Below are 72,089 nucleotides of genomic sequence, written 5' to 3' on the forward strand. Positions count from 1 at the left end.
ACCTACCTCTTCACGAACTCCTTCCTCTCCGCGGAGAGGTACCTTTTGCGTTGCTGCATCGGCTTGATTGTGGGGTCGACGGCGTGCCTGTGGGTGATGAAGTCCCTATTGAGGCCCGACATGTGGGGGTCGGGGCGATTTGGCTTGCCCCTCGACCTGGGTGCCGGGCGCGCGAGGTGGTCATGTGCTTGGGCCGCAGCGCCCTCTCGAGGGAGGTGGAGGCGGAGTCGGCACCCTTCGGGTGGCCTCCGGGCTGACCTGCCTACCTCTTTGGAGCCCCTTCGCGAGGCGGGCCATTGTCACTGGGGTCGCCCAAGTCCCCTCATATCGCACCGCGACCACCTCGGGGCCCTTGGCCCCTTGCACCATGCCTTCCCGGGTCGGTTTTCCCTGAACCCGTTCCTAATATATCCATCATCAGTCCCCCACTCTCCGAGTTGCGAGTCGTCGTCAACGAAGGAGAATTGCCCGAGTCGCAGGTCGGCCTCAACCGAGGTCGACCCCAACTGGGGTCGCCAAAGTCCCCTTATATCGTGCCGCGACCACCTCGAGGCCCTTGTCCCCTTGCACCACGCCTTCCCGGGTCGGTTTGCCCCGAGCCCGTTCCTAATATATCCATCATCAGTCCCCCACTCTCCGAGTTGCGAGTCGTCGTCAACGAAGGAGAGTAGCCCGAGTCGCAGGTCGGCCCCAACCGAGGCCGACGCCGAGGTCGACCCCAACTGGGGTTGCCAAAGTCCCCTTATATCATGCCGCGACCACCTCGGGGCCCTTGGCCCTTTGCACCACGCCTTCCCTGGTCGGTTTGCCCCAAACCCGTTCCTAATATATCCATCATATATATATATATATATATATATATATATATATATATATATATATATATATATATATATATATATATATATATATATATATATATATATATATATATATATATATATATATATATATATATATATATATATATATATATTACTGGTCAAATGCGAAGGTTGGTTTTAGGTAATTAAAAAAATTGGATTAAATCTCAACCATAGATTAATCCAAATTAACCGTCTAAAATGAAGAAGAATTAAAAAACATGCGGTGACATTGTTATAATTTTGAGTAGGTAAGTTTATTAGATGTTCTTTTTCTTTTAGTGTATATTTTTCCTTCTTCAAGTACACATTTTCCTTCTTCGAGTGTACATTTTTCCTTCTTTCGAGTGAAAATGTTCTGTTCAGTGCTTAGTTTTTCCTTTGAGTGCAAATCTTTATAACTTTGAGTGTAAAAATTTGGCCTTCAAGTGTAGATTTATGTGAGTTCAAGTGCACATTTTTGTGCATTCAAGTACATATTTATGGGTCAATGTTTATTATATGTTTTGTAGTCTTTTCAATAATCTATAACTAAATATCTAATGAAATTTGTGAGAATTACAAACGGTTTGTATGGGTAAATACTTCATTAACACTTAAGTTGAATAATTTTTCTTTTTGCTACAATAAATAGTTTCGATTAAATAAATTTATGCCTTTGCGTGCATAATTTTGACCTTCAAGTGCACATTTTTTTGTCTTCAAGTGCATATTTTTGTGCCTTTAACAACACAATTATGGACAAGTGTTTATTATATGTTTTGTCTTCTACTCAATAATCTATAACTAAATTTCTAATGGAATTTGTGAGATTTACAAACTATTTGTATGTACAATTGTTTCAATAACACTTAACTTGAATAAATTTCCTTTTTGGTACCATAAATTACTTCAATTGCACATGTTTGTGCCTTCGAGTGCAGAATTTTGGCCTGCAAGTACATATTTTTGTGCTTTCAAGTGCACAATCTTTTTACCTTCAAGTGCATGTTTTTGTGTTTTCAAGGACACAATTTTTGATAATTCAAAGTGTAATTTTTTTTTTAAAGAGCAGTAGATTTGGATGAATTTAGTGACTGAGATTTGTGTGCATTTTTTACTTGGAGAGTCTTTTGCACCTGATCATGGACATACATACATACATACATACATACATACATACATACATACATACATACATACATATATATATATATATATATATATATATATATGTGTGTGTGTGTGTGTGTGTGTGTGTGGGGTGGGGGGGGGGGTGGGGGGGGTGGGGGGGGGGGAGGCTTTTAATCCTATAGTACTTAATAACCAATTGTGGCTTTCCAATCAAAAAAGAAAGTCGACTCAGATTATTCCAACGTTTTTTTATTTGTATGTGATACAAAAAAAACTTTTCAAATTCCCGGTCGAAAGGGATTTTCCTAACGAAAAAGCTTTTAATGCCGTCCACTTTCTTTTCCAAGTATTTTTACGAATACGCTTTTTTGATCTCGAAATACGTTTTTTTTTAATTGTCATTTAAAAATGAAAAAAATTACTTAATTTTAGGTTAAAACTGAATGTGAAAGACATCTATTGCGCAAAATGAATCGTTTTTACTAGGGCTGGGCACTTCGGGTTTCGGTTCAGTTTTTTTCGGTTTTAGTTTCGGTTTCGGATTTTCGGTTTTAAAAAAATTAAACCATTCGGTTTAAAATAGAGTTCGGTTTCGGTTTGAAAAGTTCGGTTCGGTTTGGTTTCGGTTTCAGTTCGGTATTCGGTTCGATTTTGGTAGAAGTCCACTAAATAAACGTTTCCTTTTTTACTTGCCCGATTGTTCAGTTGGCTCACTTGGAGTTCCACTTGTAGTGTTTTGTTGATGACAATATAAACAGTGGCGGAGCCAGAATTTACGTTGAGTGGGGGCGAAAAAGTAAAGGTAATATGAATTAAAAAATGTTTTAATACAAAATACAAAATACAAAATATCAAATACGAATAAAATTGTTAAACAACTATATGCTAACGAACATTAACTAATTATTCCAAATAAACAATTATGAATTATGCCAACTAACATTAACAAATTTTCAGCAAATGTATTTGTCCTTAGTAATTAACATAACCATTAAACAACTATATCAATACAAATGGAATGCATAAGTAGTGAAAAACAAATGACAACTAAATGGAATGCATAAGTAGTGAAAAACAAATGGCAACTAAACACAGTTAGAAGGACATTATTAGAATATTGTTAATATTAGTAGATCGAAAAAAAGAAAAACAAATGACAACTAAGTGGAATGCATAAACAGTGAAAACTAAACACAGTTACAAAAGGCAATATTAGAATATTAAAAAAAAAAAAAAAGCTAACAACAAGGTTTGAACTGCTAACCTTTCATTAATAAACCAAGGGCCTTACCATCTAAGCCAACACAAACTTTGTTTCAATCATGGTATATTTGGTATATATACCATTTATATGGGGTAGGGCAGTGGGGGCAACTGCCCCCACTGCCCCCATTGTGGCTCCGCCACTGAATATAAAGAATCATCCATCTATAATTAATATTTGAAAAATAAGAATTATTAAAATGCCAAATGTTGAGACTTAGGACTTAGAGTTGAGATCTGAGGACTTGAGGAGTTAAAATTATTAATTATTATAATATGTATATATAATACTAGCATTTTGTACGAGCGATGCGCGAAAATTTATGCCGAACATTAAAAAATTGATAATGCAAATAATTACAAATTACAGTTCAAATTATATTTCGCAAAATCCTTAAATTAGTAAATTTTAATCATCATATTTGGAAACTATAGAGATGAACAAAATTGATATTTTGTTTATTAATAATGTAAACAATTTTAATATAATTTATACTTTGTTTTTACAATAAATAAATAAAAAATATATAATACTAACTAGTAACCGGTCACATATATTGGTGCGTGTGCGTGCCTATATATATATACACACATATATAATTTACTATTCATAGAAATTTAATTAAAATATAATCAACAATTAAACTAATTATATAATGATTTTAATAAAATGATAATTAAAGAATAGGAAAAATATATCATAGATAATTAGATATAGGTGTATGATAATAATGATAGAATTGTGAAAGTTTTAGAATTAAATAATAACGGTGTTATAACGGTATAAGGGTATTTTAGTCTAACAATAATATAGTAGGAATAATTTTGTCTATTACAATTGAAGTTTACAACATTTAATAAAACAATATATACCTTTATTAACATACAAATGTAAATAATAACACAAATGTGCTTTTAGCTTAATGGGTAAAGCTCTTAACTTCAAACTTGGTGGTTAAGGGTTCAAACCTCACTTAAGATATTTAAGTATATTGTATATATTTATTATATATAAAAATAATAAAATAAAAAATCGATCGGTTACCGAACCGAACCGATCGGTTACCGAACCGAACCGATCGGGTTACCCAAACCGAGTACCGATCGGTACTTCGATTTGGGACTGAACCGAATCGAAGTGCTTCGGTTCGGGTCGGGACGGGTAAACCGAATCGAAATGCCCAGCCCTAGTTTTTACTATTTACTATCTATTTTTTTTTTTAATTCTATCTTTTCTTATTATTGTCATAATATATTCGTAAAAACGATTTATTTGTTTTGATTGCTATCTCTATTTTGCATTATTCATAAAATAAAATCTATAGAATTCGATGTGCGATGCACATATGACATTTATTTTGATTAAAAAGGCTAAAATATTTTATTTTTGGGTGTAAAATATTTTCCCAAGATTATATAGGGGTAAAATAGGAATGATATTTTTAATTCTTAATTTTCTGTTTCAAGCCTTTTGCCTCCTTCACACAATCCGTCATTGCTAGTGCACTAGAATATTATTCCGCAGTGCACTGGAAATATATTCCAGTACTAGAAAATAATTTCAGTGCACTGGAAATCAAAATTGGAATGACGCTAAAGCACATTAATTTCTTAGAAACATGAAACAAATGAAAATACTTAATATTGTAAGAATAACTAAAGTTAGATATAATTGTGAAGTAAAGAACAATTGCGGCAAACAACAAAGTGCAGAGTAGAGAACATATCATAAAGAAATCAAATAAAATTTTTAAGAGAGATTCTAGTGAGAATAGGAACTGAACGGCAAAGCAGACATCAAAGGACTTGGATTTACTTCTTTATTATTATAATTATTGTTATTATTATCATTATCATTACTAGTTTAATTCTTAATTTTGATAATGTAAAATAATGTCTAACTTTAAAGTGTAAGCAAATAAATTATGTTTAAATAAGTAAAGTAAGTAGAAAAGATAGAAGATAGTGATAAGTAAAATAAGATGATAATGAATGTAATCATAGTAATGTGGTTATAGTGACATATAAGTATATAACGAAATAGATGATAGATGATTCTGTTTTTCATTTCGAAAACAGTTTTTAAGTGTGTTCCAGTTTTCCAGAAATTTCCAGAAATTGTTTTCAGTTTTCAAAATGGAAAACTGTGTTAGTAAACATGTTTTCTGTTTTCTATTTTCCAGTTTCTGGAAATTTTTAAAAATTTTCCGTTAGTAAACGACCCCTAACTTCCCGCCCAATTCCTAAAATCTCTCTTTCTAATAAAAATATATTGTTTTCTATTTTCCTATTCGTACTATAATTCTTGCTTAAAATTCCTATTCTAATATTATAAAATAGTGTAATACAATTAATATTCTAATCTATACTATCTATACTATATATAAAAACAAAATCATAAACTTTAACTTCCCGCCCAATTCCTAAAAAATCTCTATTTCTAATAAAAATCTATTGTTTTCTACTTTCCTATTTGTACTATAATTCTAGGTTAAAATTCCTATTATTCTTCCAAAAGGTTGAACCCAACCCGACAGAGCATTTGGGAGGTTTGGGAGGATGTAAATCATGGTAACTCAACCGAACATGAACCATAGAGGCTAGACCTTTGCTTAATTCTTCCAAAAGGTTGAACCCCAACCCTAAGTGCCCCCCACACTCCGACCCGTATTTGGGAGGTAGGTTTGGGAGGATGTAAATCAAGGTAACTCAACTGAACATGAACCATAGAGGCTAGACCTTTGCTCAATTCTTCCAAAAGACCCGCATTTGGGAGGATGTAAATCATGGTAACTCAACTGAACATGAACCATAGAGGCTAGACATTTGCTCAATTCTTCCAAAAGGTTGAACCCCAACCCTAAGTACCCCCCACACTCTGACCCGACAGAGCATTTGGGAGAATGTAAATCACTTTGAGAGGTAGCTCCGACACTGCCGCTGGTGAGACTCGATCCCTGGTCATTCTTCCAAAGTTTCACCTTTATGCCCAGTTGAGCTGCCCATGCGGGTTAAAATTCCTATTATAATATTACAAAATAGTGTAATACAATTCCTATTCTAATCTATACTATCTATACAAACAAAATCCTGAACATTAACTTCCAACACAATTCCTTAAAAAATCTATCTTTCTAATAAAATATATTATTTTCTACTTTCATATTCGTACTATAATTCTAGGTTAAAATTTCTATTCTAATATTATAAAATAGTGGAATATAATTTTTATTCTAAACTATATATATATATATATATATATATATATATATATATATATATATATATATATATATATATATATATATATATATATATATATAAATCTTGAACTTTAGCTCAATTAGCCCAATTAATACAAATCCTAAACACTGATGTATAAAATCTCTAAAGTTTCAGCACTGGATGCCTATATCTACACGTTAGCTATTAATTGGGTAATTATTTTGCTCAAATTCAAGCAATTATAACATCAGAAAACATATTCCATCCAACTTAATTATTCAATTGCACTATATAATATTCGATATTATAATTTATACAATTGTATTCCGATCCAAATATTCTTAAAATATTATAACAAATCCATTCCGTGCAACACACGGGTGAAAATACTAGTTATGGTAATAAAAGAATTAATTCACTAATAATTATTATTGTAAGTAAGTTAATAATTACCATAATAATAGAATTACAATTAATTTTGTGATAATCTATATATATTTTTTTATATATATTTAAGGTATAATATTATGAGAATAAAACAAATTATCATTCATATACTTTCGTGTAATTACTATATAATTTTTATGGTAATATATATATATATATATATATATATATATATATATATATATATATATAGTTACTTCATATTAATATAATTACTTCATAATTATTATGGTAATTGAGAAAATATTTTTTACAAATATTAGTAGAATTGACTAATAATTATTGTGTTAATTAAGCTAAAAATTATACAGATATTAGTATAATTACAATTAAACGTGAGTCGTCGGATTGTTTTTTATAATTACAATTTTTTTATAATATATATATATATATATATATATATATATATATATATATATATATATATATATATATATATATTTATATTTATACTTAAGGTATAATATTATAAAAACAAAATAAATTATCATTCTTATTCTTTCGTGTAATTACTATGCTAATTTTATGGTATTTTCCCTATATATCTTTTTATACTTAAGGTATAAAAATATAATTAAACAATATTAGTATAATACCTAAAAATTATTATGACAATTAAGCCCAGATATTAGTATAGTTTACTAATAATTATTATGATAATTAAGATAATAATTACAAAAATATTAGTATAATTATAATTAAACATGGGTCGTTGAATTTATTTTTATAATAATTTCAATTAATTTATTCAGATATGGAGGAAGAGGAGGAAAAACGTAAATGTGATATGATGAAAATAAATATACTTATGGTATAAAAGTATAATCACACAAATATTAGTATAATTGCTTAATAATATTTATGATAATTAAGTTAAACATGGGTCGTCCGATTTATTTTTATAATAATTACAATTAATTATTTTTTTCTTTTTTCCATATTTATTTTAGTAATAATATACTTACATAAATCATATTACATATCGATTTTTCTAAGATAATTGCAGACAAATGAGTCATATATTATTCAATTAATTAACTAATACTTTAGCACCAATCTTATAATCAAATAAATGTGTATTTTCAAATATTAGAATTATTTATAATTTCATCTTTAATTTTATTATCTAAATATATAATATAAAATTTTACCCGTGCATTGCATTGATTATTTACTAATTAGTTATCAACTCAAAGTTGTATAAAATTGTAAAAGTTATCAACTCAAAGTGAATCAAATTTACAAATCTCTAATTATTGAAAATATATCATATATGTTAACGCATTGGTCATAGCCGAAATTCGTTGAAGGGATAAAAAAAATAAAAAAAAAAAAAAAATAAAAAATAAAAAAAAAGAAGAGAAAGAAGGCCAGGGGAAGTTTTTTCTTTCTTTCAATCCAAATAACAACAACAATAATAATAGTTAATAAACTAAAACTAGAAATTTTTCTAAGAAATAAAAAAACTTAAAATACTACCAATACACTACAAGAAAAAATAAATTTATGTACGAAAAAATTTGAAGGTATTTATAAATTATCTACTGATTTTCGTATATAAATCAATGAAATATATAAGTATTTAAGTTGTATGCATTTAATATATAAGTAAAGTTGTAGATATAACATAGGGGTGTGGTTGAGTGGAATGGAATCATCAATTTTTAACCAAACGTTAAGGCCGGAATCAATCATTGACCTTGAAAATGGAGCAACTTTAAATTTTTAGACCAACTGTCCCCCCTTAGAGGTTGGTACTTATAATTCAGCAAACATTTCATTAAAAAAAAAAAAAATTAAGAAGAAGAAGATAGGCATATCCAAAATGGGGTAGCTTATAAATGATAATTTGATAGCATACCAAATGGTAACATGTTAGATGAATTATTGTTCCAACACATTTCTCCCGAACAAAAGACCAATACACATGCGGTGTAGCTCTTCTCTTATCCAACCATTTATTTCTTTTTGGTATATGTATATTATGCCAAAGATTATATATTCAACCAAATCAAAGCCATATATAGACAAATGCACATGCATGACAACGTATTTCTTTTAGTTCATGCATCATATCCAATCATCATTTTCATAACACTGCATGCCCACCCTAATTAAACTCTTATTTGCATATATATGTTTGGATCACACCTGATCATATGAGATACTGCTCTCCCAACTCCCTTATTTTAATACTTACCCAAATAACACTATTATAAAATTTTAATTGAATGCTACAAATTTGTGCTTCTAAAAAAGTAGTAATTTTATATTTCAATTTTTATTTTCATAAAGTTATCAAATCATAACAACAACAACAATTGTTGGTTTTATTTCAGATGACCCAACATACGTGAACCATATGAATATGATGTGAAAAATAAATGGACAAGGCAAATCTTTTACATGGAAATTGTAAATATAAAAATCAGTGATGACCAAAGGATTGAGATTTCTAAGTCAATTATTTGATGCAAAAAATAGAATAACGTGACATTTTAAGTGGCTATTTTGTAGTATAGGGTCCATTTCCCATTTGGTCGGGTCAAAATACAGTGAGATGAAGAAAATTGATATATTGTATACTTAAAACGAATAATGGGTGAACGATAAATTTATTCTTAAAGTAGACCCATTTGAATTGGAAAGTGAATGTGGAAATACTTGGAAGAAGTTTTTTGTCCCACATTGGAAAGGGGAGTGGGTTTGCATTAATATATATACACGTCCCTTTTATAGAGAATTTGAATTTTATAGCTTAGAGGCTCTCTCTCACGTGAACATTAAACCGTAGTTCATTTTATCCCTGAAAAACCTAGGTTAACCCCAATAAAGACTCAAACTAAACCGTTTAACCATTTATTTCATTTCTTGTGCTTGTATTTTTCGGATTAATATTTTTAGAATATTATCTCCTTACAATTAGCCCACAACTTTGCTAGGGTTCTATGTAATTAACAATCAATATTGGGAAGCTGCAAGCAGAACAACCAGAAAGAAAGAGAAAGAGGAAGAAGATCTGAGAGGGAAAAACTGTTATGAATTGATTGAAAGTGAAAAGCATTGTTACATTGAGATAACTGCTCTATTTATATACAGACTAAAAGAAGCAAAAGAGAAGACCAAGGTGGGAAACTAAATCTGTTACAAAGAGATGATGTAAGCTAACTGCTTCTAACTGCTTCTATGTTTCTCAGGGACCTGATCTTGATTTGCATGTGTTGACACCCCCCTGCAAGCTGGACTATACATGCTGTGGAGTCCAAGCTTGGATATGAAACTACAAAAGTTGATAGGAGTATGAGGCTTGGTGAAGACATCAGCAATTGATTTGTGGTAGTGACATGTAACAGTTTCAAGACTCCCTTTTGTAATTTTTCCCTTACCAAGTGACAATCAATTTCAATATGCTTTGTCCTTTCATGAAACACAGGATTCTCTGCTATAGCTATAGCAGATTTGTTGTCACAGTACAAGATAGCTGGAGTAGTACAGCTTATGCCTAATTCTTGCAACAAGTAAACAAGCCATTGAATTTCACAAGCTGCTGTGGCTAAGGCCCTATACTCTGCTTCTAAAGAACTTCTAGAGATGGTGACTTGCTTCTTAGACTTCCAAGACACCAAATTGGTATCCAAAAACATGCAGAACCCTGTGACTGATTTCCTTGTATCTGGACATGCAGCCCAATCAGAATCAGTGAAGCCCTTGATTTGTAATGAGGCTGCAGTAGAGAAGAAAAGACCTTGACCTGGATCTGCTTTAATATATCTCAAAACCCTATGAGCTTCCTGCATATGTATGTCAGTAGGACAATCTAGAAATTGGGACAACTGCTGAGTAGCATAGCTGATATCAGGTCTTGTAATAGTAAGGTAGAGAAATTTCCCTACAAGCCTTCTGTACTGAGTAGCATCTTCAAGCTTGCTGCCAATGGTTTTGCTGAACTTAATGGATGTAACCATTGGAGTTTTAGCTGGCTTGCATTGTAAAAAATCTGTTTCTTCAAGCAATTCTAGGATGTATTTCCTTTGTGTCATATAAATGCCTTTATTATTTCTTGCAATTTCTAATCCTAGAAAAAACTTCAAGGTTCCCAAGTCTTTGATGTGAAACACTTTGTCCAGATGCTCCTTTATTTGTTGAACCTGGCTTAGATTAGGGCTTGCAAGAATCATATCATCCACATAAACTAGTAAGGCTATGAAATCATTAGTTGTACCTCTGGTAAACAAGGAGGAATCAGAAATAGCTTGTTTGAATCCCATGTTACACAGCTCTTGAGTTAATTTGACATTCCATTGCCTACTAGCATGTTTTAGGCCATACAAGGACTTCACCAATCTGCACACTTTTCCAGGTTTGAGAGTAGTGAAACCAGGTGGAGGTTTCATGTACACTTCCTCATTTAGGTTCTCATGCAAGAAGGCATTATTCACATCTAACTGGTGAAGGATCCAACCTTTAACAGCAGCCACAACTAATAACATCCTTACAGTGGTTATTTTGGCAATAGGACTGAAAGTGTCTAAGTAATCTAGCTCTGGTGTTTGGGTATATCCTTTTGCAACAAGCCTGGCCTTGTACCTTTCAATGCTTCCATCAGCCCTTAGCTTGGTTTTGTAAACCCATCTGCATCCTATTGGTTCCTTGCCAGGAGGAAGATCTGTAATTTCCCAGGTGTTGTCTTGTAGGGCTTTAATTTCAGCTTCCATAGCTTTCTTCCAACAATATCTTTTGATGGCTTCATTATATGTCTTTGGCTCTTTAGCATCTAATATATTGACTGCAAAGGCTTTATAGTTGTGTGATAAGTTCTCATAAGATATGAACATACAAATGTCATGAGGGGATGTTCTTTTTGCAGCAACACTCTGGCAGGCATAATCATGGAGGTAGGAAGGTGTTGTTCTAGTCCTACTGGATCTCCTTGGTTGAGGAATAGTATTTATTCCTGTATTGATAGTGTCATCAGTCCTTGTTGGTACCACTGGTGAGACTACAGGTAAATCACACTCTGTAGGAGGTATGAAAGGCTGTTCACCAGTATTGGAATTTGTTTCCAAAGGCTGCTCATCAGTATTAGAATTTGATCCCATCTCTGTTGGTAGAACTAAACTGGTAGGCTATTAGTGTTGTAAACTTTGAAAGGGAAAATTGTTCTCATAGAAAGACACATCCCTGGAAACAAACACCTCATTTGTTTGTACATCAAACAGTTTGTACCCCTTTATACCATTAGTAAAGCCCAAAAAAATGCACTTCCTGGCTCTTGGTGAAAGTTTATTTCTCTGGCAGCTGGGAATGGCTGCAAAGGTTAAGCATCCAAACACTCTAAGGTGTTGGTATTGTGGCATCTTGTTAAACAGAACTTGATAAGGGATCTTGTTGTTTAGCTAGGGCTGCATATGGAAGTCTATTTATTAGTAAACTGCATGGAGAACACAATCTCCCCAAAACTGTTCAGGGAGATTTGCCTGGAACCTCAAGGCTCTTGCCATAGACAAAATGTGGCCATGCTTCCTTTCAACCACACTGTTTTGTTGAGGGGTATACACACAAGACTTCTGATGAAGAACACCCTTGCTGTGAAAAAACTCTTCCATGATGAACTCTTTTCCATTATCAGATCTTAGGCTCTTAATACATTTTCCAAACTGTGTGTTGACCAGTTCATAGAAGGATTGAACTAACTGCCTGGCTTCACTCTTTCTTCTCATAAGGTAAATCCAAGTTGCTCTACTGTAATCATCAACCAGAGTTAGAAAATACTGGTGACCATAGATGGTGGGAACATGGTATGGCCCCCAAATGTCAGCATAGACAAGTTCATAGCAAGCATTTGAAATAGAAACACTGGATTGAAAGGGCAATCTTCTTTCTTTAGCAAAATGACAATAGTCACATACAACAGGAGTATCATTACAGACTTCATTGTTTAGAGTATGTAGAAACCTTATTTTTCCCTCAGATGTATGGCCTAACCTAGCATGCCAAGGGATACAAACATTCACACTAGGTTTACAACAATTAGTGATAGGAAAAGTAAGTTGATAAAGCCCTTTCCTTAGCTCAGCCATACCAATCATCATCCCATGGTGTTGATCCTGTATAACACACTGGTTAGAGTGAAATAAGATGTTGCAGTTTGATCCTTTTATCAACTCTCCCAAGGAGATCAGATTATAATGGAATATAGGTACACACAGCACATTCTGTAGGATAAGATCAGCAGATAGTTTGACATTTCCAATGTGAGATACTTGAGTATGATGACCATTAGGTAAATCAACAAATATTCCCTGCACTCTCTTGGGATTTTGTAATAGATGCACATTGCAAACAATGTGATGTGTGGCTCCACTGTCAAGAATCCATGAGGATCCTGGACTTGTCAAACTAATATTAGAATCAGAGATTTTACCTTCCAATGAAGCATCTGGAATGAAGTTTGCTTCAATTGCATTAACATGAGGGGTAACAGTCTCAATATGATTACTGTTGAGCTTTCCTTGCTGTATAAACTCCAAGAACCTTTTATAATCTTCTTGGTTGAAAGGAAAAACAGATTCTACAGTGTCAGTTTCTTGCTCAGAAGTCTGAATCTGATTGGCTGACCCCATGCTTTTACTTCTTGATTTCCAACCGGGAGGGTAGCCATGCTTTTTACAGCATTTGTCAACGGTGTGCCCAGTATAACCACAAAAGCTACATACAGGCTTCTGTTTCTGGCTATGGAAGGATTTTTTTGTTGTCAACTTTTGTAAAGAAGGCACCTGCACCTCCTAGACTGTCCCCCAAACTGTTAGATCCAATGTCTATTTGCCTTTCTTGCTGTGAGACCATGGCAAAGGCTTCTCCAACATCGGGTAGGGGTTTCATTAACATAATCTGACGTTTTGTATTGGTGAAATTTTCATTTAGACCAATAAGGAAGGTTGACAACATATCATTTTCCAATTGAGTTCTAACTTTTTCAGACAATTTCGAACCACATTCACAACTTGGAAGACAATCACAGGAGGGAACAAGTCTCAGAATGAATAACTCATCCCATAACAACTTCAACTGGGTAAAATATTCATTTACAGAGGAGGTACCTTGCCTTGTCTGATGAATCCCAGCCTGAATTTCCCCAATCCGAAACACATCCTGCTGGCTGAAACGTTTCTTTAGGTCTTTCCAGATCCCCTCCGCTGTGTTGATCCATAGCACGCTTCGACCTATAGTGGGGGAAACTGCTCTGAGGATCCAGGACAACACCATCGTGTTACACTGATCCCAGTAGAAGCACTTAGGATCTAGCTTGCTGGGAATCTGCATCGTGCCATTGACGAAAGCCATCTTGTTCTTCGATCTTAGGGCCATCTCCACGGCTCTTGCCTAGGCATGATAATTCATCCTTCCTTCCAGTTGAGCAGTTACAAGTTGTAACGAGGGGCTCTCGTTCGGATGCAGATGTAGAGGATCAGATCGATCCCTAGGTTCATAAGGAATGACATTAGGTACAGGATTCGTATTGGTCTGACTCGTACCAATACCAGTATTCTGGGGTAATGGAACGGTTGGAATTGATGGTTGAACCAGCTCTGAGACCATATTGGGAAGCTGCAAGCAGAACAACCAGAAAGAAAGAGAAAGAGGAAGAAGATCTGAGAGGGAAAAACTGTTATGAATTGATTGAAAGTGAAAAACACTGTTACCATGGTTGCAATAGGCGCTAGGCGCTAGTCGGGCGGTAGAGTAGCGCCTAGCGCCTAGACAGCCTAGGTGGCTAACTGAAAAAATGAAAAATAGTACACGTGCATAGGTGCATATATGTCATATTACACACACACACACACACACACACATAAATGAAAAAAATTAGTAAGGTCGAGTCGGCCGGGTTAACTCGGCTAACTCGACAGAAATTGACGAGTTAACTCGGCGTAATCGACCGAGTTAGGCGCTAGGCGGCTGAATTAGGCGCTAGGCGGGCGCCTAGGCGGACGTTCTCCTAGGCGGGAGCCTAGGGCGGAAATCGCCACGGCCTAGGGGCACCTAACGCCTAGGCGCCGATTACTCGGTGCCTAGGCGGGATTTTTGCAACCTTGCACATTGAGATAACTGCTTTATTTATATACAGACTAAAAGAAGCAAAAGAGAAGACCAAGGTGTGAAACTAAATCTGTTACAAAGAGATGATGTAAGCTAACTGCTTCTATGTTTCTCAGGGACCTGATCTTGATTTGCATGTGTTGACAATCAAACCAAACGAATACAACACTTAAATAATGAGAAAAACTATATTCTCATCAAGCTACAAGAATAAATTAAATATGACTAAGAATTAATATCACTATTAAAATCTAGCCACTCATGATGGTAATAAAGAAATTAAATCAATAAGATTCTACGTATTCATCTCTATTATAACAAGGTAAAAGGGAGAGAGAGAGAGAAAAAAGGTATTATAATAAGGTAAAAGAGAGACAGGAAAAAAAAAAAAAAAAAAAAAACTTGCCAGGGCGTTTAGTTGGGAGGAGAGAATTAGAGGAAAATGATTTTCATTTGGTGGGAAAAGAATAAGGTGAAATAAAGTAGAAATTCAAATTACATTGTTAGGTAAGGAGGAATAAAATTATTAAGAATGAAAAGGGAAACTAAAATGCTATTATGTAATAATGATGATGATGGGTAAAAAAAAGTCTTTTTCTTATCTTTTTTACGTTCCATGCTACATTATTGAATATAATTGGAATTCATAGGGGGAGCGGAGGTATGAATTCTAATTCAACAAAAGGAGAGAATATGATTGCAATTACCCTCAACCAAACAATTATAATTTAATAGGCAAAATTAAAGAATTGCATTGTAAAGGAATTGCAATTACGTTGTACCAAACACCCCTCCATTGTGATACTTGAGACCAAAATTGAAGCTTTTTGGTGTATTTTCTCCTCCAAAGTTGCAGTGCCAAACTTCACGCGTTGTCCCTAACTCTCTTTTAAGGGCTTTTGTGATGTGAAAATTACATTTAAGGCTCCGTTCGAAAATCAAGAAAATTACTTTTAAAAAATATTTTCTGAAAAATGAGTCATTTTTCAGAAAATATATATATATTTTTTTTGGTGTTTAACTACACAACGAAAAACTGTCTTTGTGTGTTTGATTCATTTTTTAGAAAATGAACACGAAAATGAAAAGAATTTAATATCTCAAAATTTTAATTATTGAATACTTTTGATAAAATTCTTCTATGAATAGAACTATATATATATATATATATATATATATATATATATATATATATATATATATATATATATATATATATATATATATATATATATATATATATATTACACAGTTTTAAAAAATGTAATTTTTTTTAAATTTTTAAATATGACAAAATAATATTATTTATAGACTTTACTTATTTTTTAAATTTTGAATTAAAAAAATAGAAAAAATAAAAAAGTTCGCGGACCAGGTCACAGGGCCAACCCGCATGAGGTAGGCTATGGTTACATGAACCCTAGTCCATGGGCTTGGTGGGCCTACATGCAAAATCTCATAAACAATTAGGCCCGAAAAATTTTGCATGTGCATCTCTTGGAAAATGACTTCCCAAAAAAAATAAAAATAAAAAAAAAAAAAAATAAGTCTTTTTCCCCCAAAACATACCTATTTTATTTTGACTAATGCATCATTTTTCATTGACCTCATTTTTCCCCCTCTTGCCAAACACTGAAAATCTGAAAAATATTTTCCAGGAGTCATTTTCCGAGTTTCCAAACGCACCCTAAATAGGAGAAACTAACCTTCTGTGAACATATTTTAGAGATCTCTAAAAATAGTCTTGTTACAACGAAAAATGATCTCACTATAGAGTGAAAAGAGCATTGATTCATTGGAAACTTTTCATTGAAAAAACAAAGAACAACGGCATACTCTCTAAATCAAACTTAGATTATGCACAAACAATAGTTGATTCGTAGGAAGAATCAACTACGAATTCGTACTCAAACAATTAGAACTATAAGCAGTAAATGTACGCATATAAGTAACTAATGCATAAAAGTAAACGCATGTGGACTTTGTTAACACAATTCAATGAAATCTTCTCCTATACATCTACAAGGCAACCAACGAGAACCTAATTCCACTAGATATTAATTAAAGACATTACAAGTGGTATATAGAGGACTTAGGTTACCAAGGATGCATACTACTTGTAAAAACCAACTGGCCTACACTTCTCTTTTTAAGGAATTAGGGATATTACTTTTGCAAATCTTCAAGCATATCTTGATTCACTTTCAAGACTAATAATCCACCATTTTGGATGGTGTAATTGCTAATAAGATTGAGTGAATTGTGTTTTGCACAAACCTCTTGTCAAACCAATCTGTAGATACAATATTTGTGCACAGAGCTATCATTTCAAGATGCTATCGATCAAAATTGTCTCTCTCGTTGTTGAAGATGACTTGTTATTTATGTCTATTCTCCTCGAGGCTCCAATCTATTAGAGGTGGTGTCATCAAGAGTCAATCAGTTCTAAGTCTCGTCTCTCTAACAGATTCTTGATGACTACGTACTTTCAAAAAATCTATATACTATTAATAAAAACAAAATTCTCAATTTTAACTTCCTGCCCAAAACAGTCATATACTATTAAGATTTGTTTAATATTTGTAAAATAGTCTAATATGTTAAGTTTTGGCCTATTCGCTCGTTGGTTCTCGCGTGATGCTTGCACGGTTATACACCCGGAATTGCGTATGTATATGTATGTGTGTTTGTAGGTGCATAGAGGGGGAAAAGGAAGGAGAAGAATAACACCAAGCTATAGCATAACCATCATATAAGTGTGTCTCTTTCATTCATATTCACTCACTTTATATAGTGGTCATATACAACCTTTCAAGTACACAACATCAATACATGATTAAAGGCTAAGCAAGTGAAAGGTCTAAATAGTTTAATGGCCATAAATATAAATATTTACAACACTCCCCCTTGGCCATTAAATAATTATACTCATGCCTCGTTAAAAATCTCGCTAGAAAAACCCTGTGGGAAAAACCTAGTCGAGGAAAAGAGTACATGTAGTATCAATCATGTGTTGCATCGGTTGCCTCGTTAAAAACCTTAGCCTAAGAAAATCCAGTGGGAAAAAAACTTAGCCAAGGTAAAAAGAGTACAACCATAAGCCTTCCGGGCATCATCTTCATGATTTAAAAGTCTCCTAGACCGAGTTTATCGCTCCCCCTGAAGACAACAGTCTTCCTAGCCTCCGCATCCCAATTTTATAAACATACTTCTCAAAAGTGGATGTAGGCAGGGACTTAGTGAACAGATCTGCCAGATTTTCACTAGAGCGAACCTTTTCAATGAGTATTTCACCACTCTTCTGGAGTTCATGTGGGTAAAAAAATTTAGGAGCGATATGTTTAGTAAGGCCTCCTTTAACGTACCCATTACTCATTTGTGCAACACATGCTGCATTGTCCTCATATAGGACTGTCGGGGAATCAACATTGCTCATTGTTCCGCATGAGCGATGGATATGTTGTATCAGTGATCTCAACCATACGCATTCGCGTGCGGTTTCATATAAAGCAATTATCTCCGAGTGATTAGATGAGGTAGCAACTAAGGTCTGTTTAATGGACCTCCAAGATATAGATGTACCTCCACAAAGGAAAACATAACCAGTTTGTGATTTAGCAGTATGAGGGTCAGACATATAACCAGCGTCTGAATACCCTGTCAAAGTAATGTCCTGGTTGTTTTTAAAATAAAGACCAATGTCTTTTGTCCCTTGGAGATATCTAAAGATATGCTTTATTCCACTCCAATGTCTTCTGGTTGGAGAGGCACTAAATCTAGCAAGTAAATTCACTGAAAATGCAATATCAGGCCTTGTGCAATTAGCCAGGTAAAGTAAGGCTCCAATAGCACTTAGGTAAGGAACTTCAGGTCCTAGAACCTCCTCATTATCCTCCTTAGGTCTAAATGGGTCCTTTTCCGCTTCAAGGGATCGGACCACCATTGGGGTGCTAAGGGGATGAGATTTATCCATATAGAATTTCTCCAATAATTTATTAATGTAGTTGGCTTGGTGAATGAAAATTCCATTTGGAAGATGCTCGATCTGCAGGCCGAGGCAGAACTTGGTTTTTCCCAAGTCTTTCATTTCAAATTCTGCTTTTAAGCATGAACATGCTTCTATAAGGTCTTTCTTTGTCCCAATAATGTTCATGTCATCGACATAGACAGATATAATGCAGAAGCCATTAGATGACTTCTTAATGAATATACAAGGGCAAATATCATTTTTAACATATCCCTTCTTCAGGAGGAATTCACTCAAATGGTTATACCACATTCTACCAGATTGCTTCAAGCCATATAATGACCTTTGAAGTTTGATGCTATACATGTTTCGATCTTTATCCCTCATATTGGAATTTTGAATACCCTCGGGTATTTTCATGTATATATCAGCATCTAGTGACCCATAAAGGTAAGCTGTCACTACATCCATCAACTGCATATCTAATTTCATACTTACTGCCAATGATATTAAATAGTGGAATGAGATGCCATCAATAACAAGAGAGTATGTTTGACCAAAATCAATTCCGGGTCTTTGCGTGAACCCCTGAGCTACCAATCTCGCTTTATATCTAACCACCTCATTGTTTTCATTCCTCTTCCGTACGAATACCCACCTGGATCCTACTGGGATCACATCTTTTGGGGTAAGTACGGTGGGACCAAAAACTTTTCTTTGATTAAGCGAGTTGAGCTCTGCCTCAATTGCCTGTTTCCACTTCAACCAGTCTGAGCGCTTCCGGCACTCGGTTATTGACTTTGGTTCTGGATCCAGATTATTTTGTGGAATATTACAGGCAACTGCATAGGCAAAAGTGTCGTCGACGACTATTAAATCTCTGTTATATGTTTCTCCTGTATCAACAAAATTTATGGTCGTTTCTATATTGACATCAACCAGATCATCGTCATTTCCCAAAATATTTTGATCTGGATGTTCCGCATTCCCAGTGTTCGTATTATTTAGAGCACGTTCAGGTTCACTGGGTTCTCCGTCTTCAGGACGGTCGTCTTCAGGACGGTTAACATTTTTCTGGAGTGACTGAGATATTTTACCAATTCTCGTCTTCCGTGGATTTAAATCTTTTGCACCAAGTGGTCTCCCCCGCTTCTGGCGATGGGGAGTGTTAGTGTGCATACTTGGTCCCACGGGGACTTCAACTCTCGAAGGAGCATTCACAGCAGGGATATGGGACCTAGTCACTCCTCTGTTATCAGTAAAAGCATCTGGCAGGTTATTTGCTAAATTTTGCAAATTAATAATTTTCTGAACTTCTAGTTCAGTTTGACTAGTACGTGGGTCTAGATACTGAAGATCCTTTTCATCCCATGAGATTTCTCGGCATTTCGTTAAATAAGGTCTTTTATCTCCCCCTAATGCTGGGAAATGATCTTCATCAAAAATGCAGTCAGCGTACCTCGCGGTAAACTGATCTCCTGTCATGGGCTCTAGGTATTTAATGATGGAAGGAGATTCATAACCAACATATATACCTAGTTTTCATTGCGGGCCCATGGAGGTACGATTTGTAGGTGGTATGGAGGTATAAACTGCACACCCAAATACACGCAGATGGGAAATGTTAAGTTCTACGCCACGTAATAGTTGCAAGGGGGAATAATCATGATATGCACTAGGTCGGATTTGAATTAAAGCTGCAGCATGTAATACTGCGTGTCCCCAACATGAGACTGGTAAACCAGACTTCTGCAGTAATGGTCTAGCGATTAATTTAATACGCTTAATCAGAGACTCAGCCAAGCCATTCTGAGTATGGACATAAGGTACAGGATGTTCCACTTTGATGCCCAAGGCCATACAATAATCATTGAAAGCCGTTGATGTGAATTCTCCAGCATTATCCATTCTTATTGATTTAATGGGATAATCTGGGAATTGGGCATTCAACTCAATAATTTTCGCAACAAATTTAGCGAAAGCTTTGTTCCTCGTGGACAGTAGACTAACATGAGTCCAACGAGTGGAAGCATCAATAAGGACCATAAAATATCTAAATGGTCCAGAAGGTGGACTAATAGGTCCACAAATGTCGCCCTGCAATCTCTGCAGAAATATAGGCGATTCATGTCCAACCTTAGTACGCGACGGGCGTACAATATATTTACCTTTCGCACAAGCCACACATGTAAACATATTTGGCGAAAGTACCTGAGATCTAGACAGGTTATGTCCAGCAGAATTAGATATGATCCGGCCCATCATATTCTGCCCAGGATGACCCAGACGGTCATGCCACATTTGAAAAGAATGTGGATTTTTTAGTTTCATGGTAAGTGCCACAAATGAATCATTGGGTTGTATATAGGTATAATATAACCCAGAGGATAAAGAGGCAAGTTCCTCAACCTCCCGCTTTTGACCAGTGATCAACTGAGTCATGGTCAAGAACTCCTCTTTGTTCTTAGTCTTGGTTTCAATATGGAAACCATTTGAACGAATATCCTTGAAACTCAGCAAGGTTCGTTTAGATTGAGGGTACAACAAAGCATTTTCAATTAGTAGCTTTGTACCCTTAGGGGGGATGATGGATGCTCTTCCGGAGCCCACTATTTGTACCTGATCATTAGAAATGGTAGTAATATTACTACTTGATTCGTTTAAGGTACGAAAAAACCTCATATCCGTTAGGATAGTATGCGTGGTTGCACTATCCACCAAACACAATGTTGGTTCATGCTCCATTGTGCGAACAACAACTTTGTAATGTTGTAAGATCTTCGGGGTTACTTCTCGAACAGTGGTTGTTCGTTACTAATTAACCAATGCCTTGGTACAAAAAATAGCATGTGGAGGTTAAAAAAAGAGGTGAACCATTCATCATGATAAAATAGAAAACATAGAAATCAAGTCATAAAACGATATGAAAAAACATAAGTTCATAATCAAAAAAAAAACGATACGAAAAATAGGTTCATAAACCAAGAGCATAAGACAGATCATTCTTGATCACCAAAGTCTTCAAGCTCATATTTTAAAAGATCATCATCATCATTCATCACTGCATTTGCTTCAGGCAAATCAGTGTTGGTGTGATGAGATTCCTTTCTTGACGGTTGCTTATCATTTTTCTTTTGCGTCATTTTGTAAGCTTCAACCAGATGCTTTGGTGTACGACATGTGTGAGACCAGTGTCCCGTACATCCACACCGATAACATGTTTGTGACCTTGATGAACCTTGATCACTTTGTTTCTTATCTTGGGCCCGGGAGTCATTGTTGCCTTTGCCTTTACCACTTCGATTGTTTCGACCGTGACCTCTACCACGACCCTTTCCTCGACCCCTTCTAGAATTGCTTCCCTGGGCAATATGATGTGCTTCAGGCGCGGGGGCAGACCCAGCAGGTCGTGCATTATGGTTTTTCATCAACAACTGGTTGTGCTTCTCGGCCACAAGAAGTGCAGATATCAAATCAGAATGCTTTTCATAATTCTTTGCCCTGTACTGCTGCTGGAGTACAAGGTTACTCGCATGAAAGGTAGACAAGAAGTGCAGATATCAAATCAGAATGCTTTTCATAATTCTTTGCCCTGTACTGCTGCTGGAGTACAAGGTTACTCGCATGAAAGGTAGACAGAGTCTTTTCAATTAAGTCTGTCTCTGAAACTTCTTGTTTGCAGAGCTTTAGTTGCGAGACTATCTTATGAAGGGCCGAGTTGTAGTCAATAATTGACTTATAGTCCTGAAACCTCAGGTGAAGCCAGTCAAATTGGGCTTGAGGGAGGACAATCGATGACTGCTGGTCAAAGCGGTCCTTCAGGGACTCCCATAATGCCAAAGGGTCCTTTTCAGTCAAGTATTCATTTTTCAGGTCGTGGTTCAAGTGGTGACGTAAGAAAATGAGAGTCTGCACCTTCTGGGCGTTTGTACACTGTGACTCAGCAACAATGGTTTGGCTTAGTTCTTTAGACGCGAGATGAATCTCGATGTCTAAAGCCCAAGTCAAATAGTTGCTACCGTCAAGTGCGAGCTCATTAAATTCTCTTTTGGCGATAGAAGACATGATCGTTCACCGAGATTGAGCGTGCTGATAACGTGTTAAGTTTTGGCCTATTCGCTCGTTGGTTCTCGCGTGATGCTTGCACGGTTATACACCCGGAATTGCGTATGTATATGTATGTGTTTGTAGGTGCATAGAGGGGGAAAAGGAAGGAGAAGAATAACACCAAGCTATAACATAACCATCATATAAGTGTGTCTCTTTCATTCATATTCACTCACTCTATATAGTGGTCATATACAACCTTTCAAGTACACAACATCAATACATGATTAAAGGCTAAGCAAGTGAAAGGTCTAAATAGTTTAATGGCCATAAATATAAATATTTACAACATAATACAATTTCTAATGGAATATATTGTTTCTTATTTTCGTATTTGTACTACAATTCTGCATTAAAATTCTGTTCGTAGTACAATACAACAATATTAAAATTCATATTTCTATTCAACAATATTTTTCCGTCATTACTCCGATGCATATAAGATAGAATGGGTTTAATATTAAATAGATCACACAATATAATTTTAAAACAACTAATATATTAAAATTGATGAGTTTAATTAAGAAATTAATTACACATATAATTATTATGTTAATTAAGATAATAATTACAAGAATATTAGTATAATTATAATTAAACATAGATTGTTGATTTTTTTTAATTAAAATTACTTTTTTTTGATTATATATATATATATATATATATATATATATATATATATATATATATATATATATATGTATGTATGTATGTATGTATGTATGTATGTATGTATGTATGTATGTATGTATGTATGCATGGATGTATGTATGTATGTATGTATTTATTTATATTTAAGCATAATAATATGAGAAGAAAATAAATTATTATTCTCATTATTTCATTTAATTTATATGGTAATTTTATGCTAATCTGTCTATATGTTTTTTTATTCATAAGGTGTAATCATATAATTGCATAATATTATTATATTTACCTAATAATTATTATGATAATTAAAGAATTAATTGCACAGATATTAGTATATGGACTAATAATTATTATCATAATTAAGTTAATAATTACCTTAATAATAATATAATTACAATTAAACATGGGTCATTAAATTTTTTTATAATTATTACAATTAATTTTATGATTATATATATATATATATATATATATATATATATATATATATATATATATATATATATATTTATATTGAAGGTATAAAAGTATAATTGCACAATATTAGTATCAGTATAATTACCTAATAATTATTATAGTAATTAAAAGATTCACTGTACAAATATTAGTATAATTGATTAATAATTATTATGTTAATTAAGCTAATAATTACAATAATAATAGTATAATTACAATTAAACATGATCGTTGGATTTTTTTTATATAATAATTACAATTAATTCATTCATATATGGAGGATGAGGAAAAAAGTAAATACAATATGGTGAAAAGGAATATACTTAAAGTATAAAAGTATAATTGCACAGATATTAGTATAATTAACTAATAATTATTATGTTAACTAAGCTAAACATGGATCATTAGATTTATTTTTATAATAATTACAATTAAATTATTTATCATTTTTTCTTCTATTTATTTTAGTAATAATATAATTACATATATCATATTACATATCGATTTTTAAAGATAATTGTAAACAAACGAGTCATATATTATTAAATTAATTGAGTGATACTTTTGCACTAATCCTATAATCAAATAAATTTACATTTTCAAATATTAGAAATGATCTTTAATTTTATTATCTAAATATATAATAAAAAATTGTATCCGTGCACCACATGGGTAATTGGAATATTATTTGCTTGAATTCAAACAAGAATAACATCAAAAAACATAATCGATCCAACCCATTTAATCAATTACACAATATAATATTTGTTGTTATAATTTATATAATTGTATATCGATTCAAATATTCCTAAAATATTATAACAAATTAATTTCGTGCAATGCACTGTTGAAAATACTAGAATTTTAAGAATATTTGAATTGATATACAATTATATAAATTATAACAACAAATATTATATTGTGCAATCTATTTAATATTAAAAATGCAACAATATTAAAATTCATATTCTGATTTTTTTCGTCACTACTCAATATTGAATCAATGATATTTAGTTTACTCTAATCTATTTATTCGACTTTGTTATTTGCTTTTCATTATTTATAAATAAACTAATTTTTTCTCCTTTTTTTTCCTTTTAAGAGTTGATGTTATCGGAATCAAATAAAAAATAGTTTGCTTATATGGTGAAGTTGGAGAAGTTGCTATCTTTGTGGGGAAAGAGCCTGTAAGACTTTCTAGAAAAGTCAATCCCAGACGAAACTAGCATGTGTTTGAGTAAAAACAAATTGATAGCCGAAGATTTGGCGTATGACAATGAATCGTTCAAGACAGAACATGAAACATTGGTAACACAATTTATTGACGAACAAAAGAATGCTTACGACTCTGTTATGAATGATATTAATTCTAATGGAGGTGGATTCTTATTTGTGTATAGTTACGGAGGAACAAGCAAGACGTTCGTGTGGAGAACGTTATCGTCAAAGATAAGGAGCCACGATGATATTATTCTGAATGATGCTTCTAGTGGAATAACATCTTTGCTCTTGTCGGGAGGTAGGATGACGCATTCCAGATTTGCTATACCACTCTCTTTGAACGAAGATTCCACGTGCAATATATCGCAAGGCAGTGACCTTGTTGAGCTTATAATAAGGAGCAAATTGATAATATAGGATGAAGCACTGATGACACACAAACACTGTTTTAAGGCTTTGGACAAAATCATGATGGATCTACTGAGGTTCGCCATATTGGGTAGTGCTGAAAAGAATTTTGGTGGAAAGACAATAGTTTTTGGTGGCGATTTTAGACAGATCCTACCTGCTATTCCAAAAGCAACAATACCAGTAGTTGTCGGAGCAACTATTAATTCTTCATACCTGTGGACAAATTGCAAGGTATTAAGGCTCACCAAGAACTTGACATTACGGACCTTAGCTTCAAAGGAAGATAGACAGACGGTTGATTGGATTTCAAAATGGATTGCAGACATCGGAGATGGGATTGCAAGGGTTGTAAACGGCGGTTCATTTGAGATCGATATTTCGGCATGGTTTTTGTTGAAGTTTGGACACGATCCCATAACAACTATAGTGGAAAGCACCTTCAAAGCTCGAGATATGGCATGCTTGATGAGTCGCAGGTAGAAGGATGAGGGATCCTCTCGTCAACTTTAGATGTCGTTGATCAAATTAATCAGTACATGTACGACATGAATACTGCAGAAGGATGAACATATTTAAGTTGTGACTCTTTATGTAAGGCAGAATTAGACAGTGAAAATCTATCAAAAGTACGCACTCCTGAATTCTTAAATAGTTTGAGATTGTCGGGTTTTCCTAATCATTCATTGACTTTAAATGTCGATGCACCTATTGTGTTATTGCGGAACATAGACTACTTCCTCTTGGTCTTTGTAACGGGACGCGGCTCATCATCACAAGATTGGCAGATCACATTGTCGAAGCAAGAATAGCTAATGGGATACGTGAAGGAACCAAAGTTCTTATCCCCCGAATGTCTCTCACTCTTTGAAATACGAGATTGCCCTTCAAGTTCCAGCGTAAACAATTCTCGTAGATGCTTGCATATGCAATGACCATCTAGATGGGGATGGACAAGATTGTGTTGCGACTACTAATGTCGTCTACAAAGAAACTGGAGGGAGACGAAGAAGGTTTCTTCGTTTCGTCTCCGGGCGGAGTCCCTTTTTTTTTTCTTTTCTTTTCTTTTTAATTTAAATAATTAATTTTAAAACTTTATTTTTTAAAAAATAATTAAATTGGGAAGATGACCGGTTGACCTGTTGGAAACCTACAAATTGGTAGAATTGTTTGAAATTGGTTAGTTTAGGAACCCAATTGTTGATTTTTTAAAGTTCAATAGCCTAATTGCATTATTGTGTGTAGTTCAATGACCTATTTGACCCTTATTTTTTTTTTTTTTTTTTTACTGTTGTATCAAATGAAAAATATAAATATTTGGACAAATACTCATATTACTTAGGAATTAGGAAAAATTCCTTTATCTAATTACAGGTTGTTCAAATTTTACTTATGATAAAACTTATTTAAAAATGTATCAAAGAGTTGACATTTGACAATAAATTTAACTGATTCTATTATTAGGCGAATCTGAAATGAATCTTGAACATGGTATTAGCTAGATAATAATACTCCTAAGGTTTATTTATGTCCATAATGTTTATTATATTTAAAAAAAAAAAAAAAAAAAAAAAACATATGTGAATGGTGTAGCAATTGAGCATGGCATTATGAGCTTTGAGCTTGAAACACCATGCATATGCCAGGCCACTTCCGACAAAAGCAAATCAATCTACAGCTAAAGGGCAGAGACAGTATCTTTTATACTGAAACACAATAGCATCCAGCCATCCAGGTGCCATGCCTATGACCGAAATTATTACGTGGAGTCCCAAGTTTTACTCACATTTTTAATGTAGACATTTTGTTTGGACTCACGTGATGAAAATAGACCACTTTTGTTTAATATGTCAGAAAGTAAAAATGAAGAAGTAAAATTTGAGAATATATGTTGTAAAACTCGCCTAAGACTGACTATATGGCCAAACTCATATAACCCACTTTTTTGTTTTGTTTCTTTAAAAAAAAATTATGTTTTGTCTTTCCTTCTTTCGTTGGCAAGATAATGTTTCCTTTCTTGTGTCAAACAATCCAATTATCCAAACTGAATGGTGAAAAGTGTTTTGAAACACTTTCACGGGACATATAGTGAGCCCCCAACTGACCAAACAAATTCATCACAATCACAATGTCTGTCTACTGGGATTCGGCAATGACAGCGTCCTCACCATTAGTTTTATTAGGAATGAAGTCATTAAAAAAAAAAAAAAAAAAAAAAAAAAAAAAAGGAGAAAATTTCAATTTTGATCCTACGACTATAGGGGTCTTGTTAATTTTAGTCCTTGACTATTAAAAGTGTCAATTTAGTACCTTAACTATGTAATTTTTGTCAATTTTGATCACTCCGGCCAAATTGCCGGTCAAAAGTGATCGGAAAATTTTAATGTATAAAATTTTGGGGACAATTTAGTCATTTGCTATTCTTTTTTTTTTTCTTTTTTCTCCGTTTCTTCTCTTCTACGCGGCCGGAAAATTTTGGCTGAAACTTGTTGAAGCTTAGAAGCCATTTTCAATCACCGAATGATCATCATAATTAAGCCTACAATTAGTGTCATACTTATGCACTAACCTCAATAATTGTCAGGAGAAATTTCAACGCCACCGACTGGCCACCGCCGCGCCACAGATTAATTCGCCAAACAGAGCTCTGGGCGAAGAGATTGAATCTTTCCTCTTCAGAATTCGCCATCTTTTTATTATTGATGGATAAATAAATAAATAAATAACTAATAACTTAGGTAAACTCAGAGCTCAACATTCTCTTTCTTAACCGGCAGTTCAATTATGTGATTTTGTTTTGGGTGCATTTAGCATGCTTTTGTCTTCGGAACATTCCTCGGATTCATAGATCGTAAGGTATGTGACGAAGCGGCGGTTCGGATGAGTTTGGTCCTCTCTTCTTTCCAAAGCCAACAACGGCAGTTACGAAGCGGCGGTTGTATTGCATACATGCAATTGGGTGATCATTGTTGCAATCAAAGAAGCCGGAAATGTTAAGGTTGCCGTCGGTCATAATCTATACTATATTATAGTACATTTGTTGTCTGATTGTGTTTATTTTTGTTTTCTGGTTTATTAAACTGTATGCCACCGCCCCTTCGTGACTGCCGTTGTTGGCTTTGGAAAGAAGGGAGGACCAAACTCATTCAAACAGGGGAGAAGAAGGACGACGGCGGCAGCTTCAAGAACGGAGGAAGAAATGATCGTCGGAAACCGGAGAGAAGAGAGAAGAAAGAAAACAGAAGTAAAATGACTAGATTGCCCTCAAAATTTTATACATTAAAATTTTCCGGCCACTTTTGACCGGTAATTTGGCCGGAGTGATCAAAATTGACAAAAAGAGTTAATTCCAGCAATGGTCCTCCGACTATATTGATTTTCCAAAATTAGTCATCGACTTTTAATTTGGACACTTTACGTCCCTTGACTTTCAATTTCTTTCCACTTGAGGTCCTTTCGTTAGATTACGGTAAATTGGACTTTAAATGAAAGGGTAATGTAGTCATTTCATCTGCCTAATGTATAAGTCTTCGTATTTCTCCCTTGTATGCGTGACTTCGGACATCAGATTCACTTAATTGCTTAATCCCTAAATCCACTCGAAAAAAAAATTCCATTAGTGATTAAGCAATTAAGTGAATCTGATGCCCGAAGTTGCGTATACAAGAAAGAAATACGAAGAATTATACATTAGGCAGAAGAAATGACTACTTTACTCTTTCATTTAAAGTTCATTTTACCGTAATTTGACGAAAGGACCTCAATTGGAAAGAAATTGAAAGTCAAGGGATGTAAAGTGTCCAAATCAAAAGTCGGGGACTAATTTTGGAAAATTAATATAGTCGGAGGACCATTGCTGGAATTAACTCTTGACAAAAATTACATAGTTAAGGTACAAAATTGACACTTTTGAAAGTCAAGGACTAAAATTAACAAGACCTCTATAGTCGTAGGACCAAAATTGAAATTTTCTCAAAAAAAAATTTTGAGGTCAAACCATGAAGTGTCCTGAGCAAGCCCTAATTGTAAGAGATATCTTTAAATTCATACCATACTCAAACTAATTCCGGTTTGCACCGGGTCGCCCAATTACGCAAATTATGCTGTGCAACCGAATGCACCATGCGCATGGTGCATACGATGCAAAACGACGTCGTTTTAGTTAAAAAACGCGCGTCCCACTTAAAAAGAAATCAGGTTCGATTCCCGGCAATAACATTTTCATATATCCATAAATTCATAACTATATATCCATAAATTCATAACTATATATCCACAAATTCATAACTATATATCCACAGTGAGTGAATGAAGTAAAAATTCACAATGAATGAACTAAATATCCACAATGATTGAACTAAATATCCATAAATAAATAACTATACATCCAGAAATTCATAACTATATATCCATAAATTCATAACTATATATCTACAGTGAATGAATGAAGTAAATATCTGCAATGAATGAACTAAATATCCACAATGAATGAACTAAATATCCATAAATTCATAACTATATATCCAGAAATATGCTATTGTCGAGAATCGAACCTGATTTTTTTTTTAAGTGGGACGTGCGTTTTTAGTCAAAACGACGTCGTTTAGCATCGTATGCACCATGCGCATGGTGCATTTGATTGCACAGCATAACTATTGGCTCAATTAAGGGACAAAGTGCTGGCTAGATTGGTTATTCCATATGAGAAGGATTGAACTCCCGACCTCTCTTAAGGGATAAGGGTGGACAGTCACTCACGCCAACCAAGCTAATTTGAAGTCATGATAAATTTAAGTACCAGAATTTTGGCTTTTGAGTCCATAATTCTTGACTATGATTCCAAATCTAATTAAAAAGTTATAATGGATATATAATTCTTGTGTTTGTAAGAGGGTTGTCTCCCATTATAATGTTATTATCCCTTGCTTGATTAATGGAAGAAAGGGTTTGGGCCCAAGGTCAATTGGGTCAGGAAGTGAAGATCCATGAGTTAATTGGGTGCGGAGATAAAAATCAAAATTCATAGGTAATATTTTTGGGACCTAAATAGGTAAGGAAGCGGTATGCTGGGCAACCACGTGCACCACGCAAGGTGTAGACGGAATTGAATCCATAATTTCTATATTGTAAATCCATAATTTATATATTATAGATTCATAATTTTTATATTGTATATTTATAATGTCTAAACTGTAGATTCATAATTACTACATTGTATAGTTATCAAATTATGAACATATAGTTTAGTGATTTGTGAATACAAAGTTCAACAATTAGGAATATGAAAATAGAGTTTTGTAATTGTGAATATAGAGTTCAATAATTATGAATCTATGGTATAGAAATTATGAATTTATAATATAGAAATTATGAATCAAATTTCGTGTCCACCACTGCACAGCATAATTTGCTGTAGGTAAGAGAAGAAAGTTACACAAGTACCAAATTTACCGAGAAGTAGAGTTGTTTCTTTTTTTTTTTGTTTTTTTAAAGAAAAATGATATTTCAATCCATATCCTACCGTCAGACATAAAAAAGGATTCCCAAATTAACATGAGCAATTCAATTTGCTTATCGTTTAGCAAAAGAGATAAAAAAAAAAATTAAGAAAAGATGATAATAAATATTTACATTTACATCAAATAAAATACGATCAAATTGAGAATCTTGAGACCATTGATGATTTATAAGGTGCATGTCTCAATGTATGGTTTAATTTTGGTTTTTCATCCAACTGAGAGCTTCACAAATGGCAATAGCTTCTACCGCTTTAGGTGAGTAAATACCAAGACAAGGGAGACATGCTACTACAATAAAAACCTCACGGTTCTCTAAGAATCCAACCAAACCCCATACAGCCACAACGTCCAAACGTCGACTGTTTAATCAAATCAAATAGTTAATAGTGGTCAAACAAGCCACAAATATGACCATAAGGTATAAGGTGCCAAGATGGCTGGGAATGAGAATGCTTGTTTGGAAAACTCAGAAAGTGGCAGAATTCGGGAAAAACAGAAGGGGAAGGGACAGGGTTTAGTTTAACTAAATTTGACCCCTTAATTATTTAAAGCATTGCCATTCATTATATAATACTCTCAACTTTCATTAGTACAAAAGTACTATATCCTACACCTGACAAGAGACTAGTTGGGAGACTAATTTGTTCAATATTTCTTAAAAGATAATAATTGAAAAATCAAAAAGTGTAATTTTTCTTTAAGGCAAAGAATTAGTTTATCTTAATCCTGTGAATCTCAAGAAAAATGTCAACATCAAAATTTTAGGAGGGAGTAAAATTTAGGAGTAGATGTAATATTTTCCTTCCTTCAATTATAGTTACAATTCAAATTTATGGAGCTGACTTGAAAAAAAAAAAAAAAAACAAAACAAAACAAAAACAAATGGACAATGCTCAGATAGAAACCAAATGTTGGATTCAAAGTTTCAGTAAATAGGAATCTCAGAGAGTTGGGGAATCCTCTTGTGACAAAACATAGTCAGTGTTCAAAACCAGAACTCAAGAAATAGATATAAAGCATCAAAAAGAAATCAGGGAACTTCAAAATGAACAAAATCCCATTTCACCAGTTCTATGCCAAATATTGCAATTACTCTCTGCTTCAAAAACATATTGTAAAAGATGTTCTTCAACACAATCAATATCAATTAAGACAAAATGAGCACTCTGAACTAAGAAATCAATGATATCTAGAAAATAAAGAGTTATCCACCCCCTTACTCTTCGTCATCCCCTGAATCATTCTCAGCTATGTTGAAGTACCTCAATTCGTAGACACTTCTATCCTTGTTCGAAGATATAACACGCAGCCAATCACGCACATTGTTCTTCTTTAGATACTTCTTTGTCAAGTATTTCAAATACCTGTGCCAAAGAAGCACACATCAGTTAATGAAAGTAATAATAGTACCTATGCAAAGTATAACAGACACAAACATAAAGATAAACACCAAAAAAAAAAAAAAAAACATTTGAACAAATAGGAAGAGAACCATAAATTATTAAAATCAATTGCCCAGTAGTACAAGTATAATCAGCAACTACCTCTCAACCTTAATTTTCCTATCTAGTTAATAGGTTAGCTCCTTGAAAGAAATCAGAAAAATAACATTCATAAGTCCATGACACCATACTCATGAAATTCCATACTGCTTCAACATATGAGAGAGATGGTAATATGAATCACAAAGACCTCTAATTTAAGGGTGGGATAAATCTAAAAAAAACATGTTACTAAGAAAGATCAACTTTCAGAAAAAAAACAAGAGGGACAGGGCAGATAAGCATAGCTTTTATTCAGCCATTCACCTAAATAAACCACAAGATCACTGCATAACAATTGAACTTCAAATATTAATTCAAAACAGTTCAAAAATATAAGAAATGGAACAGAAAAGAGTCAAAAACCCCCACTCAATTCAAATTAATACAGCCTTCAACTGCCAAAAAAGTTCTTTACTCCTTTGAATGTATTTCAGCTTTCATGTCATTCAACATTCAACTAATTTAAACTAATAAACAAACTCTGAATACCAATTTCGAAGCACAAGCCCAGGTCAAGAGCAATCAGAACTACAGATTCATAGCAAAGATGCGTATGAAGAGATAAAAGATGGATAGCAAAAATACCTCTTGGAAAAGTTGGAGTCTGCCGTGACGGTGATTTTGGTCTTGTCGCGGGTGACCGTGACGGAGTCTCCGAGCGCTCCCGGCTTTCCGCCGACCTTGATGCGCTCCTGGAGAAACTTCTCCAGTGAAGCGATATCCATGATTTTATCGTCCACGGGCTTCGAACAGTCAATCACGAACGTCGATCCCTTCTTCTTCCCACCCTTGGTGGCCCCAGCTCCGCTGCTAACTTTGCTCATTTTCTCCGTGTAAACCCTTCACGGTGCTTGGAATTCGCGGGGAGAAAATTAGGGTTAGGGTTTTGTTCAGAGACATATATAGAGAATGTTGGGCTTTTGGGCAAATATCGGCCCATTATCTATCCAATTACACATGGATCTCATTTTATTTGTGTTTCATCTCAGACTCTCAATCTTGTTAATCAATGCCCATTTGACATACGGAGTATTTAGAATTATTATTTTGGTCCACACAACTGTGTAAACTATATATATATATATATATATATATATATATATATATATATATAAAATGTAAAATCCCTATAAATTTGTAATATTATTATGGTATTGTTTTTGTATTTTTTTTTATTGATTTATTATTATATGTATTATTTTAATTAGATTTATTATTATATGTATTATTTTTAAGATTTGATCACCGATTAATTGAAAAAATTTTCTATTCGGTTAATTCAGTAATACAAAGTTCGGTTTGATTAACGGTTAAAGTTTTAAAAACTTTGGTTAAAACAATTCGGTTAACCGATTGCACATTGATATACAAAACGAAACTAAGAGCAACCCCATCTATGATTTTTTGTGGGGTCCAATATGAATTGGAGGATAGAGAAGAAGGAGAGATAAATTAGAGTGAATTTTCAACTCTGAGAGATTGTGATTTTTTGTGGGCCTCGAGAGAGAAAAAAAAAATGAAAGAAGACTGCGCATGCTTTTTTTTTTTTTTTTTTTTTTTTGTGTGTGGTACACTTTAGTTTTTAAAAAGGAAGTAATATGGTGGTAGGAGACATTGTACCATTAATAATAATAATAATAATAATAATAATAATAATAATAATAATAATAATAATAATAATAATAATAATAATAATACCTATTTTGGTCCCTCGACTATTAGATAACAATAGTTAATACCTATTTTGGTCCCTCGCTTTTAGATACAATGACATTTTGTCCCTCTCTATAACGGTGGATGGATGACAATTGTAACAGATGACCAAATTGGGTACGATTTTACAATTTAGAAGACTAAATTGGGTACTTTTAATAATTTGGGGCTGAATTGTGCATTACCTAATAGTCCAGGGACCAAAATAAGTATTAACTCTCAAATAATTTACATTCAATACACAAATAATATCAATGAATACGCATAAAAACTCAGCTATTTTTGTCCATGACATTTTTAAGTGATAAAATTTGTACTCTGTGCATTACCGGGTGTGCTTTTATAGTTGAATTCCCTACTATGCACGTATCAATGTCGCCGATGTGGTTCCGACTGGTTGAAGTCTAATTGAGAGACTGTTGTTGTGGTCTAGGTGTGTGACGGTGTTCACTGTTTAGCGCGGAAAAAAAAAAAAAAGTCACTTTTAACATGTATTATTGCTTTTTTGACTTTGCGTTTTTCTTTTCCACTTTTCGCAGACGCACGTCGTAACTTGTACTTTGATTGTATGTCTACCTTGTGAGTTGCGGATTAGGAATTTTAGATACAGTTCATTAATACAAACTTTGTTTCTATGACTAAGAGCAATATTATCAGTGAATATTTTGGAGAGAATGTCAGATTAAATCACTCTTGTTCAAGATCATAGCTAATGTGGAGAAGAATTAATTGAGAAATAATTGACCTGCAAAGACCAAAAATAATGTCAGAATTATTAAATGAAGAGGGACAGGTGTTGTGCGCGTTTCGCGCACAACACGCGCCTGACACTTCTGTTTATTTTTATCCTACTGAATTTGGATCCTGGCTCGGATAGTGAACTTACGGGTCAATTTAATTTTTTTTTTTTCAATTATTCTAGTATACGCTTGAAAGGTATGATATATTAGATATACACACAAAAACGTGGACCAACCTGTGTGTAAAGAGTTGTTGTGATCTAACATTGCGGGCATATATTGCAAACTGTTATATTTATATATAGTTATAATATGATAAAAATAATATTGTCCCGGTAGCGGTGCAACTTGGAAAGCGAAATGCAGTGGGCACGGAGGTTTACTGCTACATTTTAGCGGTAAAGCTAAGCCAATTTGGGCAGCCCCCATTCCGTTGCGCATGTCACTGTTTGTCGGTTAGACTTTGGAGCCTCTCTTCCCCGAATCATGTGCAGTGGTTGACTCATTGCTCCACGTACATACAATCAACGACCAAATTTTTATATAAATGCTCACAATTTCTCTACTTTCAATCATTTATATAAGCCTAAGGGTGTGTTTGGTTGGTGGGTTTTGCACATAGCAATGGGTATGAAAGTGATTATTGTTGTTTGGTTTATAGGTTTTTAGAACATTACTATGGGTTTCGAATACCCCATCAATTGAAAAATTCATACCCAAATAAAATAAGGGTTTCATTCCCTTATTCATTCTCAAGCACTACTATTAGTAACCATTCACATTTCACCCTACTACCAAACATGTTAAATACTTTCACCAAAATCCATTACCATTACCATTACCAAGTATTTGATACCGGTTCCGATTCCGATTCCTATGTGCGAACCAAACACACCCTAATATTGTTCCCCCTAGTTTTTAGATTTTGTTTGACACGTCTAGCTGAAAGCTGATAGCTAATAAATTAATTAATGAAATTAAAGCACTACTATAGGAGATAACTAAGAATTACTGAGAGTATTTCTACTAGGAGATAATACAAGGTTAATGTCAGGTCAATAAACTTGGGTGAGGTTCTTTCTAGATGTGGGGTGGAGTTATTTTAGAAGAGAATCCTTCTGCAAAGAAGGAAATAATGTCAGAATAATAAAAAAAAAAAAATGCGCACATTACGCCCACAGCGGGCGCGTGTGGAACTGGGGCGTGTCAAAGTGGCCGCCAACTGGCAGCCACTCTGACTTTTGAACCTTTTTACCTTTTTTTTTTTAAGTCAAAATTTATTCAATTTTTACTTTTTTTTTTCACCCGCATTTTTTTTCTCTCTCCTAATCACACTTATAAAAATCTCTCAAAAATCGCAACGAAGATCAACTACTAAGGATGCTCTAAGAGGCATTCACTACTACAGAAAACGGTTTTAACGTCGGTTAAAATACCCCATTTAACGTCGGTTATCTTTCGACGTCGTCTTAAGAGACGTCGTAAATAAATGATACGACGTCGGTTGAACAACCGACGTCGTATGTAATATACGGCTTCGGCTTTTACCTAAAAGCCGAAGCCGTATATATATATATATATATATATATATATATATATTTATTTATTTATTTATTTATTTAAAAAAAAATAATTTATATCCTGTGTAGTACCATCACCATTTGCTGAATCCATACGTCTGTTTAGAAACAAAAATTATTAGAATATATAAAAGTACTACAATAAGAAAACTAAAAAACAAAATAAATAGCGGGCATTACATGTAATAATCAATTCTCCCATATCCCTTCATGATGATCATCTCGTGATGCATGTACTTCATCTATCTCATTATCAATAATAGTGGGCAATAAACTTGAAGAAAATGGTGGTATTTCCTCAATATCAAAACTAACATCTTCATTCTCATCTCTAGTAATTTGTCTCTTTCCATGAAGAACAATTGACCATTTTTTGTTATAAGGATCACTAATATAAAAGACTTGTTTTGCTTGGGATGCCATTATGAACTGCTCATTTTTGTGCCCTTCACGATTAAAATCAACAAGTGTAAATCCCAACTCATCAACTTTTACACCATGTTTATTATCTACCCATCTACATCGAAACACCGGCACCCTAAACAAAACATAATCAACTTCCCATATTTCTTCAATCACACCATAATATGACAACTTTGCGAACACAAGATTTGTATCTTTCGAACTACTGAAATGCATGGAATTTGCAACCAAAGTAACTCCACTGTTTTGCATAGTGTTCTTTTCATCTTGAGCTTTTGTATAAAAAGAAAACCCATTAATGTCATATCCATTATAGCATAGGACATCCAAACCAGGACCATGTGCTAACCATGAAACAGTTTCAGACATATTATTCTCTTCAATAACTTTATTTTTGAACCAACGAATAAAAGTTCGATTGTGTTCGCCCACAATCCACATGTCTGTCCTTCTTGGATTTTGCTCTCTAATCAATGCCTTGTGTTCATCTAAATACGGCTCGACTTCACTTGTATTATGCAAGATGTACAAGTGTGCCTCCTCAACATCTTCACGAGGCATAGTCTTCACTTTGACTCCTCAAGTACCCTTCCCAGCAATTCTTCCTTCATGTCGATTAGTAGAAACACCAATAGCCTCTACCCCTGCCAAATATTCTGTACAAAACTCAGTAACCTCCTCTGCAACATAGCTTTCAACTATAGATGCTTCCGGCCTATATCGGTTCCTAACATAACCTTTTAATACTTTCATGTACCGTTCAAATGGGTACATCCACCTCAAATAAGCTGGACCACAATGTTTGATCTCTCTCACCAAATGCACAAGCAAATGAACCATGATATCAAAAAATGAAGGTGGAAAGTGCATCTCTAGCTGACACAGTGTAACAATAATGTCATTTTGCAATTCATCTAATTTGTCTGGATAAACAACTTTCCCACATATTGCATTGAAAAAGAAACAAAGTCTTATGATGGTATATCTCAACTTTTTAGGTAATATGCCTCTAACAGCCACTGGCAATAGTTGTTGCATTAAGACATGACAATCATGAGACTTCAACCCCACCAACTTTAAATCTTGCATATTAACAAGTTTACTGATATTTGATGAATACCATTGTGGTACCTTTACTCCACATAAACACTCACAAAAACTTATTTTCTCCTTTCTTGATAAAGTATGAGCAGCTGGAGGCAAATATGTTCTCTTATCCCCGCAACGTGGAGCTAATGTAGGTCGTATACACATTTCAACCAAATCCAATCTAGCATTGAGTCCGTCTTTAGTATTACCTTTAATGTCTAAAAGAGTTCCAACAAGACTATCACATACATTTTTCTCCACATGCATCACATCAATACTATGTCTCACATCTAGTGTCTTCCAATATGGAAGATCAAAAAATATAGATTTCTTTTTCCACGGACTCTTCTCATTTGTAGGTATCTCTTTTGACCTCTTACCTCTTTGAGATTGAAGCTTTTGAGTCTTACCAAAAGTAACATTGATGCATTCAACTCGTTCATAAACTTGATTCCCTGTTAATGGTTGTGGAGCATCTGTATAGTCTTGAACGCCATTGAATGCCTTTTTTAATTTTCTATAAGGGTGAAATTTATCAAGAAATCTCCGATGCCCCATGTATACAGTCTTTCTACCATGAACCAGTTGATGATAACATGTATTATCTTCACATTTGGGGCATGCCTTATGACCTTTGACACTATATCCAGACAAGTTACCATAAGCTGGAAAGTCATTGATTGTGCAAAAAAGCATTGCATGCAACTTAAAAGTCTCCTTCCGGTATGCGTCAAACACTAACACACCTTCATCCCATAATTGCTTCAAGTCATCAATCAAAGGCGCCAAAAAAACATCTATATCATTACCTGGTTGTTTTGGCCCAGAAATCATCAAGCTTAATAATATGTATTTGCGTTTCATACACAACCACGGGGGTAGATTATAAATTATCAACATAACTGGCCACGAGCTATGCTTGCTACTTAGGTTCCCGTGAGGGTTAATACCATCAGTACAAAGTCCAAGTCTAAGATTTCTCGACTCTTGGCCAAATTCAGGAAATGCATTATCAAATGTTACCCATTGAGAAGAATTAGCTGGGTGTCGAAGCTTGCCATCGAAAATTCTTTCATCTGCATGCCATGATAAGTTCTTCGCATCGCTTGGATTTGCAAACATGCGCTTAAATCTTGGAAGAATTGGGAGATACCACAAAACTTTAGCTGGTGGACTTTTCAAACGTACTTTACCACTCTCTCTTGTTTTATAACGAGATGCCCTGCATATTGGACATGCATGCAAGTCTTTGTAATCATTCCTAAACAATATGCAATCGTTAGGGCAAGCATGTATTTTTTTGTATCCCATACCCATGGGACACAACATCTTTTTGGCATCATATGTACTCTTGGGAAGTTCATTACCATCTGGAAGCATATCATTGACTATTTTAAGTAAAGCAGTAAAGCTCTTGTCGCTCCACCCATTCCCAGCTTTCAAGTTGAATAATTTTAATACAGCAGATAATCTGGTATATTTACTACACCCTGGCCATAAAGGTTGTTTTGAATCATTCAATAATTCATCCAACTCATTTGACCGATTGGTAAACTCTTCTCCAACATCGCGAAACATTTCATCCAACCGATCTTCAGACTCATCATCTTCATTGTCAACATACATGTTAGATGTTGTAGCCACATCGCTTTCACCGTGCCAAATCCATTGTGTATAATATGGATTAATCCCATTAACAATTAGATCATCATATATGTCTTCTTCACCTAACCTTTTCTGATTACAACATTTCGTACAAGGACAGAAGAACCTCTTATTACTATTCGGAAGGTTATTATTTGCAAACTGTAAAAAATTTCTAACTCCATCTTCATATTCCTGACTAAGTCGATTAGCTTTCATCCAACTTTTATGTAACACCCCAGATTTTCAAGACACTTAAAACTTATAAAATAAAGGTGAAATCTCATTAAATCCCAAAACATAATACAAGGGTGCGGGGTGCTATGCCACACCTGAGCTAGAGAACTCAGGTGCACAAGCTAACTATCTAATATCCTTAGTAATGTAAATGCATAAACATGGCACACAGGCCGGAAGGGAAACTATCTACTTCTACGCTCCAAGTTCTAGCGCGCTCCAGTGACTTATTCTTCTGTGCCTGAAAGCCAAATATATCTGTTCAGCGAGAGATGCTGGTAACCCACTCCAACGCGTTGAAATACAATACATATAGAGATATATATAGATATACGAAAACCATTTTGAAGCATGAAGATATATCCTACGAGACTCTAGCTTTTAAAACCGGGAATGACTCGACAGATAAGGCTAGACACAAGCAACAGTTATAATCAAGCGTATACAATCCACAACAGGCAAGACAGATAAAGCTGATCACGAATAATAATCATAACCCATCATACACAATCCCTAGCATAAATCCCATAGTCAAATCCCCCAATATACTCATAAACACAACTCATCCATATCTCATCAAATAGCACACTTTGTTGGCGCCACAGGACCAATCGCATGCCCATACATGAGGGTCAGCGCATATAGCTCTGACACGGCCCCGCAGCACCCTGCCCCGTCTCACATTACGGAGGAGCCGATCGCAACCGGCTGATGGACCTTTGTCCTACATAATATTTATATACCTGACCGGTCTTTACCAGCCTGGTTAACAGTTGAGATGGTTCTCAGCCCATTCAACTGCCCGTATAGTGGACCTTTGTCCTATATAATATTTATATACCTGACCGGTCTCTACCAGCCTGGTTAACAGCCGGTATGGTTCTCAGCCCATCCGACTGCCCGTATAGTGGAACTTAGTCCTATATAATATTTATATACCTGACCGGTCTCTACCAGCCTGGTTAACAGCCGGTATGGTTCTCAGCCCATCCGACTGCCCGTATAGCCCGATTGATCTCAACCAACTCGGGGTTACACACACACATAACATATAGCAAGTACATGCAACCCACATTAACATGTTGGGAAGGGGGAGAAAACGTATAACAAAACCTATGCGTGATCCCTCACATACTAAGAATAGTCCTAAGGGGTTCATGCTTCTTCCACCTAGGTCAACGTGATACCAATTCAACTAGCATGCAATATAATAGACCCATAACCTACGAACGGTACCCGAAATATCAAACTAGACATAGGCACGATAAACGGAGTCCGTTGGGACACCACGGGGAACGGGGGAACATCAAACGGGGAAGCCTGGATCCCAAGGTGGGATAATTTCCAGCGGGTAGCCGGTGGGTGGGGGGGCCACTCGCCGGACTTTACTGTTCCGGGCAGCGGGTCGCCGGCGGGCAGCTGCCCGCCCGCCGGCCACCCGCTGCCGGGCGGTATTTCACGGCCGTGGGTAGGTGGCGGGTCCCCTACCCCCCACCTACCCCCCACTGACTCTTTTCACACACTTTACGCCCCGGGAACCGTTGTGGAACCCGAAACCATGCTTAGACACTTTACAATGCAATTAACGGCAACACGTAGACAATTAACGAATCAAATACAAGAAACGAACGGCACATAACCTATCATGCTTTCCTAAATATAATCAACACCCAAACATGCGATTTCCCCACCCGATAAACCAAGAATAAGATCATACGATACAACCTAGGGTTCTAATCACTTTTATATCAACAAGAATACGGTTCGTCTTCTAATTACAAGATTCGGTACAAATAACACATAAGCATTAAGAATGCCATACAATAATCAAGAACGACATATAATCATCAAGAACTCCACATAATCATCAAGAACACCATAATTATCAAGAATCTCCCAATATCAAGATCACCCATGGAATTATCCCATCAATCATCAATAATAATATCACAAGTCACCAATACACAATAATACGGGGAAATCCTACGGGGGAAATCATAGCTATGAAAATAAGTTTTGTTGAGACATGGGTTACCTCTTAGCCTTAATTAATTCCTTGGCTATGAAGGGTCTTTCTTTAAGCTTTCTTGCTTTCTTGATTTCTTCTAGGGGGATTCTTGGAGCTCTTCGGGGAGGTGGGGCGTTATTCTTGTGGGGGTTTCTAGGTGCCTCTTAAGTCCCCTATTTATATATTTAGGTGTCCTAGTTTAGGAACTAATATTATGGGCTTGCTAGTTCTATTTCTTTTGGGACTAAGGATTGGGTTTAGGGGTAAGGGCCCGTGGACTATGGTGGGCCTTCCTAATTAATTACTGTGATCTAATTCTTTCTTTTGGGTAATTGATTAAATGATTTAATTGATCTTAGGGGTCGTAACACGGGGTGTTACATTTTATCCATCACAAGCCAATCTAAAATAATAATAACCTAGTTAAACATTTGTTAACAACATTTTAACAAATTTATATAATTATAACTACTACAACAACTACACTATATTCATTTCGGCCAATTAGTATTACATTTTTCTCACAACATTTTAATTTAAATTATTTGGTAAGTTATATACTTGAAAAAGGCAAATTATGGACCAAGATTCACCTAGCATGGTGGGCCTTGGTCCAAAACAACATCATTTTATATTAAGTATCAACTAGTGCAATATATTCAATAACATCATCATGTATTATACACTTAGCTTGTTCACTTAAATTATTTGGTAAGTTATATACTTGAAAAAAGGCAAATTATGGACTAAGATTCACCTAGCATGGTGGGCCTTGGTCCAAAACAACATCATTTTATATTAAGTATCAACTAGTGCAATATATTCAATAACATCATCATGTATTATACACTTAGCTTGTTCACTTAAATTATTTGGTAAGTTATATACTTGAAAAAGGCAAATTATGGACCAAGATTCACCTAGCATGGTGGGCCTTGGTCCAAAACAACATCATTTTATATTAAGTATCAACTAGTGCAATATATTCAATAACATCATCATGTATTATACACTTAGCTTGTTCACTTAAATTATTTGGTAAGTTATATACTTGAAAAAAGGCAAATTATGGACCAAGATTCACCTAGCATGGTGGGCCTTGGTCCAAAACAACATCATTTTATATTAAGTATCAACTAGTGCAATATATTCAATAACATCATCATGTATTATACACTTAGCTTGTTCACTTAAATTATTTGGTAAGTTATATACTTGAAAAAGGCAAATTATGGACCAAGATTCACCTAGCATGGTGGGCCTTGGTCCAAAACAACATCATTTTATATTAAGTATCAACTAGTGCAATATATCCAATAACATCATCATGTATTATACACTTAGCTTGTTCACTTAAATTATTTGGTAAGTTATATACTTGAAAAGGCAAATTATGGACCAAGATTCACCTAGCATGGTGGGCCTTGGTCCAAAACAACATCATTTTATATTAAGTATCAACTAGTGCAATATATTCAATAACATCATCATGTATTATACACTTAGCTTGTTTACTTAAATTATTTGGTAAGTTATATACTTGAAAAAGGCAAATTATGGACCAAGATTCACCTAGCAAGCTAAGATTTGTTCACTTAAATTATGTATTATATTCATAATATTTGTTCTATATATCTATAAACTAAACCTTATTCCTTAATGTTCATACACAATTATTCCTAAAATTTCAAGATATACACAATAATATATAAACAAAATTTCATAAAATTCCACATATACACACAACAATTCATAATTGACCCACTAACTTATAAAATTAAATATATATACACAGTTATTCCTAAAATTTCGAAAATATACACAATAATAATATATAAAATTCAAAATTCAAAAAATATATATACATAACCATTTTTAATTTATAATATATATATATATATATATATATATATATATATATATATATATACACGTACGTACCTTGCAGGAGAGGCGGCGAGCGGCGATGACGTTGGGCGACGGCGAGCGAGGCCGAGGCCGAAGACGACGGCACTGTTGCGAGCGAGGCTGAGGACAACGTCGACGTGCGGTGAGCGAGGCAGTGGACGACGGCTTAGGCGGCGGTGGAGAGCATCGGTGGCGTAGGGCGTTCGGCGGCGGTGGCGTAGGGCGTTTGGAGCAGATGAGTGAGGAGTGAAATGTTGAGTGTGAAATGTTTGGGCGCTGATCTGAAAAGTTCTAGCTAGCTTCATTATTTTTTTTTTTTAAATTTAAGTATACGGCGTCGGAGATTAATTCTCCGACGCCGTATCTACTATTTATTTTTTATTTTTTTAAAAAAATTCGAGTATACGGCGTCGGCGATATACGTCGCCGACGCCGTATACCATTTTAATTTTTTTTTTTAATTATTCGATACGGCGTCAGAGATTTAACTCCGACGTCGTATCTCCTATTTATTATTATTATTATTTTTAATTTGAGTATACGGCGTCGGCGTTATATGTCGCCGACGCCGTATACCATTTTTATTTTATTTTTTTTAATTATTAGAGATACGGTGTCGGAGATTAATTCTCCGACGCCGTATCTACTATTTATTATTTTTTTTTTTTAATTCGAGTATACGGCGTCGGCGATATACGTCGCCGACGCCGTATACCATATATATATATATATATATATATATATATATATATATATATATATATATATATATATATATATTTTATTTGAGATACGGCGTCGACAACGTATAACGCCGACGTCGTATCTCGTATTTATTTTTTATTTATTTTTTATTTAATATACGGCATCGGCCATACCAAATAACCGACGTCATATGTATTTTTTTAAAAAATAAAAAATAATTTTAAATATTTAACGTCGGATTTTCAAAAAACCGACGTTATAATGTAGACGTTAAATCCGTTTTCTGTAGTAGTGATTGCTATGGGAAAATCTAATGCTTTAAAGCAATGAAAGAGGGAAAGCTATGCAATGACATTTTAGTAAATAACTCAACATTTATAGTGTAATTAACAACACTATATAGTACAACTAACAATACCATTGAATTCAATCCCGCATATCTATAAACTATAAATGCAATGAACATATGCACTCTGCCATGTTCAAAATTGCACTTTAAAATTTGAATATTTATAAAGATACCACAACTTTTTCTAACATATGTGTTTTTTAGATTTGTTCCCATGTAGTCTATAGTGTTAATAATTACAGTCTATATGTTATTAGTTGCACTTTAAACTTTGAGTTATTTATAAAAATTCTATTACATTTTTTTTCTAGGTCGAACTCATCATATAGAATCTTCTTAGTGCGATTTACATATATAGTTTACTGACTATTATATAAGAATATAATTTACCTGTATATATTCCTAAATAGTGGTTATATATTTTTCTCTTTCATAAAAAAAAAAAAACATTTTTCAAATTAATAGTAGTTGTAATTTTTTCATTATTTAATTCCATCTTACTTTATATGTCATGCAAATTGCAAAGGCAAACCTAAAAACAACAACAATAACCCACATTTATGGACTGTACCTTGTCTTTGAGAAAGACTTCCGGTCATGAATATTTACAAAATTAATTTAACATTTTTTTTGATGACGAGGAAAATCTGTGATCACTATTTAATGGTGTTCATTAGATAAATTTTTCCTTGTGATCTTAGCTGATAAAAGACAATAAAGAGTTAAATCGATTTAAATTTTTCATAGCTAACCAGTCTAAATCAAGAAAGCAAATAGCTAGGCTGCTCAACATTATTTATTAGATAATACTAAGAGTAAAAACATTCTGTAATGTACCACATCAAGATATATAAGTCAACTATATATTTTTAAAAATCACTTAATTTGACAGTCAACACATTACAATACACCAAAATGGGGAAATGTTTTTACTCTTGAAAGTATGTATATAATCTTTTTATGTAGGGAAAATGGCACTTTTTCCCCCTGAGTTATATACCTATAGCATTTTTTTCCCCTAAATTATTGAAATGGCTGTTTTTCCCCCTGAAATGTTAAATGGACATATTTACCCTTAAATTAAATATTAAATTTATTTTTTTTTTCCAACAAATTATGACCATAATTTGGTTCAAACTAAACAAACACCATAGCAACCAAACCGAAATATTCCAATTACAATTTAGAATCAAAATTCGATATTTAAGAGTTTATTAAAATCGTGAACCAGAACGGATGGTTCATGTTCCGAACTGAAAAAATAAAATACATTTATTGTTGAATTTAGACTATTTTAAAATAAAAAATAAAATTTTAAAATAAAGACGGTTCAAAATCGCGAATCAGATCCGGAACCGCCGGTTCACGGTTCAAGATTCAATTTTTTTGATACATAATTTTAATAAATTGATATTTAAACATTGGGTTCTAGATCTGAATTATAACCGTAAACTATTAATTCGATTGCTTTAGTATTCGGTTCAATTCAAACCGAACCGTGGTCCTGCCTACGTATACGCAATAATTTGTTGGAGTAATAAAATAAATAAAATGTTTACTTTAAGGGTATAAATGTCAATTTAATATATTAAGGGGAAAAGGCACCACTTTTAGAATAATTGAGGGGGCTAATGTGCTTACCTAAATAATTGAGGGGGAAAAAGTGCTATAAGTATATAACTCAGGGGTAAAAAGTGCCATTTTCCCTTTTATGTATTTTAAAGTCTAGAATCTAGATTAACTTTCCCTTTCAACTATTTTTTTTTAAACGAAAATGCATCTTATGTCAACAATTATTACTCTTTGTTAGTCACTTTCGAATTTAAAATAAAAACTATTTATTTTCATAAATTACTGATAAAGAATTTATCCAAAAAAAAAAAAAAAAAAAAAAAAAACTCTGTAACATGTTAGGGAGTGGCCGAGTGGGAATTATAGAGTATCTAGCTAGCAACATCTTTAATATTTTAAGTAAACATTAAATGGAGGGATGAAGCAACAACAATTTCTATACATTCTTAATTTCTTACAATAAATTAAATTTAATATCCTGACAGTGTTGCTGCATAGAGGGCTCTAAACAAATGGGATGTGTGGTTCCCTCCATAATGAGTCGCTATAAATATTTTGTCCATGCATTCAAATATTACAATTTTGAATACTTAATTTAAAGTACTCTGTATATTGAATATCTATCTTTAGATTAAACGCCTCCACTGAGCATCAATCTCATGACCTTCCATAATGGAGAGGTCACTACATACCATTTGAGCACAAAGTGTTTGGCTATTCTATCTTATTATTTAGCCCAAAACTGTCGAACCTCTAACCTTATGATTGAATTAACAATCATTATACCATAGACCATATAGTTAGTTCACTTTATAAAGTAAACCACTGATATAATGTTCGTTTTTAGTATATTGAAGTTTATTTTTAATACATTGAATGCTCTTTGTGTGTGTACTGAAAGTTCATTATTTGGTATACTATCTAAAAATGAACATTCAGTATACAAAAAGTGAACATTTATCCATGATCCACAGTTGATAGTATAATTTGTCTTGAATTAATTAGTAGTTCATTTACGAAGTACAAAAACTAAACCCCAAAGGTTGAATCCTCAACCCCAAGGGCCCTCACACCCCGGCTTGACAGAGCATTTGGGAGGATGTAAATCACGGTGACTCAATGGCTCAGTAGACAAGGCCAAATACCGGTGCACACAAGAAATTTGTCTACTTTGGGCATGATTCCTACACTGCTGTCACCGAGATTCGAACATTACTCTCTTCTCTCAAATACTGCCTACTAAACCATTGAGTTAAGCTCGTACATGCACGAAGTACCCAAGCTGCTAGGTTAACTTGTGGTTTAATAATATTTGGCTAGTAGCTAATTCAACATCAAGAAAGATCCAATTCAAAGCATGTTGCATAGGAATGTAATGTAGATGGATGTATATTGTAATTGGATCTGATCTGCGTTTGGGAAGCTCACATGGGGGGAGAAATGGACAGTTTCTGTTCCCTTTCTTGTTTCTCATAATGTAGGGTTGAAATGTCACTCTCCCCCCCTAAGATGCAAGGCAAGTCCAACCAATTGGGACCCTCCAAAGGGATACACTTTGAGATTGAACCATGACTTTTGGATGGCCACAAAATCTTCATCAAAATGTAGCACTCATCACTCTCATTTTAACAATCATAATCAAAATTTCAGCCCTAAAAGCACCCTATCACACTCAATACCAACCCTATGCTAAGCATTATGTTAGCCTTTCATAGGGAAACAAAAAGGCTAGTCATAGAGACATTTGTCAAAAATGTTAATGAAACAACTTTATCACCTATAAATACAAAATGGGTATCAGAAAAAAAAAAAAATCTTATTATTAGAATCAGAAGAGATAAAAACAAAATTAAAACATGTTAAGTCTAGTATTAGGTGGAGCAATCTTGAATGGAGTTATGTTTTATGTAAAAGAGGAATGATAGGTTTATAGAAGGTGGGTATATAATGCAATGGTATTAAGAGTAATGGGGGAGAGAGCAGGTAAAAGGGGGCAATGAAAGTATATAGGACAAAAGGAAGGGCCAGGGGTTCCTTGGAGTAGCAATAAAGACTATCCCAATTTTGCATCTTCTACTGTATTTTCACTCTAACCATCCAAACCAAACATTTGGTGTTTTAAAGCACAGGATAAAAATATACAACAAATAATGTTGCAGAAATCCGGATGATTTCTCGAAAGATTTTGAGTTGTGCAGGAACATTATGGGGGGTCATGGCTCTCGGATAATTCCCATGGCTTTCTTCATCGTCGTCATCATCACATTCTTTCTTGTGCACGGTTTTGATGAAAACGAGAATGGTAACAGAAGAGTCGTCGTTCTTGAAAAGCTGAGAGCTTTACTTGGAAAACGAAACGATGTTGTTGTTGCTGTTGCTGCTGCTGCTGATTCTACTGTTTACTCGTCTCCCTTGCCCTCGCCATTGCCATCGCCTTCTCCCGCTCCCGGGATTGAAGGCGGAGAAGCGCCTGCTCCTTCTCCGAGACGAGCGGTCCACCGTTATTCTCATCACCACCACCACCCTTCACTCCCACAAGCACACAAGGCTAAGCAGAAGAAGGAGGGGGGAGGGAGTTTCAGAAGAGTTCTGACAGCGGTTCTCGTGTCGGCAGGAGTGACATTCTCATTATGTGGTGTGTGTCTGTTGTGGGGATGCAGAAGATTTCAGAACAAAAGGAAGAAAACAGTGAGAACAATATACTGCAGATCAAAATATTTGAGCTCCCAGCAGAAGAGTTCAGTGAAACCTGACCTTTTTTACCTTGATTCAATAGCAGTTGGTTTGGAAAATCCATGCCCAGACCCAGTTTTCCCAGAAACTGAAACCTCACTCTCAACCCAAATCATCACACCAAAAGAGAAAGAAGAAACAGACCCACAAGTCCACAAACCTGGAGAAATTATTGTTTTTGATGAACCCCATTCATCATTAGATGATGATGATGATGATGATTCCTTCCATTCTATATGCAATCCAGGTAGCATTAGGCTATCTAATGCTTCAGCTAGTAGTCTCACTGAGGAAACCTCCCAAGATGACTCAAAACTATCCTTTCCAGTCTTGAATTCACAACCAAATTGTCCATCCACTTCTGTGCCACCGCCACCACCACCACCACCACCACCCTGCCTCCCGCCGCCCTTTGCGAAAGGTCCACCTCCTCCACCATCTCCACCACCTCCACCACCACTGGCAGGCAAAGATGGAAGTCCACTGCCAAGACTGAAACCGCTGCACTGGGACAAAGTAAGAGCTGCACCGAATCGTTCAACCGTATGGGACCAGCTGAAGCCAAGTTCATTCGAGTAAGATTCTTTTCTTCATTTCTCAATTAGGCCGAGACATTTGTAATTTTGTATACACTGATTATATATTATGATCTGAAGCAGATTCGACGAGGAGATGATCGAGTCCCTTTTTGGCTACAACCTGCAAAACTCAATGAATGATGAGGCCAAAAGCAAATCCCCATCTCCAACTAAACATGTGCTCGAGCCTAAGAGATTACAGAACATAACCATACTCTCTAAAGCTTTGAATGTGAGTGCAAACCAAGTTTGTGAAGCACTAACAAAAGGTAACATCAAATTTGATATATATAATATATGATTATAGATTAGAGAAGGGGAAAATATAATGCAGAGTTGGGTTGATTATGAATGTTGTGAAAACAGGAAAAGGGTTGTCATTGCGAGAATTGGAGGCACTGGCAAAAATGGTGCCAAATAAGGAAGAAGAGGCCAAACTGGCAAACTATAAGGGAGACATAAATGAATTGGGCTCAGCAGAGAAGTTTGTTAAAGCAATATTAAAGGTGCCATTTGCTTTCCAAAGAGTTGAAGCCATGCTTTACCAAGAAACATTCAGTGATGAAGTTCTTCATCTCAGAAAATCTTTTTCAATGCTAGAGGTAACACAAAACCATAGTTAATTGGTCATAGCATGTTAGGATCAAACGTTTATCACTACATCAAAAGTTATAGTCCATAGCGAAGTCACGATTTTATTTCTTTATATCATCACATTTTCGAGAGATGGGGTCTTCAAACTTCCACCCAACAATCCCTTAGCCATCTGGTATTGGATTTTGCCTTTCAGACCTTCGCCCAACAATTCCCTAGCCATCTGATGTTGGATTTGACCCTTCAGGCCTTCGTCCAACAATCCCCTAACTATCTAGTGCGAACTTGACCCTTCAGGCCTCCACCCAACAATTCCCTAGCTATATGGGGCTAGACTTTGCCCTTTAGGCTTCCATCCAACAATTCCCTAGTCACTTAGCATTGGACTCGACTTTTCAAGTCTCTGTCTAACAATCTCTTAGTCGGACTTGGCTCTTCAGGCCTCCACAGAACAATCCTCTAGCCATCTAGTGCGGACTTAGCCCTTCAGGCCTCCACCCAACAATCTTCTAGTTATCTGAACTTTTCTCTCCAGGCCTCTGCCCAACAATCCTCTAGTCACTTAGGGCCCGACTTGACTTTTCATGTCTCCATTCAATAATCTCCTAGTCACCTAATGTTAAACTTAGTCCTTCATCGTCCTCCGCCCAACCATGTTAAAGAATAAGGATGAGTACTCCACTATTAATAAAAGTCCCAGCATGTCAAACACGATCTGTTATATTCCAAGTCACTAACGAACTAAGCTACATACATGACTTGGAACATAACAGATATCATAAATTTAACCTTTGCTCTTCACTCACAGCTAATTAAACTTGTTTTGAATTCATTTAAGGATGCCTGCAAGGAGCTGAGATCGAGTCGTCTGTTCCTAAAGCTACTAGAAGCCGTACTAAAAACCGGAAACAGAATGAACGTGGGAACAATCCGAGGAGGAGCCAGGGCGTTCAAGCTCGATGCCCTCCTAAAGCTCGCAGACGTGAAGGGAACCGACGGCAAAACCACACTGCTCCATTTCGTGGTCCAAGAAATCGTGCGATCCGAAGGGCTCAAAGTCTCCGAGAGCATAATGGGAAAGATCGAGCAAAGAACCAAATCCAAAAACATTAAACACGACAGCAGAGAGGAAGACTACAGGAGAATGGGCTTAGATCTCGTCTCGGGTCTAAGCACCGAGCTCTGTAACGTGAAGAAAACCGCCACCATAGACTTGGACGTGTTGGCTAACTCGGTCTCGAACCTCTCTGCTGGGATCACAAGCATACGAAGCCTCGTGCTTAAAGACTTAGCAGATGAAATTGCAGGTAGATTTAATTAGAAGTTGTTATTCAATCAGACTTTGTGCCTAATATAAATGATTTTATTATATAGCACATTCAGTTATGGTAATCATACTGTTCGAAATTGCAGGTGGGTTTGTGTCCTCGATGGGATCGTTCTTGAGCGGAGCGGAGAGGGCTTTGAAGGAGTTGCGGGAGGATGAGAATGGAGTCCTGTTGCGGGTGAGAGAGATTACAGAGTATTTCCATGGAGATGTGAGCAAAGATGAACCAAACCCGCTGAGGATTTTTGTGATTGTGAGAGATTTCTTGGGGATGTTAGATCATGTGTGTAAAGAACTTAGGAACTCTAAACCTTCGACTAGTCCTAATCCTTTGTCTCCATTCCGGTAGCTGTTTTGTTGATTGGTTTCTCAATAATTTCTCTTACTTTTTGTTTTTTTTTGGTCCTTTTGATTTTGATTTTGTGTACCAGTTTCTGAATCCTGTAAATTAATCAGAGAAGTGCTTGGAAAGTAAGACAAAAAACACAATATTATCTTTTTGAATTTAGAATCATCAATGTCAATTTTTTACTTCTTGTTTCAGAGAAAAAAAAAAAAAAAAAAAAAAGGAAAAGGCTCAAATAGGCCATCAAACATTTGTTAAAGAGTCCATTAGCCCCTCCAACTTTTTAAAGGTGTAATTACACCCATAAACAATGCAGTTTGATGCAACAAGCCAAATACAGGTAAATGACCTGCTATCATAGGTCATTGAAAATCCGGACATTTTCTGACGTATTTTCAGGCAAAAAAGTGACCGGCGACCGTCGAAGGTCGCCGGTCACTTTTTTGCCTGAAAATACGCAAGAAAATAGTCGGATCTTCAATGACCTATGATAGCAGGTCATTTACATGTATTTGGGCTTCATTGCATCAAAATGCATTGTTTATGGGTGTAATTGCGCGGAAAAGACTGAAATATGAACATTGGTGACATGCGTTTTAGGCATGTCCCACACATTTAATTTTATTTTTTTAAAACTCGTCCTCAGACGCAAGTCTTATTCACGGCTGAAGTATTTATACGTCAACCGCATTTACGAAATGCGGTTGAAGTATTCTTCCAGTACACATGAAAACGCATGTAAGAGATGCGTTTGGCGTATTATACGTCAAACGCATCTCGTACATGGGTTTTAGTTACCGTTTCCTCGCCGGAGACCGGCGGGGGTAAATGCATGTGGAAGATGCGTTTCATCTGAGGGCATACGTCTTGTAGCAACCCAATCACCATTAGATGGAGTTGATCGAATGCATGGCTGTGGTGATTATCCGGGGAGGTCGAGGAAAATAACAAGAGGTGAAGATTAGTCGTTGACGATCGTGATGCCACTGGGGAAATATTGAGAAGCTAAAACAACTTGGTCGGGAACTGAGATCACGTCATCTATGGTCGAGAATTGCCTTGGTGCTCGGTTGTGATGACACATTCAGCCATGCATTCGATCAACTCCGTCTAACTGCTCCAGTCCTCGCTATGCTCGTGCATCCATAGGGAACTGAACGGTCGATGTAAGGCTCCATTAAAGTTTATGCACCTTATAAATTGAAAGTCTACAGCTAATTCTAATACATCTGGTTATAACTAATACAATTTGCAATTTAGGAATGAAATCTATGAACTTCCTAGCTTGAAAGTTTTTGGAAATCTGCTCTCAGCCTCGAGTATAACTCTCAAGGCTGTGTGAAACTTGGTATGATGCTCTATGCTCGGGGAAGTTAGACCAGGCGCTGTGACCAGGGAGCTTCGATCATGATCCGATCCCGTTGACTGGTGGATCGGTCGAGAGGCTTTAACTGCCCCAGATATCACGGACTCACGGAGGGATAGTCGTGGATGGTGAAGACGTATGCCCTCTAATGGTGATTGGGTTGCTACAAGACGTATGCCCTCAGATGAAACGCATCTTCCACACGCGTTTACCCCCGCCGGTCTCCGGCGAGGAAACGGTAACTAAAACGCATGTACGAGATGCGTTTGACATATAATACGCCAAACGCATCTCTTACATGCGTTTTCATGTGTACTGGAAGAATACGTCAGCCGCATTTCGTAAATGCGGTTGATGTATAAATACTTCAGCTGCAAATAAGACTTGCGTATGAGGACGCATGTCCCAAAGGTTTTTTTCACAAAATTGTTCACCACAAAGCACCGTCATATTTTGGGAAATAAGAAGGCTAATGTTCATATTTCAGTCTTTTTTCCCCTGTAATTGCACCTTTAAAAAGTTAAAAGAGATAATTGAATTTTAACAAATGTTTGAGGGCTTATTTGACCCTTTTCCCAAAAGAATAAGACAAACTAACTTCCAAGTATAAGGATTAGTGCAATTAGTTTAATAGAAAAAAAAAAAGTTGTCATAAGGTTTCCTAAATCGATAAAATAGTACAATTAAGCTCTTAGTGTGACTTTTTCTTAATTTTTGCAGGACATAGGAGGGAAATGAGAGAGAAAAAGATGAGGGGAAAAAAAGACTATTAGAGAAGAACAATATTATTAACGCACCCGTGCACCAAGCGAAGAAAAACTTCGGTTGGGATGCTCTAATATTACATGTTCACTATATCACTGCTAACATGTTGTGTTTTGATGCTTACATGATCCTACATGTATAATTTTTCAATTAGGAAGCTTAATTGTACTATTCTTTAAACTTAGATGATTACCTTGACACTTTTTCCATCTCATAACGACTTAAACTCACAACCCATAAACTGCGATCAAGAAATTATAACTTAACCTCCTTGTAATTCAAGAATTGCACTGACATGTCCCTACCTTAAAGTCTTAGTGAATAGATAAATTGAAAGATAAGTCTCAATTCTCAACTGTGCGTCTTGAGTTCCAAAGTATTCGTACACTGAAAATTCACTGAAAAGACAATTTCAGCCATGGTGGTCTTGATCAGCTAGCCATATATGGTGGCCTGGATCTGAATACCACGTACCCACTGCACCTTATCCTTTTTACCTCAATTGGGATTGCTGTTGGCTCAAACATGCACTCATGGACCTACAATAAGTTAATGCAAGAATTAGTTTCTGTATTTATGAAGCTGATACAAATAGGTGATCACCACCTCTAACTGCTTCCCCAAAGTTTCAACTTTCGACACCTAACGTCCTACCCTTACCCCACAAACACAACTTCACTATCTTAGCATTTAAGGTAGCATTAATTCTCTACAAAAAAACCATCACATAACACTCTTGTATCAGGTCTCTGACAAAGATGCCCGCACAGGTGTGTGGATTATGTTCAAAGTGGACAGATCCTTGTGCGCTCCGACATTTAGCCCTGAGCCATTGTACCACCGTGAATTACATTCTCACAAGTGCTAAGGCCGAGATGTGAGAGATCACTGGGATTGAGGGTTCAACCTTTTGGGAGAAGGTTTGTGACAAAGATGTGTGCAAGTTAAGTGCCCAACCAAACCTATAGAGGTTGCTTTCTGGGGTTGAATAAATTAAAGATAGAGTTAATACCCAAAATCGTCCTCGATTATAGTGGTTTTTCTCAATTTCGTCCTAAACGACTTTGGTGACCTAATATCGTCCAGACTTTTGTGTTTCGCTCAATTTAGTCCCGACTTTTGTGTTTTTGCTCAATTTAGTCTCTCATTTGTTATTCTGTCTATTTGGTGTTAAATAAATAGACAATTCAGTAATTTTAATATTGGCATATCTTTACTCATAGACATGTAAAATGCGAAATCCTTTTTTTTTTTTACGAATTACTCCTAAAATTGCGAATATAAAATTTGATTTGCAGGTCCGAGAGTAATTCTGGGTGTAATTCATACAAGAAAGAGGAATTTCGCACTTCACAAGTTGAAAGTAAAGAGAGATCAATATTGACATTACTGAATTGTCCCTTTATTTAACACCAATTTGACGGAATAACAAATGGAGGACTAAATTGAGCGAAACACAAAAGTCTGGGACGATATTAGGTCACCAAAGTCGTTTAGGACGAAATTGAGAAAAATCACTATAGTCGAGTACGATTTTAGGTATTAACCCATTAAAGATATATGGTTTCATCTTCTATATCTTATTGACCTAATACATGAATTAACTCAAACTAATCGGGTATTCGTGTCTCAATTAACACCCAATTATTGGTTAGGTCAAATATGCAACATTAATACCTTTTTTTAAAAAAAATGATTGCACCCCAATCTTAAGTGTTCCCACCATTCTTTTCCCAAAAGGTTGAATCTCCAATTCGGATTTAATAGAGCGCACAAAAAATTATTTGTTCAATTCGGGCATAACCCCACACTGTGGTTATCGAGGTTTGAACCTTGATCTCTTCACTCGAATACTGCATACTGAACCAGTGAGCTAAACTTATGCGAGCAAAGTTCCCACCACTGTTCTCTAGAGTGTCCCAAAAGGTTCCCACCATTCTTGTCTAGAGTGTCGGGCAAAGTTTATGGCCAACAGATATTGCATACCATCACTTAGTTATAAGTTATATATTATATTTTTTTTTTCTTGTTGCTGGTCACATGTATAGAAACAATTTCGAGATTGGACACAATATGAAAGATATTTTAGATGCACATATTCCTCCAGGAGGACAACTAGGTCGTGGGTATAATGGTTTACTGAATTAGAATTTTTCGGTGTTTCTGTTGAAACTCACGGAAATATTCCTTGGTTCTAAGGACATTGATCCAAAGTTCAAGTATGGCCCATGCACCTAGAGAATGTAGATATATCCAACTAGTCTACATATCTCTAAATATTTGTACATTAATGTCTAAAAAAAATTATTCTATGCTAATTTTTTATCTTTGATAAGAATTAAACTCTGAAAGGAAATACTAATAAAATAAAACGATAAAATTATGTCACAATCAATATCATTATCATTCCATATATCATTTCGAGGTCTCAAGTCAAATTTGACATTACAAGTTTCTAAAACACGTTGAAAATTTTTGAATGAGTAGTATTGTCCCAGCGTAATGTTCGGAACATAACTACGTTTATTATTTAATATATGCATGATGAGCTGAGCTAGAAATGAGTTTTCATTTTTCAACTAACCTAAGCTTGAACACACTTCCACACCCAAAAAAAAAAAAAAAAAAAAAAAACACCTCTAATCCCTCCCATGTGATTTAATTCTCATGAGAAAATCCAGAAAATTATTTTGGGCAACGCCAGCAGATAAATTCAAATTTTAGAAATTTTTTGAGTACTATTAATTTTATTACAATGTAATATTTGTTCTATATTTTTTATGTCTGTTGCATTTGGAGTTTTTGTTATTACATTAAAATAAAATCATACCGTGTCAATTATAATTTAAGTATACTTAATGTTATGTCTTCTTCGCCCAATGATTGTATTAATTAAGATGGAAGGGAAAATGAGGGAGCCATACCAACCATGGTGATTTGAAAACTCTGAAAATTATTAAAGTTGTTTTTAAATAAATTTAAACTCAAACCAAATATTAACTTCTCCCTGAAAACTAAAAACTCAACCGCTTTCTCTCCCATTTTCATCTGCTCCCACGAAGTAAGGGCCCGGCGATTTGGTGTTGTCGGTTGTCGCTCTGATGGAGGGTTGAGCCAGCGGTGTCATTAGTAGACTCCATCCTCCGACTGTTTTAGGAATGTAGATCTCAGATCATCTCCGATCGTTTTTCAAGAGAAGGCTCCAGAGACTCTACAGATCTGACAGGTTTTCTATCCTCTTTCCATTTATTTTGTTTTCTTTTGGTTCTACGTTATCCCTTTGTTCTTTCGACTAGTTAGTTTTCTCTCGTCTTTTTGGCGAGTGTTCCCCTCTCGTCTCTTTGGCGAGTTTTCCTCTCGTTTCATTGGCGAGTTCTCCTCATAAGCGTGGAATGATAAAATGGTCACACCAGAGTCAGGCTTGGCTATGGTTGACCAGATCTGTGAAGAAGCACCGAGTTCATCCAACAACTTCGGCTTCAAATTTGTAAGACAGTCTGCTATTCAAGTTTTCTATAACATTGTTAGAAAATTTGTTTCTATGTCTTGACTATAAAGAATGCATTACCATTCTAACGATTTGTATTGTAAACATTTGTGCTTATGATTACTGAATTAGCATTTTATTTAAAATAAATAAATAAATTTAAACTCAGAATTATTATATTTATTAATTTATATATTTATTTATATTATAATAAATTGTAAGTTAAAAATTATTTATTTAATCATTTTGTTATAATTATTATTACTCTATAACTATTATAAATTTTAATTTATAATTTTATTTTAATATAAATAATACAATTATTATCATCTTTAAAATAATTAATAAGTTATAATAAATAATTTTATAATAAATTTATATTCATGTTTTTCAAAATGAACCAAATAAAAAAAAAATTATGACTTTAGCCGGTTCTAAATCCACCTAAATGGGAAAAAATCCCTACATTAGTTGCAATATTAATACAATTTACGAGACTACGGACAAAGTCCTTTCCTAATTGAATTGGGAAACTTCCATGTATGATGTATTATCAAACATTATTGTGTCTTGTGTGGAGTGTGGAATACAGTTCAAAAATATAAAGTATATTATTCTAACTCATAAAATATATTATTTTAGTATATAAACTATAAAGTATATTATTTTAACTCATAAAATATATTATTTTATCTCAAAAATTTTATTATTCTACACATAAAGTATATTATACGTTATTCTAACTTATAAAATACATTATTCTAACACATAAAGTACATTATTCTAACTCATAAAATACATTATCTTACTCTAGAAATTTCATTATTCTAACACACATAAAATATATTATTCTAACACATAAAGTACATTATTCTAACTTATAAAGTACATTATCTTACCTTAGAAATTTCATTATTCAAACACACATAAAATACATTATTTTAACTCATAAAATACATTATATTATCTCAAAATGTTCATTATTTTAACATGTACAAAGAGCAAGAATTTTTTTTAACATCAAATTAAAACGACGTCATTTTGGACCCTGATCCACACAGCTATGTGAACCACGGTCGACACCATAATTTGCCATGTATCATTCAACCAAGATAACTTGCTATCTTTCTTCCAAAAGGCTGAACCCCAACCCTAAGGGCCCAAGATAGCTCAATGCAAGCTCATTATGCAAAATTAACATAAATAGGGAAGTTAGACCTTCATAGATTTTATCTTTTCTGCCTTTTCTGGCCAATGTGAATATCTTGATTCTTGAGCTCTGCATAACATCTTGGACCTTGAAGCAATCCTTGTGGCTTGGAAATGGCCTAGTCTGTCATCATCAAGTTTGGACCGGCCCAAAGACGATTAATGGGCAAATTATTGTGTGGACCATGAATATCATGTACATTTTTAATATATTAAAAGTATATTATTTTTGTACTGAAGGTACATTATTTTAGTATATTAAAAATATATTTTCAAAAAATGTACCTTACGTACATAAATAATGTATCCTTAGTATATTAAAAATGTACTTTTTATTTATGGTCCATGCGATTAATGCCTATGTCAATCGTAATATGGTGGACCATGGTAATACGCTACATATGTATATAGTTAAATGAATATACATGTATTAGAATTAAAATGATACTTTAATATTGCTATAATAAATCTATTATGTGTATAAGATGAAACTAAATAGCAGAGTTCATACAGAATAATGAATGATTCAATGCTTCAGATTTCATGGCGGCGGCCATGGCCATCGGCCGATGGCTGTTTAATAATAATTTAAAAAAAATTAAAACAATTTAAAATTAAAAAAAATAAAATAATTCATTAAAATATAAAAATTTAAAAAGGGACATGTGTTAACCTGGTGATGAACTAACTTGTTAATTAAATAATTTTGGACTCAATTGAATATTTTTGTCGGTTTAAGAGGTTTAAATGGAGTGTTTTTTACTTAGAAACTCAATTACATTATCCGTTTCACTTAAAGGGTTAATTTGACACTTTTTCCAAAAAATTTCATGAACTTAAAAGATTGATTTTGTTTGAACATATTTTTGAGATGGATGGGAGTGGTTTAATACGAATTGAGACTAGCTAGTATTTGTCAAAACATGACTTGATTGGTTACTTTATATCAACTGAATCAAACTAACTCATTAGTTAGTTACATCTATAAGAGAAACTATATATCTCCAAATGACGTCCAAACAAAAACTATACATTTCCATGAAAGAGATGTGACATTTAATTAATATATTTATTGTTGAGAGCTTCACACTTTCACGTCATTCTACTTATGAAACATTTGGTCAAGTTTAGGTGTATTATAATGCAGCAGTACCTGCTCATCTATATAATGGAAGCATCACATCTTGTATATATTCAATATATATTTATTTGCCTCTTATTTAATCAAAAAATATATATTAGAGGAATCATATTCTGCCAAATGCAAGAGGCTTACGAAACACTAGGGAAATTTTTTGATATATATATTACATCTTAAAGCCTCAATCTCCTCCATTCATTATCTCCTGCAACACTTAAACAAGAATGGCTATCACAATCTCAATATCCATATTTGTAGTTTGTATGATGTTATTGATGTCAAGCAAGTTTGGGGCGTCGGTCTCTAGTCCACTTTGCCAATCAGGATATCCACACAACGCAATCCCAGTGCACACCGAAGACATAGACTTGATGCAATTTGCTGGGAATGTGGAGTTCTTGGAAGCAGAGTTCTTCTGCTGGGGTTCTTATGGCTACGGGCTCGACGTTCTTGAGCCGGGGCTAGTCGACGGGGGCCCTCCTCCCAAGGGCGTAACCAAAGCCAATCTCGATTTCCTCACTCGTAACATCTTCAAGGAGTTTTGCAACCAAGAAATTGGTCATCTAAGGTTTGCTTATTTTAAAATTTTGAAGTTGGGTAGTAGGTAGATCATGCACTTGGACAGACATATAAAGGAAGTTAGATCATATCATATCATATCCCTAAAGTGTGTGTGTGTGTGTGTGTGTGTGTATATATATATATATATATATATATATATATATATATATATATATGGATGTCACAATTGAATTCTATGTTCAACCAATTTGAATGAAATGAATACTATCGCAATAAATAAGGAGTATATATAATTTTGATGGACTAAAAATATGATTCCAATGAACATATTTAAAGGGGAGTATCATGATAGATAGGTATGTTGGATCTTATTTGCATAATGTTCTCTCTTTTTATATTTGTTAAACAAATTAATTCCACTTTTGGATACATGATTATAGTGCATTTCTATAGTTAGTACTCAAATTATTTTTAGTCCTTGAACTTTTTAAAACGAACTTGGTCAGCTTACAAACTAGAAGAACTAAATATAGTCAAATTAATAATCAAAAAACAAATTTAAATTAATAATCAAAAAACAAATTTAAATGAAAATGTCCCTATTGCTGGTACGATCAAAAGTGAAATTAATTCTTCTTAGATCTATTACAATATTACGTCTTGAATAATGTTTTAGATATGAATCTATAAAAATAAAGAAACTTTAATTTGATTTTAATTTGCAGGGCTATAAAATCGAGGGTTGGATTGTTTGAGAGGCCTTTGTTGGATCTTAGTACAAAAAATTTTGCACAAGTATTTGATGAAGCATTTGGTTGTAAACTTGAGCCACCATTCGACCCATACAGGGACAGCCTAAGCTACATGTTGGCTTCTTATGCAATTCCATATGTTGGATTGGTAGCCTACGTGGGTACAAACCCTAACATCAATGGCTATATAACAAAGAGGGTAAGTCTACAAAACCATGAAGGATGTGTTCCGTTTATATGCTTAACCGGTTAATAGGATTGACTATGATACCAAAATGAAGAATTCACTCTATTTGATCAGTTGATAACTAGACCATACATTAATTATTTATATATATTATACGTCTATATCGACTAAAATACTAGGGCTTTTCACAGCTACTGGCAGGTTTGCTAGGAGTTGAAGCGGGGCAAGACGCAGTTATTAGAGAGTACCTCTACGAGCGCGCTTCCCACGTTGTGTTCCCATATCGCCACACCGTAGCAGATTTCACCATCCGCATTTCAGTGCTAAGGAACCAGTTGGGAATGTGCGGACTCAAGGATGAAGGATTGCTCGTTCCACCATTCCTTGGGGCTGAAAATCGCACCACCGGTAACGTTTTGTCTGCCGACTATGAATCACTCTCTTACAAGAGAACTCCGGCAGAAATACTCAGGATTTTATACACCACCAGCAATGAGCACATCCCTGGTGGCTTCTTTCCCCTGGGAGGTAATGGTAGAATTGCAAGGGATTTTCTTATAGAGTGACACTATGGTTATGACAAATAGTATTTCTTCATGGTATTGTTTGCTATAAAATTTTAAAAACAAAAAAATAATGGGAATTTTCTATTTCTTTCACAGCTTTCATATGCAATATGCAATCTGACGCTGAATAATTTAAAAATGGAATAATGAGATGTTATAAACAACAAATTGTCAAAACTCAAAAAATCAAATTTAAGAAGCAAATAAGTCCATCACTATCCCATACTTTTAAGTCTAGAGCAGGATCAAACTAAACTCAATTCAAACCTAACCCGAAACATTTAGATTAAAATGGAGGCTTAGAAGCACGAGATTGTAAAGCTATAAATAGAAGTGACTACAATACCAGATAGACTTGAGACGAGCAAAATCAACAGCACACCAGAAGAGATCACTATTGGTGGATTTGGGCTTTCTTCTTCTGCCAGAGCCTGTCAAGAGCACTGTCAGCATCTCCCTGCAAAATAGATTCCAAAGCAGTCTCATTAAGTTACTATGCCAGCATTGATCATATAAATCACTCAAGATTTGTAAAATTTAAAAGTAGAAGTAGATAATGAAAAATACATCATATTCGAAGACAACCATTCAAAGACAACCAGAATAGATAATGGATAATGAACCATTCACATACAAAGACAACCAGAATCTCAAGAGTTCAAGACTTGCTTGGTAACTTATTTTATATGAGTTCCTCTCTTTGGTTATCTTAACTTGTTAGAATATATAGTAAAAAAACATTCAAAATTTGTATAAGTAGGTGAAAGAGCATTCGCTTCTAAATATCATGTAGATAATTCACATATAGACATATAGTAGGTTTGACATGCACTTGAGGTGCATATGGTATATCTGTGAGTGAAAGATCACTATACAATATACTGTGTATACATATCTAAAAAGTCATCTCTAGTTTTCAAGAAAGAGCAATTTAGAAAGAAAGGAAATTTGAAATAGATGGCATCCTTAAACTCTATATCTTCATAAACAGGTGAAGGCATATTCAACTGCCACTGTGATAGTTATACTGGTTGGAATATATTGGTCATAGCCTTCTAAAATAACTGAAGAACCATTCTAGCACAATGCCAACACATCCCAATGTTGGTGCTTTTCAAATAAACAAAGAAACCAGCACAGGAAACATGAATCAAACTGCATCATAAAATGCTCCCCAAAACACGCATAAATTTACCTGTGCACGAACAAATCCACACAAAGCAAAAGTAGTGTGTTTTCCATCATAGACACCGTGCTCATTCAAATGGCCAACATTAATTTGGACAGAAGCATGATCCTTGGAAGTAATCAGTCTGTTTGTGGCAGAGCTGCATCAACACAATACAATTATCAGTAATACATCAGCTCGATCTCTAACCTCTTTTCTATAGTTTTTAAGAGAATGGCCAATGGTCACACACTAAACAGCTCATTTTGATGATAGAGAGGTGATGAAAGATCATACCACTTCCTTGGAATATAGAGATCCATGTTTTGTCCCTCTTCATTCTGCATCTTGGCAAGTTATTCAGGCACCACAGGGGTATCAAAACGATTAATCACCTGAGTTCATCAAAGAGTAACAAGATCAATGGAAACAGAACAAAAATAAACAACTATTCGTCTATTCCTCTTGTTTTAAAAAAAAAAATCCAGCTAATTTGTTGTTTGAGCTAAATCACTATTTCTTGGTTAAGCTTCACAGTTTTCAAGCTCATTTGTTAAAAATGGATATGCAAATCCTACAATCAACACACGTGCCAAAACTCCGAATCGTTTGAACAATAAATCCGTTTGTAGAGCTAATCCTTCTTTTACGATTACAAATAAATTCTTCTGCATTTTAACGCAATCTTCGGGACGATATATTCAACAAACCAGAGATTTAGCTTTGCATAGTGATTTACCAGTCTGTTTATCATAAATTACAGCCAAACAACATGAATCAGATTCCTTATTCCACTATTTGGCGTACATATGCAATCCATAGTATAAATCAATATCTAAAAGCGATTAGTAGACCATTGAACGAAGAAGGAGAAAGAAAACAAAAAACAATAAGCATGATTGATGCATAGTATCTTCGGAAAGAGAATGAGAGACTACCGGCGACGAGAGAAGTCCGTAGCTGCGGTCTACAACTCTACTATGACAACTTCCGAACTTAGAAGCGTTTTGGTTTATATTCCACTAGTATTTGCGCCCGTGCGTTGCACGGAATGAATTTGTTATAATATTTTATAAATATTTAGATCGATATACAATTGTATAAATTATAACATCGAATATTATATAATATAATTAAAGAATTGAGTTGCACCGATTATGTTTTCTGATGTTATCAATGCTTGAATTTGAGTAAATAATTGCCCAATTAATAGCTAACGTGTAGATATACGCATTCGGTGCTGCAACTTTAGAGATTTTATATATCAGTGTTTAGAATTTGTATTAATTGGGCTAATTAGCTCGTTGTCTAGCAATTCAGTTATAGAAATTATTTATATGGAAGATATATTTTATATGTAGATATATAGCAATTTTGTCATCTTTATATATAAAAAACCATAATATCAATGACTTGAATTATACATTATTGAAAATCTCTTTGTAGACAACATTGGTAGTAGTAACACAATTTTATCCATCCTCGTCTAGAGTTAAAATCACCAAACCATCAGGATGGGTGACTCAGGAAAAAGTCACATACAATTAACCGTGATTAAAGACTGATTTTTTCAGTAATAACTCAACGTGAGTTAGTGTTTGACCCTGACTTTTGTTGATAGTCGTGGCATATGCGAGCATCAACATGAGTTGTTTTCGTTAGAACTTGAAGGGCAATCTCGTATCAGAAGGGTGAAAGACATTTTAATTGAAGATTTTACTTTTATTAATAGTATAAATATAGATTGGTGTCAATAATAATTAATAAATTATTATTTCCTTATAAAATTACATAAAATTTCAAATGGATTTTTTCATTTATTACGCAGAATTTGTTTATGTTATTCTTACAATTATAATGGTTTAATTATTCTCAAAATTTGATAACCATTTTTCTTTTTTAAGTTGACTTTAATTTGTGATAAAAATTCATTAGATATTGGTTAATTTTCATATAAAATTTTGTTACCAATTAAGCTTTATTAATTTTTTTTATCAATTAATTAATATTCACATTAATGTGGGCGGAAATGTTGAAGATGTGAATTTTACTTTTATTAATAGTATAAAGTAAATAATAATTAATAAATTATTATTTCTTTATAAAATTACGCAAATTTCGAACGAATTTTCTCATTTGTTACGCAGAATTTGTATCCATTATTTTCACAATTATAATAATTTAATTATTCTCATAATTTGGTAACCATTTTCTATTTTTATGTACATATTGACTTTAATCTGTGGTAACAATTCATTAGATATTAGTTAATTTTTATATAAAATTTTGTTACCAATTAAGCTTTATTATTTTTTTACTAATTAATTAATATTCATGTTAATTTGGGCTGGCCAGGACTATGTGGTCTAATGGTATCCGGGTTGGACTTCCATTTGGAAGATTGTGAGTTCAAGCCTCAGTGGAGGCGTTATTGGCTCTTTGTGTTTCAATAGGTTGAGAAAGTATATGAACATATACTACAATGTAATAGAGCTAGTAGCATTCAAAAAAAAAATGTTAATTTGGGCTGAAATGTTATAAATGAGGATTTTACTTTTATTAAAGTCATTTCACTAAGAACCTGGAGCTTGTGGTTGAGTGGAAGGGACACATCCATCCTTATTAACCAAAGGTGAGCAACTTTAAATCTCCAGGCCAAAGCATAAATGATATTGCAATAATTAATTTATTTATGATCATTGGTTCACATATTTGATTTATTTATTTTTTCTTTAATTATTCTCGTTGTAAACATAAATGATATTGCAATAATTAATTTATGATATTTAGCAAGTTGTATTTTTTTTTTTAAATATAAAATTTTCTCATGTTTAGGGATTAAAAAATATTTTAGAATTATTTTTATTAGTAAGTAATTTTATTTTTAAAATATTTTTCAGCAACCCAAACACTCCATTAGTCTATAATAAAAAAAATGAAAAATAAAAGTTATTTCATTAAGAAAATTAAAACTAATTAAAGTAAATCTAATCATGCTATATTTATTTGTAACTGTATATTAATTTCATTTTGAAATCATTGGTTCACATATTTCAATATGTTTTTAATTATTATAATTTATAAACAGAAATAATATTGTACTAATTAATTTATGATATTTATCAAATTGTATTTTTTAAAAAAATATAAGATTTACACATGTTATGAGGGATTAAAAAAATATTTTAAAATTATTTTTTATTAGTAAGTATTTAAAAAAAAAAAATCACCAACTCAAACACTCCCTTAGTCTCCATAAAAAAACTGATAAAGAAAAGTCATATCATTAAGGTAATTAAAACTAATTAAAATAATTGTAATCATGCTATATTTATTTGTAACTATATATTAATTTCATTTTCAAATCATTGGTTCCCATATTTGAATTATTTTTTTTTCCTTAATTATTATAAACATAAATAATATTGTACTAATTAATTTATGATATTTATCAAATTGTATTTTGTAAAATATAGTGTTTTACCGGGAAAATTTTTTGTTGTTATGAATTTAAAATTAAAATAAAAAAAAATAAAAAGATGTTAAAATGTACAATATAATAATATAGTTGGATTTTTATATATTTGGTCAAGTACCTATTTTCATAACATACAAAATTAAATTTTAAATATTGTATGGTTAATATAATCTCTAATCATGTACATATTTAGATAAATTTATAGAAAAAATTTATAAAATTAAATTGATTTATTCCAAATTGTATTTTATATATATTATAATTCTAAAAATATGAATAATAATAATTAAGAGAATTGTACTTAAAAATCAATAAAAATGTAAATTCTAAATTTTGTATGAATAAATATAAACTCTAATCAGAGGCATATCATTATCTCTATATCTCTATCTCTATCTCTATATATATTAAAGCAAAATGGTTGACACAAAAATTTTTCCCCCAAAACGTAGGGACATTTTTGTAATATCATTTATTATTATTATTATTATTATTATTATTATTATTATTATTATTATTATTATTATTATTATTATTATTATTATTATTATTCATTACCCTATTATGGTGGCTGACAATCCAATTAATATGTCATTATTTACCTATTGATTACGCTCCCATTTTTATTTGACTCATATTATTCTGGCTGGCAATCCTCTCCATAATTAGTGGCAATCCTTTCCATATAATTACTATTTATATTTAACTTATATTATGCTGGCTAAATAATGAAAAAAATATATTTCCATAAAATAAAATATGTCAGCACTTATCTAAATAATTACTTACTCAATAATTATTTATCCTCTCCATATAATTAGTTCCGTATTGATTATAGAAATTATAGAAATTTAAATTATTATTAATTAGTGAATTTTTGGTATCATTTTCCTTTTTAGTTAATTTGGTTTCCTTTTCTATGTTTTTTACTGTTAACAAATTATTAGTATTAATCTCCTTTTATAGTTTCCTTTTTAAGCTAATAATTTATATCCAAAATTATTGTACATTTATTTTAGTTTCATTTCCTTTTCTATTTTTCCTACTTTTACTCCTAACAAATTATTAGTATTACTCTTCTTTTATATTTTCATTTTTTACTGCTAATTAACCTTATTATTACTATCATTATTATTATTATTATTATTATTATTATTATTATTATTATTATTATTATTATTATTATTAACTGAATCCCGTTTTCATTTCATTTTTTTCTACTGCTAATATTATTATTATTATTATTATTATTATTATTATTATTATTATTATTATAGTAATAATAATTCGTTATTATAGTATAGTATTTTAAATTAAATTATTTAAATTAAATCACCCTATATATTTAAATAGATTACCATAAAGTTACCATAATAATTACACAAAATAATGAAAGAAAAATTATGAGAATAGTTACCCTTAATAAAAATTAGGAAATTATATTAAAAAATAATCTATATATTATGGTAAGTATAATCTATTTTGTGCCAATCATATTATACATTAAGTATAAAAATATATATGTATGTAAATTACCATAATAATTACACCAGAAAAGGTGACAATACATAATTATTAGGCAATAATATTAATAATTAATTATTAAGGCAGGTAAAATTGATTTTGTACTAATAATATTATACATTAATTACTAATAATATTGTACTAAAAGCAGTGAGTCTATATAGTACAACTCCTTTCTTAAAAGTTAAAAAGGACAACTCCGAAAGCATTGGGTGGCTGCTAACTGTCAATCACCCTGCTTTTATTTTTTTTATTTATTTATTCTAGGAAACCTTAAAAAAAAAACTTGTACCAATAATTTTACTCTAATCATCCAACCATGATATACGACATAGTACAATGTGGGGGAACCGAAATAGATTTGAGATGACTGCATTCTTTGTATTTAACAAACTATAGCATGGCATCATACATCAGTCGTGTACTAAATTAAAAAAGAAAAAGAAAATATCAAGATGGTCACAATAGCAAAAGCACTCAAAGGATAGGGAGCTACACAATCCTTATTTGTCTTGCATGGCAAATCATTCTTCTTCTTTGCTTCATCACCACTCCAAATACCTACAATCATTATATCAACTCACAATATTAGAGTTTTCACACATCTAATAAACATGTATGTTCTCTCTTATATATTTTTAATGTAGACTCTTAAAATATATATATCATTGAGAAGTTGAAGATCTGATTTTACCGTCGTTATTATTCTCGATCGTATCTCTACAATCTTTCATAAAAACTAAACCATTAGGGTTCTATTACCAAGGCTCTTCCTCCTCAATTTTCTTTTGTTGAAGCAGAGCATCCTTACGTATCTTCAAGCTCATACCAGAGATATAACCTGCAAAACCTATTGAAGTACTGGAGAATATAGTTAGAAAAATATAAAAAAAAAAATCATACGAAAAGAAAGTAGAAAAATAAGTCTGAGATTCTTTGATTGATGGGGGAGGCTAGAGATTAGAAGAATTATAAGTTTGTATTTATAGGAAGAAAATACTAATTCAAAAGGAAAGAATAATAATTTATTTATTTAAGATAATGTTGAGGTAATAACATTATTATTATTATTATAGATTATTATTATTATTATTATTATTATTATTATTATTATTATTATTATTACAAAAATGCCACTAAGTTTTGGGGGGAAAACTTGGTAGGAGGATTTTACTTTTATATATATATAGATATAGATTGGTTTATCAGGGAGTTAATTCCAGCAATGGTCTCTCGAGTATGGTGATTTTTCATAATTAGTCCTTGACTTTTAATTTGGACAATTTAATCACCTAACTTTCAAAATCTTTTCAATTGTGGTCTTTCCGTCAAATCTTAGTTAAGTGACTGTCAATTTGGAGGGTAAAACCGTCCTTTCCCCTAATATTTCATCTCCATTCCCTGTCTGTATACGTGGAAATCATCATCACCGCGCGCCCCGCCGCCGGCCTTGCCAAGCTGGCGGATTTTGGTTCCGCCGTGGAGATCGGAAGTGGACGGCGGGATAAGGTTGCTCCGCCACGTGGGAGTTCATTGTGGATGGCACCGGAGGTCATCCGCAGGGAGTATCAAGGGCCGAAATCCGACGTCTGGTCGCACGGCTGCACCCTCCGCCGGATTCCCTCGCTGTCGCCGCCTTCCCCACTCCCCGCTGCGTGCTTGACTAGTTCAACTCGGACTCTGATTTCAACACCGAGGATTACGGAGAAACCGTTAGCTTCTCGGCGAAGGAAGGCATCGGGAAATTAGCTTCGGAATAATTTCATATTGGGAGGAAATATATGGCGGTTGGGTGAGTGAGTGGTGGTTCGGTAAGGAATCATTGCTTTAATAGCATGGTTGGGGTTATGTTTAAATATAATTTAAAGAGTATTTATTGTCTAAGTAATTGTTTGTTGTCCATTTGTGAGGGTTTAGTCAAGGATCTTCATATCATTCGGAATCCATGATTTGGTTTATTGTACATTACTCATTTCAAGTTTTCCTGTTTTTTGTGTTCCTGCAATTCTCTACAGATCAACAGAGGCAGGTTTTGTCCTATTCCAGTTTCTCATAACCATACTATTGTTTCCCTGCTCTGTTCAACATCTAACTGTCAAATTTTGCATTTGCTTGCCCTCTGTTTCCTAGTCTCTTCGAGTGTGTTTGGATCATCTGTGTGACTGTGTCTAGGAATTTGCACTTCTTGTTGTAGAGCTTGACATTATATGCTTTGTTTTTCCGGTGCAAAGTGCAGCACTGTTTGTAGCTTATGTTTTCCCTTGCCGGAATATCCAAATTTGATGAGGACAGAAGGGGAAAGCAGCAGTTCAGAGTGAACTCAATTTCCCTAGAATGGCGACTGGACCTCGAAGAGGTCAGTTATTGAAAAAATTACCGTAATTGTCTTCTGTAAAATCCCGGATGAATCGATGCAGTAGAGCGGAGTTGTATATGGAGTGACCTGAGCAGCCGCTATTTGGCGATTCTCAGGCTAATTCCGGAGCGTTACGTCGGAGACTGTGGCTTTGGAGTTGGAATTTTTTCCTTTTTTCTTTTTCAGCTATGTTTGATTGGAACGACGAAGAGGTACTCTCCCACTCTCTTTCTTTCGCACACACTCTCTCTTTTTTATTTAGATTTTGTATTTTATTGGAACCACGAAGAGTTCTGGTTCACGGTCGACAGAGAGGAGATGGAAGATGGAGGGAAGATGAAAATGACGCTTTTACCCTTCAAATTGACAGCCACTTAACTAAGATTTGACGGAAGGACCACAATTGGAAAGATTTTGAAAGTCAAGTGGTTAAATTGTCCAAATTAAAAGTAGAGGACCAATTGTGGAAAATCACCATACTCGAGAGACTATTGCTGGAATTAACTCGTTTATCAGGACTAAAAATCTAAAATAACCTCGAAATTTGTTTTAATCACACAAGTGCGAATTAATATTCAATATTCTTTTTAATCTAATCTTAAATAACTTTTTTATTTAATTACGTCATCAATTTTGATAACTTTATTTAATTAAGTCCGTAGTTATTAAAATAAAGGATTAAATTGAAAAAAATCACTATACTCAATAACTAAATGAGGTAAAATTGCTATAGTTGATCATTAATTTGCGTAAAATTATTATAGTTGATGACTAAATTATGTATCAATGTGAAATTATCAAACTATTTTAATAGAAGACTCAATTAAGTAAACTATCAAAATCAGTTACCTAATTAAGCACAAAAAAAAGATCGTTTAAGGCTAAATATAAAAATCACTACAGTCGTTTTATGAGTTCTATTATGTGTACTCTCAAATTATACTCCCTTACTAATGATATGATATTTTTATCATGTGAGTCCAAAAAAAAAAAAAAGTATATACATCAAGAATTTGTAAGAGGGAGTAAAAGTTAGGAGCAAGAAGTGAGAGTTCATGTAATATTTTTCTTTAACAAATATATTAATTGTTTATAACATTTAAAAATTATAAAGCTTTTGAAAAATACCAAACACTAG

General features: G+C 34.0%; 6 protein-coding genes across 7 annotated transcripts; 3 read left to right on the plus strand and 3 right to left on the minus strand.

The window, feature by feature from the left end:
- Positions 1-21,977: 21,977 nt before the first annotated feature.
- Positions 21,978-23,043, minus strand: LOC109181266. Its single transcript, XM_019331018.1, has 2 exons — positions 22,591-23,043; positions 21,978-22,490 (listed from the first exon to the last, which is right to left on the minus strand). Exons 1-2 carry the CDS (start codon positions 23,041-23,043, stop codon positions 21,978-21,980), a joined length of 966 nt encoding a protein of 321 aa, XP_019186563.1.
- A 2,376-nt stretch (positions 23,044-25,419) lies between these two features.
- On the plus strand, positions 25,420-25,830 carry LOC109181267. Its single transcript, XM_019331019.1, has one exon. The coding sequence runs from the start codon at positions 25,420-25,422 to the stop codon at positions 25,828-25,830; it is 411 nt and encodes a 136-aa protein (XP_019186564.1).
- Positions 25,831-32,328: 6,498 nt separating this feature from the next.
- LOC109180995 (60S ribosomal protein L22-2-like) lies at positions 32,329-33,767 on the minus strand. Its single transcript, XM_019330735.1, has 2 exons — positions 33,470-33,767; positions 32,329-32,704 (listed from the first exon to the last, which is right to left on the minus strand). Exons 1-2 carry the CDS (start codon positions 33,706-33,708, stop codon positions 32,557-32,559), a joined length of 387 nt encoding a protein of 128 aa, XP_019186280.1. The 5' UTR covers positions 33,709-33,767; the 3' UTR covers positions 32,329-32,556.
- Positions 33,768-48,854: 15,087 nt separating this feature from the next.
- On the plus strand, positions 48,855-52,481 carry LOC109180993 (formin-like protein 11). 2 transcript variants are annotated; one of them, XM_019330732.1, is made up of 5 exons: positions 48,855-50,160; positions 50,245-50,432; positions 50,530-50,765; positions 51,596-52,064; positions 52,171-52,481. In XM_019330732.1, the coding sequence occupies exons 1-5, from the start codon at positions 49,058-49,060 to the stop codon at positions 52,431-52,433; spliced, it is 2,259 nt and encodes a 752-aa protein (XP_019186277.1). In that variant the 5' UTR covers positions 48,855-49,057; the 3' UTR covers positions 52,434-52,481. The 2 variants fall into 2 exon arrangements, with proteins under 2 accessions (XP_019186277.1, XP_019186278.1); XM_019330733.1 differs by having other exon boundaries at positions 51,596-52,059; positions 52,161-52,305.
- Positions 52,482-60,424: 7,943 nt separating this feature from the next.
- Positions 60,425-62,518, plus strand: LOC109182409 (desiccation-related protein PCC13-62-like). Its single transcript, XM_019332599.1, has 3 exons — positions 60,425-60,966; positions 61,646-61,871; positions 62,051-62,518. Exons 1-3 carry the CDS (start codon positions 60,623-60,625, stop codon positions 62,423-62,425), a joined length of 945 nt encoding a protein of 314 aa, XP_019188144.1. The 5' UTR covers positions 60,425-60,622; the 3' UTR covers positions 62,426-62,518.
- A 43-nt stretch (positions 62,519-62,561) lies between these two features.
- Positions 62,562-64,615, minus strand: LOC109182410 (40S ribosomal protein S21-like). The gene is made up of 4 exons (XM_019332600.1): positions 64,532-64,615; positions 63,891-63,988; positions 63,621-63,753; positions 62,562-62,882 (listed from the first exon to the last, which is right to left on the minus strand). The coding sequence occupies exons 2-4, from the start codon at positions 63,938-63,940 to the stop codon at positions 62,820-62,822; spliced, it is 246 nt and encodes an 81-aa protein (XP_019188145.1). The 5' UTR covers positions 63,941-63,988; positions 64,532-64,615; the 3' UTR covers positions 62,562-62,819.
- Between the last annotated feature and the right edge of the window lie 7,474 nt (positions 64,616-72,089).

Source organism: Ipomoea nil, unplaced genomic scaffold (assembly GCF_001879475.1).
Source record: "Ipomoea nil cultivar Tokyo-kokei standard unplaced genomic scaffold, Asagao_1.1 scaffold1043, whole genome shotgun sequence".
Classification (NCBI taxonomy): Eukaryota; Viridiplantae; Streptophyta; class Magnoliopsida; order Solanales; family Convolvulaceae; genus Ipomoea; species Ipomoea nil.

Excerpts from the sequence above, each read along its gene's own strand:
- LOC109181266 (XM_019331018.1), bottom strand. The coding sequence starts at position 23,043 with ATGTCTTCTATCGCCAAAAGAGAATTTAATGAGCTCGCACTTGACGGT. Across the intron at positions 22,491-22,590 it reads CCTTTCATGCGAGTAACCTT|CAGCAGTACAGGGCAAAGAA; the intron begins GTACTCCAGCAG and ends CTTGTACTCCAG.
- LOC109181267 (XM_019331019.1), top strand. The coding sequence starts at position 25,420 with ATGTGTTTGAGTAAAAACAAATTGATAGCCGAAGATTTGGCGTATGAC.
- LOC109180995 (XM_019330735.1), bottom strand. The coding sequence starts at position 33,708 with ATGAGCAAAGTTAGCAGCGGAGCTGGGGCCACCAAGGGTGGGAAGAAG. Across the intron at positions 32,705-33,469 it reads GACTCCAACTTTTCCAAGAG|GTATTTGAAATACTTGACAA; the intron begins GTATTTTTGCTA and ends TCTTTGGCACAG.
- LOC109180993 (XM_019330732.1), top strand. The coding sequence starts at position 49,058 with ATGGGGGGTCATGGCTCTCGGATAATTCCCATGGCTTTCTTCATCGTC. Across the intron at positions 50,766-51,595 it reads AATCTTTTTCAATGCTAGAG|GATGCCTGCAAGGAGCTGAG; the intron begins GTAACACAAAAC and ends AATTCATTTAAG. Across the intron at positions 52,065-52,170 it reads CTTAGCAGATGAAATTGCAG|GTGGGTTTGTGTCCTCGATG; the intron begins GTAGATTTAATT and ends TCGAAATTGCAG.
- LOC109182409 (XM_019332599.1), top strand. The coding sequence starts at position 60,623 with ATGGCTATCACAATCTCAATATCCATATTTGTAGTTTGTATGATGTTA. Across the intron at positions 60,967-61,645 it reads CAAGAAATTGGTCATCTAAG|GGCTATAAAATCGAGGGTTG; the intron begins GTTTGCTTATTT and ends TTTAATTTGCAG. Across the intron at positions 61,872-62,050 it reads ATGGCTATATAACAAAGAGG|CTACTGGCAGGTTTGCTAGG; the intron begins GTAAGTCTACAA and ends GGCTTTTCACAG.
- LOC109182410 (XM_019332600.1), bottom strand. The coding sequence starts at position 63,940 with ATGCAGAATGAAGAGGGACAAAACATGGATCTCTATATTCCAAGGAAG. Across the intron at positions 63,754-63,890 it reads CTCTATATTCCAAGGAAGTG|CTCTGCCACAAACAGACTGA; the intron begins GTATGATCTTTC and ends GTGTTGATGCAG. Across the intron at positions 62,883-63,620 it reads GTGGATTTGTTCGTGCACAG|GGAGATGCTGACAGTGCTCT; the intron begins GTAAATTTATGC and ends TCTATTTTGCAG.